This window comes from Nicotiana attenuata, unplaced genomic scaffold, assembly GCF_001879085.1.
Source record: "Nicotiana attenuata strain UT unplaced genomic scaffold, NIATTr2, whole genome shotgun sequence".
Lineage (NCBI taxonomy): Eukaryota > Viridiplantae > Streptophyta > Magnoliopsida > Solanales > Solanaceae > Nicotiana > Nicotiana attenuata.
Window position 1 is genome coordinate 113,343 of NW_017672383.1, and position 72,089 is coordinate 185,431.

The following is a 72,089-nucleotide window of genomic DNA, read 5'->3' on the forward strand; positions in this document are numbered from 1 at the left end:
TCCTCAAGGAAATGGTTTAGCACGTCGATGCCAGGAGGTCACTATTAGGAATGACGGTTTATTACAGATGCAAGGCAGGCTATGTGTGCCCAATGTAGATGGTTTGCATGAGTTGATTCTTCAAAAGGCCCACAGTTCGTGGTACTCCATTCATCCGAATGCCGCCAAGATGTATCTGGACTTGAGGTAGCACTATTGGTAGAGGAGAATAAAGAAGGACATAGTGGAGTATGTAGCTTGGTGCCTAAATTATTAGTAGGTGAAGTATGAGCATCAACGGTTAGGTGGATTGCTTCAGAGGCTAGATTCCAGAGTGGAAATGGGAGCGGGTTACTATGGATTTTGTTGTTGGGCTCCCACGGACTCAGAGAAAGTTCGATGCAGTATGGGTGATTGTGGATAGGGTGACCAAGTCGGCTCATTTCATTCCAGTGGTGACTACTTATTCCTCAGAGTAGCTGGCTAAGGTTTATATTCGCGAGATTGCTAGGCTTCATGGCATTTCGGTATCCATCATCTCTGACCGGGGTACGTAGTTTACATCGATGTTCTGGAGGGTCGTACATCATGAGTTAGGCACACGGGTTGAGTTGAGTACATAATTTCACCCTTAGACGGACGGACAGTCTGAACACACTATTCAGATATTGGAGGATATGCTTCGTGCATGTGTGATGGAGTTTGAGGGTTCTTGGGATCAGTTCTTACCGCTTGTAGAGTTTGCCCACAACAACAGCTACCAGTTGAGCATTCAAATGGCTCCGTATGAGGCCTTATATGGGAGGCGGTCTCGGTCTTCGTTGGGTTGGTTTGAGCCGGGAGAGGCTAGGCTATTGGGTACAGACTTGGTTCAGGATGCTTTGGAAAAAGTTAAATTGATTCAGGATCGGCATCGCACGGCCCAATCTACACAGAAGAGTTATACAGATCGGAAGGTTTGCGACTTTTCATTCATAGTTGGGGAGCGGGTCTTGCTCCGGGTTTCGCCCATGAAGGGTGTTATGAGGTTCAGGAAGAAGGGCAAGTTGATCCCCAGGTATATCGGACCTTTTGAGATACTTGAGAGGATTGAAGAGGTGGCCTACAGGCTTGTACTACCACCTAGTCTAGCTGCAGTTCATCCAGTATTCCATGTTTCTATGCTCCGGAAGTATCACGGCTATCTATCTCATGTGTTGGATTTAAGCTTAGTCCAGTTGGACAAGGATTTATCTTATGTTGAGGAGTCGGTAGCCATTTCGGACAAGCAGGTTCGAAAGTTGAGGTCAAAGAACATTGCTTCAGTGAAGGTTCAATAGAGGGATCAACTAGTGGAGGAGGCGACTTGGGAGACCGAGTATGATATGTATAGTCGTCATCCTCATCTTTTCACCACTTCAGGTATGACTCTATACTCGTTCGAGGATAAATGTTTGTTTTAAGAAGGGGAGGATGTAACGACCTGGCCGGTCGTTTTGAGTATTTTTGCCTCGATCCCCTATTTATTTCCCCCTTTGTGTTACGTTGTGGTTATGCGACTTATCGGGGTGTTTGGTTTTGATTTCAGGGGAGTTTCGAAGTGGAATGGGATACATAGTCCCTAAATTGGAGGTTCAAGTTGTAAGAGTTGACCGTAGTGTGACTTGTTTGAAGATGATTCTGGAACGGAGTTTTGAGGGTTCCAATAGCTCCGTATGATTATTTTAGACTTAGGAGCATGTCCGGATGTGGATTTGGAGGTCCGTAGGTCGTTTTGGCGTAAATTGGCGTAAGTTAGAAAAATTAAGGTTTGGAAGAATTGAAAATTTTGCGACAAACCTGTGCTCGAAAATCAAAATATTTTGAGCACGGGTTTTTATGGTCCAAGTGTATCTTGTCTTTACTACGAATTATTTTCCTTGGTTAACAATAATTGTAGTTTTTCCAATATTTGCGGGTTCCTTAATTTTCTTTCTTCCCCATAAAGGAAATAGGGTAATTAGGTGGTATACCATATGTATAAGTATTTTAGAACTCCTTCTAACGACTTATGCATTTTGTTATCATTTCCAATCGGATGATCCATTAATCCAACTAGTGGAGGACTATAAATGGATCAATTTTTTTGATTTCCATTGGAGATTAGGAATAGACCTTTCCATACTTTGTATCTGGAGTACTTCATTTAATTTCTTCTGCAGTATTGAGCTTTGGTGGCATTTATCATGCACTTCTGAGACCTGAGACACTTGAAGAATTTTTTCCCTTCTTTGGTTATGTCTAGAAAGAATCGAAATAAAATGACCACAATTTTAGGTATTCACTTAATCTTGTTAGGCCACCTAATCGGACCTGCTTTTTACATATCTCTATTGGGACCCTATTCACCTCTTTGAGTGAACCGAGAAATAGGTTTGATTGTCCATCTTTTTGATATATATCAGGCATTGCATTCTCCGGATAATTCAAATCGAAGCAATTGGATGTCCAACTCGGGCCTATATGACATGACCGATTAATAAATTCATCTTTGTCATATATTCCATACATCACACTAGATAGATATCATATTCATGGAATACGATTCACTTTCAAGTTGCCTTGGTGGTGAAATGGTAGACACGCGAGACACAAAATCTCGTGCTAAATAGCGTGGATTTATCTATCGGAACAATGCCCTTACCGATCTATTAACAACAAGTAGATCTACGCCAGGAGAATTAGTAATGTGTCAGGAGAAATTAGTACAGACCGGGAGTTGACATTATTGATATCGGGGTCAGATCCATATTTTGGAAGTTGGAATAGGTTCGTAATGTCATTTATGACTTGTGTGCAAAATTTAAGGTCAATCGGAGTTGTTTTGGTATGAATCGACATTGGTTTCGGAATTTGGAAGTTCATAGTTCATAGGCTTGAATTTGGGTTGCGATTCGATGAATTGATGTTGTTTGATGAGATTTTTGGCCTCAAGTAGGTCCTTTATGTGTTTTGGAACTTGTTAGTATATTCGGACGGGGGCCCCGAGTGTGGTTCAGATTGAATTCAAATTAATTTTGGACTTAGCTTCAATGTTGAAGTCCCTGGCATGTTGGTGTCATCGCACTTGTGGAGGGATTGACCACAGGTGTGGAATCGCGGGTGCGGAAGGTGAAGCGCGGAAGCGAAAAGGAGAGCCCATGGCTAGGCTCGCAGGTGCTGACACCTAGGTGCAGGTACGCCTACGCAGGCGCGGAGCAGCTTGTGCAGAAGCGAAATTGGAGGAGGGGGCTTTGGGCAGGACCGCAGGTGCGGTCTCCTTCTCTGCAGAAGCGGGCTCGCAGGTGGGAGCCATGGTCCGCAGAAGCGGAACTCTTGGATTTAAGTGGAATCCGCACATGCGATGGTTTATCCGCAGGTGCGACCCCAGGCTCGCAGAAGCGGAATTGCTAGGCAGAAAAGGGGAAATTTTGAGGGCCTAATTCATAATCCATTTTTGGTCTTAGAGAGCTCGGTGTGAGGTGATGTTTCGGGAGATTTTCAAGGGAAACATTGGGGTAAGAATTCCTAACTCGATTTTGGTAAATTACACGAATCTATTGTTGTTTTCATCATTAAGTTAGTGTTTTGGAGTTGAAAATTTGGGAAAAGTTTGTGAAACTTCTTAGGCTAAAATTTGGGGATTTAAAAGGCGATTTGAGGTCGGATTTGAGTAATTCTTGTATGGTTGGAATCGTTATCGAATGGGTGTTCCGATTTTGTAATTTTGGTTGGGTTACGAGGCACGATCCCGGGTTGACTTTTTAATTCTTTGCAAAGATCATAATTTCATTGTTTGAATTAGTTTATATTTATAGTAAGACATTGTTTTGGCTAGATTTGAGTCGTTCCGAGTCGGTTAATCGAGGGAAAGGCCTTATAGTTGATTGAGTTAGCTTGATTTGATGTAAGTGAGTTTCCTAACCCTGTGTGGGGGAATTACCCCTTAGGATTTGTGTTGGTTGTAATAATTGTGATATGTGAAAGCCGTGTACGCAAGGTGATGAATGTGTACATAGGCTAAATGGGAAAAATTCCGATTTTAGCTATGTAGATTCCTTTCATGTCGTAATTGAGTTACCTTAACACACTATAGTCATTATTTCTTGTCTATTTTCACATGTCTACTTGTCTTATTCTCTTACATGCTAACTGCCCTAAATGTTTAATTGAAGTTCGTGTTTCCTTTATTCCGTATTCATTATTTAATTGTGGAACTCTTTACTTAAAGTTGTTAAATCGTGGAATATCTTGTTGTTGAAATTGGTATTGAGACATAAAGGCCATGATTCATATTGTGGCAAGTGTTAAGTTGTGAAATATCATTCTGTTGAGTTGTTCATTCCGGTTGTTATTTTTGAGACTCTTGTGTACATTGTGGTTGAGCTACTGGCTCTTTACTGTGAAAATACTGTTATTGTTTGGTTTCTCTGGCAAGTTGTGATATTGGTCACTTGATGTGCGATTTATGATACGTTGTGATATTGATGCGCATGCGGTGGTATGAGGTTTTGGGGTTGAAACGCATGCGGTGAGATAAGGTGGGCTTGATATGCATGGATAGTACGAGAACTACTAGAAGTCATGCGGTGTGATAAGGTGGGCTAAAACGTGGGATGGTATTTCGAGAAAATAATTTTTAAAACTAAATATAAGATTCCCCTCGTGATATAAGGAAAGATTGTGATTTATTTATGTGATTTGAGACTACGAGGCGGTACCTCGGTAGTAACTCTTGTTGGCATTTCTCCATTTTTTTCACTTGTCTTTGGTTTTTATTTTCCTTAGCATATTATTAATCATTTTCTCCGTGTTGCACAAATTGCTTTAGTTCCGTTTAGCTAACCTCGATATGCTATTTGTTGTTTCAATTTCATTACTGTCATTAATACACCGGTTATACTTGTTCGGTCTTTTATTTAATCCTGAGGGCCTTGACCTGACCTCGTCACTACTTTATCGAGGTTAGGCTTGGCATTTACTGGGTATCGTTGTGGTGTACTCATGCTACGCTTCTGCACATCTTTTTGTACAGATCCAGGTATCTCCGATCAGTCCCGACACTAGTGAGCTAGGTTCGCATTTGGAGACTACAAGGTACTGTTGATACCCAATTTTTCCCTAGTAATTTCATACTCAAAATACTTCCAAAATAGCATATATGTGCATATATAAGCACACCCAAGAGTTCTGGCCTTTTTAATGATTTTCAAACCAATTCATTGCCTATTTTAATACAACAAAATCCAATAATTATTCGCCAAAATGATAATTTTAGCGAATAATTCATTTTTATTCTCACATTTGCACCAAAATATAATTAAGGTAATTTTTGCATATTTTTATAAATTTATTTGGTATTTTTAAAGCTAAATTGCATATAATTGCAATTATAGCCTGTTTTGTGATTAATAGCATTTTATAATTACAAAATTAGTTCCAGTATTTTAAGTTAATATTTATGTAATATTTGTTTACTCAGTATTTTTAATTTATTTTTAAAACCATCATTGCTATTTTTATAAAATAAAACGGGGGAAAAGTGGCTATTTAAAATCTGGCCTCAATTTCATTTCAATTACAGCCCAATTTGCACCCCAATTCAACCCAATCCCAACCCCCAAATCAATTTAAACCCGATTACTTGATCCAATCGCCCAAACCCGCCCGTTTTCTTTTTAAAATCTGAGCCATTGATCATTTTGATCAACGGTCCAGATCTCTTCTTTCCTTTTTAATTCCAAACGACCCCTAAACCCTACCCCATTCTTTCAGAAGCGCCGCCTCTAACTCCTCTCTTCTCTCAAACGCTCTCGAGCTCTCTCGAAACCCTAATCGCTCTCTGCCACCTCCAACCCCAAATCCACCAGAATCTATGGCTGTTCTAACCATGGACGACCTATTCTCACCCCTACTAATCTCACGTGCTTGATACCTGAAGGTTCGAGGCCAGACCTCGAAGGTCCTCGCTCAGACCTTCATCGATTCGAAGTTTCCAGCCATCTCCAGCCTTGCTCCGGCATGTCTTAGCCTCCTGAGCCTGATTCCGACCTTATCGACTCCGGATCTGATCTTGTCTCTTCCAAGCCTTTCTCGTTTCTAGGGTTCTCAGAAACTCTAGCCTATTCGAGGTTCTTTTTCGTTTATTTGTTCGGATTTGTGGATCTGTGCTATATGTGATGTTTTAAATGTTTTCCCCGATTTTCCTTTTTAAAATCTTTTGATTTCAAACTAGGGTTTCTGAGTCTGTTTGTTAATATTTTGTTCGATTCATTTGTTTATCATCTCTAAGTTTGATTGGTGTTGAAAACCTAATTTTTGGAGATTTGTTTGAGTTTCTGAGTCTATCTGTTTGATTTACTTTGTTTGCACCTGATTAGTGTCGAAAACCCTAATTTTGGGGGTTTATTCGAGCTTCTAAGACTGTTTGTTTGTTTTACTTGTTTATCGCCTCTAAACTCGATTGATTTCGAAAAACCCTAGTTTCTTCGGGGTTTACTCAAGTTCCTGAAGTTTACTTGTGCGATTCTCCTATTTGAAATTGTTCTACTTTATTTGAAGGTTTCAGCATCTCTTTGTGTGATTCTTTTGATTCTGCTTTCTTACTATCTGTCAAACTCGATTATGTTTTCAGAAAGGTTTTCACCTAACCTTTTGCATGCTTCTGATCTTTTCTCTCTTACTAAGCCAACGAAATTTGACCTACATGACTATCATGCTATTACTGTATGNTCCCCGCCGAGGTAGAGATTCCCTCTTTGAGGATCATACAAGAAGTAGAGTTGGACGACGCAGAATGGGTAAAAGGTCGCTACAAGCAGTTAGCCCTTATAGATGGGAAAAGGATGATTGCAGTTTGCCACGGTCAGTTGTATCAGAACAGAATGTCCAGAGCCTTCAACAAAAGAGTTAAGCCAAGGAAGTTTACACCGGGGCAGTTGGTGTTGAAGAAAATATTCCCACATCAAGATGAAGCCAAGGGGAAATTCTCTCCCAACTGGCAAGGTCCGTACATGGTTCACCGGGTTCTAACTGGAGGAGCCCTTATTCTTGCAGAAATGGACGGAGAAGTTTGGCCAAAGCCAATCAATTCAGATGCAGTGAAACGATACTATGTGTAACCACTTATGATTTCTTATGATCATGTAGTTTGAACTACGCCTGACCTGATTCCCGTTTAAGAGGGGATACGCAGGCAGCCCTATGGGTTCGGTCACAATTTAATAAAAATTCCATTATTCCTCCCTGCTATAAATACTGGGGCAGAATTTTGAGGAGGACCCTCAAAATTCTGAAGTTAGTTTTCAGCCATTCATTGCCAGAAATGTCACCTCAGTAAACTGGGGCAGAATTTTGAGGAGGACCCTCAAAATTCCGAAGTTGATTTTTTTTCCATTCAGCGCAGCCGTCAGAAGCGCCAGCCCAGTAAACTGGGGCAGAATTTTGAGGAGGACCCTCAAAATTCCGAAGCAAGAAAGGTTGCAATGTCTTGAACCACGTCGCAGTCGTTGGTTCATCTAAAGAAAACTATTTTCTACTTACGTTATATTTACTAAATCATGCATAACTATTGTTCGAATTACTGCTGTTTAGCAACGCTACCCCAATGATATGCAACGCTGGAAGCCAGGGGAAAACGAACTAGCTTTTCCCCTTACAAAACTCACGATTTTTCTTTGGATGCAGGCACCAGACTAACAATATCGTCAGGTATATTTATGCACGCATACTTTCTCAAGAACGCAACCTCCCAGAATCATCACTTGTTCGTAATTGCTATCCATACACAACCTCCCCAGCAGTCACGATATCAGCTATCAGCTAAGAAGTCTCACTACTACTCGTCCTTTTACATTCTCGCATTGCATAAGGCTACCTTTCTGCCTTTCGAGACTAAGCACTGTAGGCTACCTTTCTGCCTTTCGAGACTAAGCACTGTCTCCATCCTGCATTTTCTTGCATTGCATAAGGCTACCTTTCTGCCTTTCGAGACTAAGCACCGTCTCCATCTGCATTATCTGCACTGCATAAGGCTACCTTTCTGCCTTTCGAGACTAAGCGCTATCTCCATCTGCATGGCTGAAATATCGCCACCTCTATTTGCATCGGCTGAAATACCGCCATCTTCATACAAATCTTGCATGGCTAAAACACCGCCAATTTTTGTTTAAATCCCTATCGGCTGAAACGTCGCCATTTATAATCACCCTTCTTTATCGGTCGAAGTATCGCCAAACTTTATTTAATTCTCGGCATCGGCTGAAATAACGCCATTTACGTTTCTACATCAACTAAAACGTCGCTGCTTTATTTAAATTTTTTGTCGGTTGAGATATCGCCATTTACATTTTGCTACATCGGCTGAAACATCGCCTGTTTATTTTTAACTTCTGTCGGCTGAAATATCGCCATTTACATTTTTTATATCAGCTGAAACATTGCTGTTTATTTAAATTGCTATCGGCTGAAATATCGCTATTTACATTTTTCTGCACCGGCTGAAATACCGTCAAATCTTGCATTTAATGGGCTGAAATACCGCCAAATCTTGCATTCCATGGGCTGAAACACCGCCAAACTGTCCGAGGGCGTCATTGTTCGGAGGCATCATCTTCATAGCCCGAGAACACCATGCCATGACCCGAGGACCCGCTTTATATCTTGCACATCATTATTGAAAGGCATCATGGTTCTAAGGCATCATTATCATATCCCGAGAACATCATTTCATAGCCTGCAAATCCTTTAATTTTACGCTTCATGGCCCAGGACATCATGGTCTAAGGACGTCATCCTAACCGTCCAAAGACAGCATTCATGGTCCAATGGGAACTTGCATCACGTTTAAGTTTATGCACGATATGCGCCCGTATTGCTCACTTGCAGGACACCGGCCAGCAACGGCCGCCTCAGCAGGAGCGATCCCGCTCCGATTCCTGCAGCCGATCAAACTTCAAATACTTCTTGCCACCCTAAACATCGTGTCCGTCTCTTTCGAATCTCCATCGGCATGTTCCGTCAATGGTTCCTGAACTACATACGGCCTGATTCCTGTAAAACCAGGGATATGTAGGCAGCTCAGAAACCAGAGCTCGGTCAAATTCTTTTCAAATCGCCGCTTCCGGTCAAAATTGGCTATCATATCTTTACCCGACAACTCTTCCATCCTTCCCGGGTAAAGAGGGGCAGCTGTTGATACCCAATTTTTCCCTAGTAATTTTATACTCAAAATACTTCCAAAATAGCATATATGTGCATATATAAGCACACCCAAGAGTTCTGGCATTTTTAATGATTTTTAAACCAATTCATTGCCTATTTTAATACAACAAAATCCAATAATTATTCCCAAAATTATCATTTTGGCGAATAATTCATTTTTATTCTCACATTTGCACCAAAATATAATTAAGGTAATTTTTGCATATTTTTACAAATTTATTTGGTATTTTTAAAGCTAAATTGCATATAATTGCAATTATAGCCTGTTTTGTGATTAATAGCATTTTATAATTACAAAATTAAGTTAATATTTATGTAATATTTGTTTACTCAGTATTTTTTTATTTATTTTTTAAAACCCATCATCGCTATTTTTATAAAATAAAACGGGGGAAAAGTGGCTATTTAAAATCTGGCCTCAATTTCATTTCAATTACAGCCCAATTTGCACCTCAATTCAACCCAATCCCAACCCCCAAATCAATTTAAACCCGATTACTTGATCCAATCGCCCAAACCCGCCCGTTTTCTTTTTAAAATCTGAGCCATTGATCATTTTGATCAACGGTCCAGATCTCTTCTTTCCTTTTTAATTCCAAACGACCCCTAAACCCTACCCCATTCTTTCAGAAGCGCCGCCTCTAACTCCTCTCTTCTCTCAAACGCTCTCGAGCTCTCTCGAAACCCTAATCGCTCTCTGCCACCTCCAACCCCAAATCCACCAGAATCTATGGCTGTTCTAACCATGGACGACCTATTCTAACCCCCTACTGCTCTCACGTGCTTGATACCTGAAGGTTCGAGGCCAGACCTCGAAGGTCCTCGCTCAGACCTTCATCGATTCGAAGTCTCCAGCCATCTCCGGCCTTGCTCCGGCGTGTCTTAGCCTCCTGAGCCTGATTCTGACCTTATCGACTCCGGATCTGATCTTGTCTCTTCCAAGCCTTTCTCGTTTCTAGGGTTCTCAGAAACTCTAGCCTATTCGAGGTTCTTTTTAGTTTATTTGTTCGGATTGTGCCGATCTGTGCTATATGTGATGTTTTAAACGTTTTCCCCGATTTTCCTTTTTAAAATCTTTTGATTTCAAACTAGGGTTTCTGAGTCTATTTGTTAATATTTTGTTCGATTCATTTGTTTATCATCTCTAAGTTTGATTGGTGTTGAAAACCTAATTTTTGGAGATTTGTTTAAGTTTCTGAGTCTATCCGTTTGATTTACTTTGTTTGCACCTGATTAGTGTCGAAAGCCCTAATTTTGGGGGTTTATTCGAGCTTCTGAGACTGTTTGTTTGTTTTAGTTGTTTATCGCCTCTAAACTCGACTGATTTCGAAAAACCCTAGTTTCTTCAGGGTTTACTCAAGTTCTTGAAGTTTACTTGTGCGATTCTCCTATTTGAAATTGTTACTTTATTTGAAGGTTTCAGCATCTCTTTGTGTGATTCTTTTGATTTTGCTTTCTTACTATCTGTCAAACTCGATTATGTTTTCAGAAAGGTTTTCACCTAACCTTTTGCATGCTTCTGATCTTTTCTCTCTTACTAAGGCAACGAAATTTGACCTACATGACTATCATGCTATTACTGTATGCTACCTCTCCTTGCCATAGCTTGGCCTCACATGTCTATTACTTGTGCACCTCATTTATATACTGAGTCCCTTCTGTGATTGATTTTCAAATTCGTGATTGATTTTCAAAACTTTTCCTTGTGCAGTTCTGATTTTTTACTCGCCCGTTAAGGGTTAATTGATTCTCCTTCTTTGTTTGGCCTTACCAGATCCTTTCCAAAATAAGTACACTCCTGTATTTAGACTTAATCCCCTAGTATATGGTTTTACCGCTCCTTTTATGGCAACAATCATTCTGCTTACAAATTGATTTTCTTTCCTTATATTAATCGTGTTAAGAGCCCGTTGAGCAGTAATCCCTTGATTAAAGGGAAAACCTGTGTTAATTGATTTTGACTGTGATTATTTCCATGTTTGTGTTGAAATTGTATTTGTTACCTTGTTTTCTACTCGTTTTCAAAACTATAAATACATGTACTTCTTCCCTTTCAAGGGAGGGGGAACATGAACAAGTCATCACTTCTTCTCTCAAAATACACTCAGATTTTCTTTAAAAAATATTCGAGTTCTCTGTACTCATAAGCTTAAGGTTTTTTTGATTGTGGCTTGGTTTGAAAGTATCCTGCTTCTCTTTGCTTACTTCTTCTGCAACTGGTATGTTACCTTTGTTTAATTTTTGCCACTCCCCTATGTGTTTATTCTCCAGTTCATTCTTTATTGGGTTTACTGCTTCCATAATGTAAATTTTGCAAGTTGGTTTGTCTCTTTGCTATGCTCCTACATGAATCCCTATCCCTCAATCCCTTTGTATGTTGAGTTATGGTTCAGAAACATGACAACACTTGACATTGTTGTTCATGTATATGGACTGGACTCCCTGAGTCCTAAACTCTTTCAATTCTCATTCCCCTTTCCCCTTTATATGTATCTTGAGCTTAAGACCTTGGTCTGGCAGTGTCCTAATCACTGTCTAGACCATAGTCTGACCTTCAATAGGTCTGTGCTCTTATTTGCTGGCTGAACAGGCTTGGTCAGGGGTGTGCCAGCCTGCCTCATGGTTAGGTATGACCACCAACCTGCCTTGGCATTCCTCCCCCTTCCCCTCTATTGCACTTGCACTCATTCTTAGAATTTAAGTTCTGCCCCTCTCTTGTGAGCCTTGCTTTGGGACCCCTGAGCTCCCTCTGAACTTGGACACCTGAGGGTTGGCTCTTCCACACTGCACTATAACTCATTCTGATTAATATCTTGGGTGTAAGCACTGCCTGGGGTTCCTGAAACTCCTTGGATCTCTGAAACACCCTAGATAAGAGAAGGCCTTGGAAATCTTGATCTCGCAAGTGGTTCAATCTCATATTATTAGACACTAAGTTTGAATTAGGCTGCTCGGATGTAGCTGATAGCTTCTAATGTACTTTTAATTTCAGTGTTGTTCTACTGGTCTGTATTAAATTGTATAAACTCATGGGGATTTAGTGAAAAAGGGAGGGTTTACTTTTATGCACAAAGGGTAGAAAATATGCCTATAGGATTTTATTTCTGATTTGTGCAACTTCACACGTAGAAAATATGTTTATAGGATTTAACATTCGATTCCTGCAACTAAGCATATAGACATCCTGTCTATAGGGTTTGCTTCTGAATTTCTGCACTTTCATAGAAATCATCTTCACAAGTTTATGCACTATCATATGTAGAAACCATGCCTATAAGAATTCTGTATATCATACAGATATCCTGCTCATAAGAATTCTGCATGTAGATACCATTCCTATAGGGGTTTGCATCTCTGCATATAATAGCATCATTAGGCAAACATATAGGTTTAATAATAAAATGGCATATGTAGATATCTTGATTTACAAGGCTTCCATTAGTTTTTTAAAAAGGTATCACGTATAGAAAGCATGCCTATAGGGATTTCGAAACCAAAAAAAATTGTCTCACTTATTCAAAACAGTGTTGATTTTACTAAAACAAAAGACTTTTCTTTCTAAACCTACTCGCATGAACTCTGGTAAACATTTCCCAACCGATCTGCATTCTGGAACTCGTTTAGTTGTTAAACCACGTACCCTTTTCTGAAACCTTTTTGTTACTCTGAAATTTTCTTATAAAATCAGTAGTTCTATCCAACACATAGACAAATAAGGGGTTTAATTAATCAACTGGATCAGTCTTAGACAACTGCATTCGAGTAAGCCTAATGCAGACTTCCTATCTAAAAATATGTGTTGAATCAGTCCGCTCATCGCTTTAATTTAATTTAAGACTAAACCAGTACGTGCAAGACATGCTAAACTCTATGGCTTTATCTGATTTTAGGAGGCTTATGTGAGCCCTACTTGCTTATTTGTTGTCCCCTTTACTTACATTATGTGTTTTGATTGACGCCTTAGTATTTTGTCCTTTGAAAACTCTCCAAAAGGCCCCAAACCCCTCTCCCATTAGGACTAGTTAGTCCAAATGCCTCCAGGACAGATATGATTGGGATGGGTACTAGCATGCAATAAGTAACGAGACATTCTGCGCTTTAATACCTTAATGGGGTGGGAAGGGTAGATATGGATATGATGACCACGCGATAACACCACGTGTATAAACGGTTACCGGGTGTTGTGTGGGGTGATCCATATTATTTATAAACCTAGGACCCCCTTTCCTTTTATTTGTTTATGTTTATTTTCAGAATTGTTTAAACCATTTCCTCAAAATTTCTGCTTTCTTTATTTTTCTCCAAATTTTCAATTCACTTGCAACATTATGTGTCAATCCCCTTCTATTTGAGACCTCTATTTGTTTACTTTCTGTTTGCACTTAAAGTCACTAACATGACCGGGAACCACACTAGTGGATCTTGAGGGGTGCCTAACACCTTCCCCTCGAGATAATTTCTAGCCCTTACCCAAACTCTGGTTCTTCATCTCAAACTCTTCCCTAAAGTGGCCTAATGCACTATAATCATTAGGTGGCGACTCTTAAATTCCAAAACTCAATTCCCAAACGGGAATAGAGTTGTCTTTTCCAAAAATGTCGTAAACCCGATTTCCTGGGAAAAAGGGGGCGTCGACAACAAGTACGGCTCGATGAATTGAGCATTTATTTTGAAACAAGTAATTCTTTAAAATAAAATTACTAAAAATCTTAGATGCCTAGAATGGCTATAGAAATAAAATCTACCAAGCTACTCAGGGACTCGGCGGGCCCGGGATAGTGTGGCAGTCCAGTTCCTAAGAACAACTCCCTTCTCCACCGTCTGAATAGTGAGGCCTTCTTCCTCCTCCTTCTCAATTATTGCACTGCAATCCATGTCTTCGTCCTCCAGGAATAGATTCATCAGCCAAGCTAATGCTTCTTCTTCTGCAGTTCCCCATATTGTATCAGCTTGGTGAAAGGTTTGACCCAGATGTGGCACTGGTTGCTCGAGAGGGTAATAAGGTCCACACCATGGAGGCGACCAATCATCATACTCCTACCATGTATACTGGTATCCAAGCCCGAAGGTAGTACCATGACGTTTCAGCTATATCAGTTTGGTAATACCCTGGAGATTCTTCCCAAGCCCTCTGCCGAGTTCATACGCAGACCATGCCAGTATGCTTTCTATTTTGCTACTCCACCATTTGTCTTTCTCAACGGCAGTGACACGTTCGATGTGATGATAGGTTTCCCCTCCAAGCCTTCTTTTGTTCCCAATAACCGGGATGGTTTCACTGGTATAAATGGGGTTACTCACATCCCCGTGAATGATCACCTCCTGGTGGTTCTATTCAAAATTCACGGCTTGGTGTAGTGTGGAAGCCACAGCCCCAGCGGCATGTATCCATGGTCGGCCCAACAGAAGATTGTACGAAGCTGATATGTCAAGCACTTGGAATTCAACGTCGAACCAAGTTGGGCCCATCTGCAGACAAAGATTAATTTCCCCAATCGTGGCCCTTTGAGACCCATCGAAAGCTTTCACGTTCATGCTTCCTGCCTATATTTCATGGAAACCTTTGCCCAATCTTTTCAGAGTATCCAACGGACAAATATTGAGGTTTGAACCTCCATCAATCAAGATCCTGGCAATGAATTTGTCTTCAAATTGCACCGTGATATGTAATGCTCGGTTATGATTCAACCCTTCAGGCGGTAGATCATCCTCGTGGAAGATTATCTTATGACTTTCCAGCACCTGCCCTACCATGTTGGCCATCTCTCCGCAGGTGATATTGTTGGGTACGTAAGCTTCACTCAACACCTTCATCAAAGCATTCTTGTGCACCTCTGAATTCTGCAACAGTAATAGTATGGATATCTGAGCCAGGGTTTTGTTCATATGATCGATGATGGAGTACTCCCTTTCTTGTACTTTCCTCCAAAGGTCATCTATCCCTGTCTCAATGACAGGCTGCTTGGCAGTGACATCCTTACTTCATCCTCCCAAGTGTTCAGATGCATAGATTCTTCCGGTCCTAGTCATTCCTTGTGCAGCATCGGATTCCTCCATCTTTGCCTTTCCTTTTTGCCTAGCTTCGGCAACGTAATCCCATGGTATTGCTTTTGAGTTGAAAGGAGGTGTGGTTGATACTGTCACTGTGAAAGGTGTGGCCACTTCTACTTCAAATAGAACAGGGGTGGCCACAGGTGGAGCTACCTCTACCTCAAATGGAACTGATGCAGCTACCTCAACCTCGATCGGTGACTGAGTCTGTACTACAATAGGAGTAAGTGTGAATGTGGGTTTAAAGTCATCGCCTTCTCGAATAAGCCCAATCGACCCCTCAGGATCCCATTCTTCGTCCATCTCTATCACTTGTATCCCACCACCCCTATGGTCCGGGAGAGGGTTGTTGCGGACATTGGGTGCCGCTTCTTTCGCCTGTATGACCTTGTTGTCAATCAGTGTTTGGATTTTATCTTTCAATGTTCGGCACTCATCAGTGGTGTGCCCATTCATACCGGAATAGTATGCACAGGTTTTGTTTGGGTTGACCCAATAGGATGGACAGCGGGAATAGGAGTGACGTAACCAGCGGCTTTTAACCTTACATACAGCTGGTCCATTGGTTCAGCAATAATGGTGTATTGTCTGGGTGGTTTGCGGTCAAAATTAGGTCGTGGTCTTGGATAATTTTGGTGAGTTGGAGGTGACTAGAGATGAGATGGTTGGGAATAGGTATGATAGACAGTGGCCAGTTGGGAATATCTGGGAGATGAGGGTTGATATGTAGGTGAAGGTGCTTGGTATGTGGGTGGAGGTGTTGGTATGTGGATGGAGGTGTTTGATATGTGAGTGGAGATTTCGGGCCCTAAGCCACCATTACTGCCCCAACATGTTTCTTCTTTGATATGCCGCCTGATTGTAATGCCTTGTTGTAGCCTGTAATACCTCAAAGTTTGTTACCATTTTGATGCCTTCTTCGATCCTTTCCCCAAGTTTGATGATATCAGATAATTTATGGTTTTCAATAACCATCAACCTTTCATAATATTGCGGATCCTGTGCTCTGACAAAAAATTTGTTTATCTGTTCCTCGTCAAAAGATGGCCTGACTTTGGCTGTTTCCACCCTCCAACGAGTAGCATACTCGCGAAAAGTCTCGGTGGGCTTCTTCTTGAGGTTCTGGATGTAGAAAACATCTGGTGCATTTTTGTGTCGAACCTGAATCGGTCCATGAAATCGGACGCCATACTCACCTAGTTGGACCATTTCTTAGGATCCTGGCTAATCTACCAGGACAAAGCATCTCCCGTAAGACTCCTTATAAAAAGCTTCATCCGGATCTTTTCATCCTTTCCGACCCCGGCGAGTTTGTCACAATAGGTCCTTAGATGAACCCTGGGATCACCTGTACCGTCAAACATCTCGAACTCTGGAGGTTTGTAACCCTCCTACAGTTCTACATCCGGTTGAATGCACAAGTCTTCATAGTTCTAACCTTCTATCCCTTTGTCTCCTTCGACACCCTGAACTCGACTTGTCAACTTTTTGAGTTCCTCAGCCATGTTCTTGATGAGCAGGTCCTTCTCAGCGGATTCCGGTGTATAGGAATTTGGTTGAGTAAAGTGAGGTACGGTTTCCACATATATAGGGTTGTTTAGGTGAGTGCTAGGGACTTGGGTGTAGTGGTGGTAGTTGGTTGAGTTTTGAAGATCGGGAATGGGTTGTGTTGTGTTCTGTGGAGTGTGATAGGTAACGGTTGGTGGGTATTGGATCGTTTGATGATGGTGTTGTGGTGGAGTTGGTATCGGTAAGGATTGAGATTTTGAGGTGGAGTTGAATATTGATGCGGTGCGGGAGGGTTTTGTGGATGCTGGTTTGGTGTGTTTTGAGGAGGCGCTGGGTTTTTTGTGTTTTGTTAGTTGACATCGGGGACATTCAGGGTGAGGGATAGGTTTTCCAAGTTGCGGACCTGCTCAAGTTCTCCCTGTAGCTCCAGTATCTTTTGTTCTAATCTTAAAACTAAATCATTTGGTGCTGGAGTACTCCGTCCGTCTGAAGTTTCTACATTTTCCACATTTTCCTTTCGAATACCACTCAAGTCGTCCATTTTAGCTTTCCCTTTGCTCTTTATATTACTTGGAGGAGGAGGAGGTGGAGGGCCTCTTGATCTGGTGTAATATGATGATGATGCCAGTATGTGCGAGAATAAAGAAATAAAGAAAACAAAAGGTAAACAAGTCAGTAAGGGTTCTGAAATGTTTGCTGTATTTAAACACATATTGCGGGAATGTAAATTCGCGTCCTAATTTGGGAGCCTCGTTGTGCCCGAGGTAGGCCTAGAGACAAATAAATTTGGAGAAATTCAGTGCCAATAATTGCCTCATTTTATTAATCTAAAAATAAACGCCCCAAAACGACACTAAATAAGATAATGTTGCTAATGGCACTTGGCCTTATTACATTTAAAAGGAAAGCAAGTAAATCTAATCTACTTGGTCCCAGAAGGACCCTCTCCAGACTGGATGCTCTTGTTGATCAACTCCCCTAGTTCGCGCAGGTTCAGCAAAGGTACGCCACCGACCATGCCGAACCTGGGGACTTCATGCCTCATTTTCTGCAAAACAAGTATAGTTAGGCCCTTTTCTCCTCCAGGTTCGTCTATTTATACAGTAATGATTAGCATATTGGCACTTATTTCTCCAAATTAGTGCAGACAATCGTGATTACGTTCGTTGGGATTGTGGAAAACCCGATGGACTTTTGGACGAGGCTTGTCTTAAAGGGTTATTATGCGGACAACATATTAACCCGGCTAGGTGTGAGCACGTGATTTGTGCCCTGTATGAATTACTCCCACAAATTCAAAATAAAATAATTGTTTTTCATTGTTTGCAATTTTGTGAAAATTTGTGGCATTTTCCGTTAATTGTTTGCATTTGTCTGTGCATGTTTATTTTATTTAATTAATGAAAAATACAAAAGTACTTGGCATTTGCATTTAAGATTTAATTTTATATTTTAGGATTAATTAGCAAATTAGTTGTCATATAAAATGGGAAAAATCACAACAAAAAAAATAGTTTAATTTGCACTTTTAATTTTAACTTTGATTTTGAGTAGTTTTTTTTTTAATTGTGATAATTATCATTTAGGTTTAATTAGTTTTTTAAAGTTAATTAGGTTCTAGGAATTAATTTAGATTTTAATTTAATTTTGGAGAAGAAAAAAGAAGAAAAGAATTTTGGAAAATTGAATCGAAAAGAAAAGGAATTAAAATAAGAAGAGAGTCAGATTTGGGCCATTAATTCGAAGCCCAAACGTTACCCATCAAACCCGCCCAGCCCAGCTCCATTTTCGTACCCGGTCCATGCCCCAGTTCTTAATACCTATGAAACGACGTAGTATGGGGATAATACTATGTCGTTTTGAGTTCAAAGTTTGAAAGAGATCTCAGCCCTTCATTTTAACCCATCCAATGGCCCTGAAACTATCCCCTTTATTACATAAAATTGTCTGAATCTCTCCCCCAGAGACAGGTCGGTCTGCATCCCTTTCATCTCTCTCATCTCTACCATTTTTCAAACCCTAGCAGCCTTAAGGATTTCGCCATTGTTACAGGCGTTTTACCTCCCCAAACACCTCCAAAATCTAACCATACAACCACCGCTCATCCCTGAATCCTAATCCACCATTATTTCCCCCAAATTCTAGCCAAAGTGGAGCTAGTTTCAAATCTAAAAAACGGGCAGAAAAATAAAAGCAGAATCTCTTGGCTTCATCAAGTCTTTATGACCAGTTAGGGTCGAAATTGATGTTTCTCGCCAGTTTTCAACAAAACCCGCGACGAATACCAATTTTGGCTTGAACTCGGATAATGGAGGTCCGTTCAAAGCCATGGCGAAAGCCTGTCCACTTGTAATTAGGTATTTCAGATCCTTTTATTTTTTCTCTTAGTCTTTCAGCTCCAGTTTCATGCTTTGTTTGCTCCATCTCTTCTACTCTCTATCATTTTCTTCCTCGTTCTGAGTCAGCTATGCCTGCATGTTTAAATTTGAGAGTTATTATTTCATATTTGTTTCAAGTTTATTAGTTCTATCGTCTTTATTTCATTATGTTTTGTTTGCGAGAAAGTAAGTTCTGAGTTTGTTGGGGTAATTTCCTTTAGCCCATTTTGTCTTTTGAGTTCGTTTTTGGTTTGGGGCTTTGTTGATCTGAGGCCCAAAGGAAAGGGGAAGAACTGGTTTGGTAAAACCCAGGTTGGCTGGGTATTTGGGTCAGCTTGACCCAATTGCCTTTAACAGTAATATGCAGGGGTGTGAGAGGGTAATTTGGGCAGCCAACTTAGGGGAATCTGATCTAACTAACTAAGAAGCTTCTAGGAAGTTGGGGGTGAGGATTAAAGTGAATTTCTGATAATTAACTAGGGACTCCTAAGCTAAAATCAGAATTTGAAAAGGGCCTAAAGGAAAAACTAATTCCTAATGTGCTGCCCTACTTCCTTTCCTATAAAGGCATCTCTTCCTTGCCATTCAAGAGGGACCGAGAGTTTGAAGAGATAGAAATCTAGAAAAAACTCAAAATGGCTGGAAATATACAGAACCTACTGTTCCATTAATATTCTGCTTTGAGTTTGGAGGTTTTGATTTTCTGAAACAAATTTCTGATTCATTTGGGGTGGGAATGGGTTGAATTTAGTTTGTTAAAAGTCTGTTTGAAGTCAGCCTTGATTGCTACTCGATTGAGGGTGGATTTTGGATTGTTTTACATCATTTTCTGGCTGAGATGGACTGTTAGTGTTGCATCCTGCTGTGTTCCTGCTGCTTTGTTCATCTACTGAATCTCAATTTCTTTTTATTTCCTCTTATTTCCCAGGTACACTTTTCCTGAACTCTACACAATGTAAGGCAAATTTGAAGTATGAAATGGAAACAAAGTTGAAATAGTCTTACTTGTAATCTATTTACATAGCTGATTGTCATAGATATCTGATTCATCATGTATGTTTAGTCGATCTCTATCTTAAACAATTGAAATCTCTGAGTGGTATTTAGTTTGGGACTTTTGGAATGTCATGTAAGGGACTCAGTCGCATTAGCATGTCCCAGATGTGTTTTAGCGTTTTGGTTGAAATCATTAGTTGTGCTTGGTAATATTTGCATGTCTGATTGTTGTTAAAGAGGCTCAAAGAGAGTAATGATTAGTGTTTGATATGCTTTTAGGAATTTCTATGAGGTACAGGCACATAATGATTTTGTTTTTTTTGGAAATGAAATTGATCTGTTGATACAGCGTTAAGGAAAATTGAGATTTGGTTAGTAGGTGTGTTTTGTACTTTCTACATCTATCTTTGACCAAGCGTAAAATACCTGGGCCTTGTAGGAGACTTTGGTTGATTTTTGAGATTCAATTTTTAATTGTTTGGGTACTGTAAACACTGAAAGGAGTTAACTGAACACATTTAGGTGTTTCAAGATCTGGGCTACTTAATCATTAGAGTTATATTGATGTGAAGATTAATTAAGGTTCAAGTTTCATTCATTACTTCAAGTTAATTAAGAGCTTCAAAACTTAGAGTCATGTGTTGTTTAGTTCCTTAGAATTAGATTTCGAATCATTTTCAAGAATCAGGGCATTGTTAAAGCTTACACGCGATTATCCATTAATCAATTAAAGAATGAGGGTAGCCGTTTGGAGTCATTGCGATTGTCTGCTGTTTCGATCTTTGTCCGCACGCCATGGAGGTTCGATGTGGAGTCTTGCTTGAGGCAACTCCAGGTCTCTAAATTTGGGCTCACCTTGGGCCCAAATACCTATGAATGGAATTGGGCCCCTTCGTCCCTGGGACTGAGTCTTCTGGTTAATAACATATGCTGACCAAGCTCCATTAGCTATTAAACAGGCTTGAACTCTTGGTAAAAAAATAGTAGAATCACATTAAGCCTCTCCTTAATCAATTAATTGGTTTTCTTAAAAATAAATTTGAGGTGAGCTGTGTTGACAAAATAATTTATGGCCCTCATGTAGCTTAGAAACCTTTTGCTGGAATAATTCGAGGCATGCCGTGCCGAAGAGAAATGATAATTGCATGGCCCTCGTTTAATTTATCTTATTTTGATCCTTAGAATCCGAGGCGTGCCACCTACTTGAAGTTCCATGGCCCTCGCAAAGTTGCAAACGCGTAGTTGCTTTAGGCGCGTTACTTTAATAATTTACCTTCTTAAACTCGGGTGTGCATTTATGTGACCCAAATCCAAATCTCAACAATGTTAAAATATGTCAAAGACCGCGGGCGCATTTATGTGACGTGGTCCTAGACCTGTTTTAATAACGTTGCAATCTTCCTAAAAATGAATAAAGTGGTTAAATTTAAAATTTCACATAGGCTAAAACATGTATAAAATCAGATAATTAGGCCACTTATAACAGTTGAGTGACCGTGCTAGAACCACGGAACTCGGGAATGCCTAACACCTTCTCCCGGGTTAACAGAATTCCTTACCTGCACTGCTGGTTCGCAGACTGTAATACAGAGTCAATCTTTTCCTCGATTCGGGATTTGAACCGGTGACTTAGGACACCATAAATTATCCCAAGTGGCGACTCTAAATCTTTTAATAATAAATCCCGTTTCGATTGTCACTTTAAGTTGGAAAAAACTCCCTTATACCCTTCCGGGGGTAGGAAAAAGGAGGTGTGACAGCTCTGGCGACTCTGCTGGGGACAAGAACCCAGAACTTCTAGTTCAGGGTTCAAGAATTCAAGCTTGGAATAATTGTTATATTTGGCTTTATTTATTATCTGGTTTTATTCACATGTTTGGGCCTAATGTGCTAAATGTTGCTTTTTTACCGCTTTGATATTGGTGAACTGTATATAAATTGTTGTGAATCCTTCCTCTCTCTGAGTCTTCTAAATCATTTGAGAAGGGTGCACTTCGTGTAGCTTCTCTTCTGTTAGAGTCATATCCCAATTTTAGAACGAAGTTCGGATAAGTTGCAAAGCGGTGAAGCTTTTGTATTCCCGGTACGCTGCCCCCCCCCCCCCGGCTCGAATTGTCCGCTCGGGTAAGCCAGGTCTAGAACAAATAAACCCAGGTTTTAAACCTAGAATAACTCAGCCTCATGCCAGATCCCTAGTAGGAACGTTTGTTTGCATCATGTGCACTTGACTTAGGGGACTCAACACAGGGGTTGGGTCCGTCTAGGACAGGTGTACCCAAAATAACAGACCATCTTGATGCATCCTATGTGCTACATGTTGCATTTATTCAAGGGTAAAAGGGTCATTTGGCGAACCAATGATAGCTGAGGGTGAATGAAAAAATGAAAAAAAAACAAAGAAAAAAAGAGACGGTGAAGTGTGAAGATAAAGCGAGTGGGCCCAATTATGTTTTCTGTCACATTTTTTGTTAAGAAAAAAAAAAGAGCTTGAAAAATTCAAAAAGATTTTGCACTGTTTCATCATTTTTCGAAAAATCAGAAAATCAAAAAAAAAGGAAAAAGAAAATCCAAAAAGATTTTGCATGTTTCATCATTTTCAAGAACAAGCAAAAAATATGTTTTCTCTAAATTAGTTATTTTTTAATTCTCAACTGTATCCAATCTGTCCGAACTACGCATACCTGATTCTCGTCTCTCGGGGCGTGATACGTAGGCAACCCACATAGGGTCCGGTCTTCCTAGTGAATCGTAGGTTCTTGGCTTTGCGGGGTCTTAGCCAAATTTTGCACTTCTAGCCACCTTTTGGCTAAATAAGTCATTTTGCAAAAATAGCCTCAATCGTGTCTTGCATGTATCCAGTAGCGAGTGTTATTGTCTCACATAGCGATGGTTTAAAGTTTTCTCATACAGCTGTGGATTTACTTATCGGAGTTTGAGCATGACATACACCCCAAGGATCACTGCGTTAAGGAGCCGCTCGAGGAGCCATTTTATGTTTTTGAGTCAATTGTTCATGTTTTACTTTTTAGTCTTGTATAGTGGCATTCAGTCTTTTAGGTGATGTTAGAGTTGGTAATAGTCTAGTTGAGTTTGCCTAGTCGTTTGCTATTGTATTTCTTATTTTGTATTTGTAAAAGTGTGTTATAAGTCAAAATCCAAAAAAAAACAAAGAGATTTTGTGTTTTTTATTTCCTTGGGAATTTTTCTTTAGAATACAAATTCTAGAATTTAAAAGAAAAAAAAATCTTTTGAGATGTCTCTCCTTAGGAAGTTAATATCTAGAACTCCAAGTAGAAAATTTTGCTTTTATATTTCCTTTAGTATATTAGGACATAAAATTTAAAAATTAAAAAAAAAGCGAATTTTCTTTTAGTACCTCTTTAAAGAGTTTTCTTTAAGGTATTAATTTCAAAAATCCAAAAAGATTTTCTTTTGAGGTTCTTCTTTAGGAAATTAATGGAAAATATAAAAAAAAATCCTTTTATTTTCATTAGAACTTTAGGACATTGTACATAGAAGAAAAGAAAACAACATGATTTCCTTCCTAAAAAAAAAGGGTCAAAAAATATTTTTCTCTTCAGGGATTTTGCCTTAATAGAGAATTTGTGTCAAAAGGAAAAAGAAATCCATTAAGCTTGAGTTTAGAATAGGTTATAGAACATTCAGTCTAGAAAATTCAAAAAAAGGGGGGATTTGCTTCTTTTGTTTCTCTTTTCTTATCAGAGTAGTCATTAAGGTAAAAAGAAAAAAAAAAGAGAAAGGAAAAGAAAAAGAAAATGAGAACGCCAGTTTGTTTTCTTTATTCCTGATCTTCCAGAACTACGCAAAGATCTGATTCATGCGGCGTCATGATACGTAGGCAACCTACATAGGGTTCGATCGAATCATTTTTTTAAAAAAAAAAAGAAAAAAAAGAGAGAAAAAAAAAAGAAGTCATGGCATGTGAGAAATGAGAGGGAAGAAAAGAGTGATAATCAGCAAGAAAAAAGGGGGAAGGAAAATGAGCGAGCTAAGAAGTGCGAGAAAAGAAAAGAAAAGACAAGATTCAAATGGACAAATTGGGATGATGCCAAGTGACCTTATGACCCTCAAAGTCATTCTAGAACCATTAATTGTTGCAAGGTGCATTGCACGCAATGTGATATTTTTGTTGTTAAATGCCCTAACGCTAACGGGATGACCCCATTTTGTTCCTTTTGATATCTTCATAGTAGAAAGGTGGTTGGTTTGTGGTTCTCGAAGTAGTAACTCCTCTCCACAACATAAAGTCAAAAGGCAATGGCGGACAACAACAGAACTGAGTTGGTTGATACGGGTGCCCAAAAGCAATTGTTTGAACAGGGCAATGGGTTGGTTGAAGAGGTAAAGATGTTAAGACAACACATGGCAGACATGTATCAGGCTTGGATGACTGGGAAGACACCACCCCCACCACCACCTAGCTTCCTAGATGTTGCCCTTACCCAAACTCCGGACACAATGCTAGATGATCCCCCATACTCTCCAGATCCACCCGCTTATCACAGCTTTCCCAACCACCCTAGTAGCTCCATCGCTCATCCTCCAATTACCTCTCCCAAAATTGCCCTCCTGTCATATCCACTATCCCCAACAATGAATATCCACTCAAAGCTCATGATGCCCAATACTACCCCGCAGAGGTTGCCCACAAGGCTCCTGACTCATACAAGAAGAGCCCTCGGGATGAGCTTCATGCTGAAAATGAAAAGGTCACAGGAAAAGAAGGGCGAGATGAGATATCCAGGAAGCTGAAAAGCGTAGAACAGTCCTTAAAGAACAAGCAAGGAATGGGAGACCAGGGTAACATGGCTTACAAAGAATTGTCTGTGTCCCCTGACATTCGCCTGTCCGCGGGGTTTAAAGTGCAAAAATTTAACTTATACGATGGGTGTGGAGATCTGGTAGCCCACCTGAGGGTTTATTGCAGTGAAATGAGAAGTGTTGGAGAGAAAGATGACTTGTTGATGGCATATTTCAGTAAGAGCTTGACTGGGGCGGCATTGGAATGGCATAATCGTCAAGATGTTGGTAAGTGGCCTATATTGAGTGACATGGCTCAAGATTTTGTTCGATACTTTCAATACAAATTAGGCGTTACCCCAGACCGCTCCTCCCTATCTAAAATGGAAAAGAAACCCAAGGAAAGTTTCAAGGATTTTTGGCTCATATGGAACGAACAAGTTGCTCGGGATAGCCCTCCCATTGATAGAAAAGGTGTTGCTGAGCCCCGCCGACGATAGGGTTCAGTGGTCCTTCTTGCTAAACGTTTTCAGCCTCAATACCGACCCCGTGAACATCCCCAAACTCCATATAAGCCACCCCAGTATTATCCGCCGAACAACATCCGGCCATCTGTCCAACCACCAGGTCACTCCCTAGGGCGAGTACCAGCATCCCAAAATTTTCGTGTGCCTTCACAGCATTTTCAAGCATCCAACAATCCTAGAAAACTGAGGCATGGAAGGAAACAAAGGCAAAAAGATAATTTCACGCCCATCGGAGAATCCTACACAAGTTTGTTTGAAAAGTTAAAGCATTCTGACCTGATTGAGCCGCTCCTCGGATATACTCCAGACCCATATGCGAAAGGCTTTGATCCTGCTGTTCGATGCATGTACCACTCTAATGTCCGGGGGCATAGCATTGAAGATTGTCGCTCTTTGAAAAGGGAAATAGAAAGAATGATTCAAGAAGGGGTAGTTGTGGTCAATGACAGTGACAGGGGGCATGAGAATTCTCTTGGGAACTTGCTGACTAAAGTTGATAACATTGAAATTGGTAATGGTCTTGGTAATATTGATGTGGAACTCAGTGGCTAAGATGCCGAGCTTGGTAACTGGAAAGACGTTCTTTTCTTGGTTAGCCAGGGAGGAGTTTTGGTGGTTTATTTTTGTTGTCATTTCTGTTGTCCGGGTTATTTCAGGGTTGTAATCTGGATATTGTCTTGTGACTCAAACCCTTCTATCCTTTTATTTTGCCTGGTTTGTTTAGTCTTAGTAACTCGTTTAGTTCTGTCTAGGTTTGTTCCAGGGTTGTAACCCCAGTTTATTGCTTGTCTTGTTGTTCAAACCCTGTCACCGTCTGTCTATTGCAATTTCCCGTTTTCTGTTATTTCTGGTCAGTTTTTGTTTAGTTCTCTCCCCCTTTTATAGTTTTTTTTTCTCATGCTGGCTCTAGTGTCATGACGTGCACGCATAATTCTAGGCCTGGTCTTAAAGTTAGTTTAATCATGAAGCAATGAAACAATTCTGAAGATGATAGGGACATTTGAGGGAAATAAGAACAGATTTGGACATTCTGAGATCATTTGAAGCCCGAACCATGTGAAACTGGGGCAGATAGAACATAAAGAAACACTATTGAAATGCATCATGCTGCATCGGGTTGAAGCTAACGGCAAGTTTGCCCCAAATTGGCAGGGGCCGTTCGTGGTAATGAAGAGTGTTGTCCAACGGTGCTTTAAAATTGACAAATGTAGAAGGCGGATGTGTGGATATGGTTATCAAGTCTGGTATAATCAAAAATGTTACGAATGTTTTCCTTGGTTTGTTTAATTGTGTTGTTTGTACTTGGCATGTTTTGAATATTGGAATGACGAAGGCATTCTGTTCTGCTATCTAAACACTTTATCCTTCGTTACCCCTTTGAGCCTTATTTATTTTCTTCCATACCCCTCTGTTGGAATAAGTAGCAAAGTTCAGAAATGCAAGCGCAAAAGATAAGTAAAGGAGGAAGAGAGAAAGAGAAAGAAAAGAATGAAAAGAGAAAGAAAGGAATGAAAAGAGAAAAAAAAGAATGAAAAGAGAAAAAAAAGAGAAGAAAAAAAACACAACAAAAACAAGGGAAGAAGAGAAAAAGAAAAAAAAAGAAAAATCACAACAAACAAAGTAATTCCTATGCCATGAACTACCTTCGACCTGATTCCTTTTAAGGATACGTAGGCAGCCTCACGGTTCGGTCCCATCAAAAATTCAAAAGTCCCCAAGCAAAGAAACTGGGGCAGAAGTTGTGATTGTTGTAAGAAATCTGATTCCGAAAGTTGTAATTTTGAACCCATTTGAATTGTTTTGAGCCTTTGATACCCTTTCTTTCTAATCCCATCCAAAAGTCCACATTACGGTCCAAATAAAGACCTTCCGATCAGCCTTCGAGAGATGCCAAGGCGATCAAGTAGAGGTGAATCATATCAGGGGCAACACTCCGGTCCAAACAAGGAAAAATAATGAAGAATGAGAGAGTCTTATTGGCGAAAACCCTCACGGACCCCGCAAGCCGAAGAAAACTGAGAGAAGTCAAAAATGAGAGAGTCTTATTGGTGAAAACCTTCACGGGCACCATAAGGCGACGGTGAGTTGACAGAAAGACCAAAATGAGAGAGGCTTGATGGTGAAAACCCTTCGGGCACTACAAGTCGAATAAGGATTGTGAATCAGATTGGATAAGCGGAGCAGTGAAGCCCAGTTTCACGGCAAAAAGGTACAACAAGAGCTGAACATCAGATTTGCTTAACAGAATAGGTCGCAGGTGCATGTCATGGTCATTAGAGTTGGTATCCACATCCGATAGGTTTCTACTTTATAGTTTTCTTGTTAGGAATCATCTCTTTCCATTGTCCTCTACTCTGTTCCTTTTGTCTGGTTTACTTCCTCTTCCCGAGTCTGTTTGGTCAAAACAAGTGAGAAATGACTTCAAAATTTGCCACCAGCTTTCCAATTGCACAAAACGGGATCTGGCTAGCACATAAAAGTGTCATAAGTCAGGAAAGAACAACAAGTGCACTGATCTGGTAACAATCAACATGCTTTGGGATCCTTGCGAAATACAAAGGTTTGGTACATATCAATTCATGGACAATGCAACAGATGGAGGGTGTTAGATCAAAGGTATTTTCTGTGGTAAGATTGACAAAAGGTGGTTAACCAGTGATAAGCAAGGTCCTCCAAGCAGAAATCAAAGTTATCATGGCAAGTGAAGGAGCAACAGAACTCAAGGCCAAGGCCAGTGGTTTAAGTCAAGAAAGAACAGCATACACACAGAGTGGGTGGCAATTGACATGCTTTGGGATTCATGTGAGACACAAAGGTTTGGTAGATGCCAGTTCATGAGCAATGCAACAAATAAAGGATATTGGGTCTGAAAGGAGAGGAGGTATTTTCTGTGATAAAGATGATAGAAAAGCGGTCAGTCAATAAACAGGCAAGGTCTTTCGAGTTGAAACCAAAGACACCACAGGAAGTGAAGGAGCAATCGTCCTCAAAGTTCAAGACCACAAACCAATCACCACATTTTAAACTGACAAGATTTTTCTTTGATTGAAACAGGGGCAGAATATTTCGTTTGTTTCGGAGAAACCCTCCGTAGGGGAAAAGCAAGCGTCACACAGGTTTGACCGTAAAGTCTCAGGACCCTCCTGGAAATGGGACCTAGTCTAAAATTCAAAACAATCATGAGTAGCAAAATCTAGCATAAATGTACCCCCAAAAGGAATATAAGTTGGTTCCAAAGTTTGCATGTTTGAGATAGGATTCAAGTAGGAGTTTTCAGGACCATCCTGAATAATGAGACCTAGGTTTAAAGATTTTCATTAGATAACAAGATTTAGCGGAAGTCATACCTTTAGAAGATATAGTTTAGCTTTAAAACTCTCATTGGGGTTTAGCTTTCAAATTCTTATTGATATTTGGTAACATGATTCAGTTTTACCCTCACATATGTGCCCAGCTACCAAACTGGGGCAGAAAATTTTCTTTGTTTTGTCTATTTTGTTGAAATCAGGCACCCACCTGGAGAGCAAGGGAATACAATTCAAGCTTCAGTAATCAGGCGCCCACCTGGAGAGCAAGGGAATACAGTTCAAGTTTCAACAATCAGGAGCCCACCTGGAGAACAAGGGAATACAGTTCAAGCTTCAGCAATCAGGCGCCCACCTGGAGAGCAAGGGAATACAGTTCAAGTTTCAGCAATCAGGCGCCCACCTGGAGACAAGGGAATACAGTTCAAGTTTCAGCAATCAGGCGCCCACCTGGAGAGCAAGGGAATACAGTTCAAGTTTCAGCAATCAGGCGCCCACCTGGAGAGCAAGGGAATACAATTCAAGTTTCAGCAATCAGGCGCCCACCTGGAGAGCAAGGGAGTACAGTTCAAGTTTCAGCTTTCAAGTTCTTATTGATATTTGGTAACATGATTCAGTTCACACTCACATATGTGCCTAGCTACCAAACTGGGGCAGAAATTTTTCTTTGTTTTTGTCTATTTTTTTGAAATCAGGTGCCCACCTGGAGAGGAAGGGAATACAATTCAAGTTCAGTAGTCAGGAGACCACCTGGAGAGCACGGGAATACATTTCAAGTTCAGCAATCAGGCGCCCACCTTGAGAGCAAGGGAATACAGTTCAAGTTTCAGCAATCAGGAGCCCACCTGGAAAACAAGGGAATACAGTTCAAGTTTCAGCAATCAGGAGCCCACCTGGAGAGCAAGGGAATACAGTTCAAGTTTCAGCAATCAGGCGAGTACAGTTCAAGTTTCAGCAATCAGGCGCCCACCTGGAGAGCAAGGGAGTACAGTTCAAGTTTCAGCTTTCAAGTTCTTATTGATATTTGGTAACATGATTCAATTCACGCTCACATATGTGCCAAGCTACCAAACTGGGACAGAAATTTTTCTTTGTTTTTGTCTATTTTGTTGAAATCAGGCGCCCACCTTGAGAGCAAGGGAATACAATTCAAGTTCAGCAGTCAGAAGCCCACCTGAAGAGCACGGGAATACATTTCAAGTTCAGCAATCAGGCGCCCACCTGGAGAGCAAGGGAATACAATTCAAGTTTCAGCAATCAGGCGCCCACCTGGAGAGCAAAGGAGTACAGTTCAAGATCTAGCTTTCAAATTCTTAGTAATATTTGGTAAAATGATTCAGTTTACACTCACATATGTACCCAGCTACCAAGCTGGGAGCAAAATTTTTTTTTTTTGCTTTTGTCTATTTTGTTGAAATCAGGCGCCCACCTGGAGAGCACGGGAATACATTTCAAGTTCAGCAGTCAGGCGCCCACCTGAGGAGCACGGGAATACATTTCAAGTTCAGCAATCAGGCGCCAACCTAGAGAGCAAGGGAATACAGTTCAAGTTTCAGCAATCAGGCGACCACCTGGAGAGCAAGGGAATACAATTCAAGTTTCAGCAATCAGGCTCTCACCTGGAGAGCANTCAGGCGCCCACCTGGATAGCACGGGAATACAGTTCAAGTTTTTGGCAATCAGGCATCCACCTGAAGAAAAGGGAAAGCATCTCAGATTACAATTCAAGTCGGCAACAAAGGGACCTCACCAGGAGAACACAAGTCAACAAGGCAACAAGAACCACAAGTCAAGTTTGAAGATATAGATAGGGTTTTTATTGTAACGACCCGACCGGTTGTTTTGAGTACTAGCGCTCTGTTCAGCAGTCGGAGGCCATGAACAGCTTCATTTCAGGTATTATGACTTGTACGCCTGGTCGGAATTGAATTTCGGGAAGTCCAGAGTTGATTTGGGAAGAGAATTCTTATTTCGGAAGCTTAAAGTTGGGAGTATGAACTAAGATTGGAATTTTGATTAAACGACCTCGGAATCAGGATCGGAAGGTTCCAGCAGGTTCGTATGATGATTTCGGACTTGGGCGTANCTAAACATTTTCCAACTAAGTTTTGGTCTTCCTTGAAATTGTCTTTAAACAGTTCTGCAGTTTACTCTTTCCTTAAGTATTTCTAACTCTGGAACTCCTTTTATGGTTTATACTCATGATTCTCTTAAAACTTATTTCTAAACTGACTGCAGTCTGTACTTTCCGGCATTAGACTACTTTTCTAGAACCAGTACTTTCTAAATCACTCGCTTAAAATACCTTAAGGTCTGACAATTGGATCCAAGTTGCCTAATGTGGGCTTCCTGTCTAAACGTATGTATCGAACCAGTCCGCTCGCTGCTTAATTTTTAATTTTAAAGACCAAACCAGTATGTGTAAAGGCATGCTAAACTAGATGTTATCTGATTTACGGGGTTTATGTGAGCCTTACCTGTTTGTCTGTTCATTCCCCCTACTTGTTACTTGTTTTTGAATGTCGATTAGAATTTTTGTCCTTTAAACTCCATAAAGGCCCCCATCCCTTTATTCCCCTTTTAGGATTAGAAGTCCTAATGCCCCGGGACTGATAGCTTGGGACGGGTAATAGCATGCAATAGGCAAACGATACCATTCCTCGCTCCAATACCTTAACGGGGTGGGAAAGGGTAGACATGGAGATGATGATTACACGATAACACTATGCGTACAATTGAGTACCAGTGTTGTGCGAATGATCCATGTAATATATAAACCTAGGACCCCCCTCCCTCTTTATTAGTTTAACGATTTTCTGAATCTTAAAAAAGCTGTTGCACTTTTGACTTCTGTTTTTCACATAATTTTCAGATTGTTCGCACTAAGTACTTAACTTCTTCCTACTTGCACTTTTAACTAAACTGCTCCTTCCCTAAAATTCAACACTTTTTTTAACCTTTTGTGCTCCTTATTTGTAATAATTTTCTCGTATTTGCAATGCTTGCTTGTTCACTTGTTTGTTTGCATTCAAAGTCACAATTGTAGCATGGCCGGGAACCACACTAGTGGATCTTGAGGGGTGCCTAACACCTTCCCTTCGAGATAATTTCTAGCCCTTACCCAAACCCTGGTTCTTCATCTCAAATTCTTCCTTAAAGTGTCCTAATGCACTATAATCATTAGGTGGCGACTCTTCAAACTCCAAAAATCCAATTCTCGCAAGGGAATAGAGTTGTCCTCCCGAATGTCGTGAACCCGATTCCGCAAGGAAAAAGGGGGCGTCGACAGCATGGCGACTCTGCTGGGGATTCTTTAGGCTTTTACCATTGCATGCTATATGTGACTTTATTGCTTTCTTTTATTGCATTTGTTTAATGCCTTTATTTGAAACTGACTTGTTTCTTTTATTTCTTTTTCTTTAATTACTTTCATTTACCGCTTTCCACCAATACCGTTGTAATTTTTTGAGCAATTATTGTAAACTTTATTGTATGAACGTGAAAATACATGTCAATTTGTTTCATTCTTGTAAACTGCATCTTCAACATAATATTCCACTCGTGCCAAACAAATACTATAGCAACGCTTATAATGAGTAGTTGCGCTCTTCCAATACTATCACCCCTTAAATTTGGCAAAGGCATATTTGCGGTAAAACCAGTCGATCGGCGGTGCAGTCGACAGTTCCGTGCCTTTCCCTCTTGAGTTGTCCGCTCAAGGGTACCTGTCTAATACCCCAATAGAAACCTTACTCCGTTTAAACTGTACATGCATCATGGTCAAACCTAGCCGAGTCAGTTATGTTGTCCACATAATGACTCATTAGGATAGCCTTGTCCAAACTCCACCGGGTTTCCTTGAGACCCAAACGGACAACACCATACTCTGTGCATTTATTTGGAGAACTAAATGTTGTTAAATGCTAATTATTAATTTAAATAGTCGAGTCCGGTGGGGGGTATGGTCTTATCCCTTTTGTTTTGTAGAAAATGGAGAACAAGGTCCCCGACTTCGGTATGGTCAGTATGCTCTCACTCTTGCTGACGTGGTGGAGGAATCTCCCATCAAGTGACCAAATCAATGAATGGAAAGAGAGGGTCACCAAGGCTAGCGAAAAGTTGGAATATCTGGAATACAGTCTACTGGAATTGGAAGGAAAAGTAAGAAAAAGAGTCACCGACTGCCAGAATGCTGAGGGAAACGAAGGAGAACGCCTGGCAAAGGCATTTTTACTGGTGAACCTACGCGAGTTGGTGAAGCTGTTCGAGGGAGACGAAGATGCCAAATCTGGGGAAGATCCCTCTAGGACCAAGTAGTTAGGAGTCCTTTTATTCTTTATTTTTAATGTAATAAGGCCAATGGCCAATAGTGACATTTTACTTTCTATTATTTAGAGTCGTTTTGTATTTGTCTTATTTTATCAATTAAATGAGGCATTTAGCATTATAAGTTCTCCAAAACTATTTGACGCTAGGCCTACCTCGGGCACAACGAGGCACCAAAGTTATTGCACAATGTGTTTAAATACTGCAATATTTTTTTTCCTCATAACCTGCCCTAACTTGTTACCTTTTGTTTTTCTTTTATTTTCTATTCCCCTCCCCAAAGGTTAGTTCGTGCATTCTGGCATCATCATCATACTCCACAAGATCCAAGGGCCCTCCACCTCCTCCTCCTCCGAGTCCTATCCGGAACAAGAACAAAGGCAGAATGGGAGATCCGAGCGCCAGAAAGGAAATTGAGGTTCCTCAGGGTACCCCGGTTGCTAAGGAAACTGCTACCCAACTTGTGCAAAAATTATTAAAGTTCCAAGAAGAACTGGAGCAGGTTCGGAACTTGGCGAACCTGTCATTTTCTCTCACCGCTCCTGATGTCAACACCCAAAATCCCGCACCTCCACAAAACACCCCACAACCACAGATACAACCCACTCATACCCAACACTGCAACGCATGCCACACTCCGAACAACACTCCACTACTCATTCCCGAGCCACTGAACACCACAAATGACCATCTCCACAACACTCCTATTTACGTGGATACTGTACCCCATTATAATCAACCAATCTCAGGTGCACCTGAGTCTGATGACAAAGACTCCCTTATCAGGAACTTAGAAGCAGAACTCAAGAAATTTACCAGCCGAGTTCAGGGCGTGGAAGGTAACAAAGGTATCGAGGGGTTAAATTATGAAGACCTCTGCATTCAGCCAGATGTTGAACTTCCGGAGGGGTACAAACCTCCCAAGTCTGAAATGTTCGATGGAACAGGAGATCCCAGGGTCCACCTGAGGACATATTGCGATAAGCTGGTCGGAGTCGGAAAGGATGAGAAGATCCGTATGAAGCTCTTCATGAGAAGTCTGAAGGGGGATGCTTTATCCTGGTACATACGCCAGGACCCCAAGAAATGGACAAGCTGGGTAGGCATGGCCTCAGATTTCATGGATAGATTCCGATTCAATACGGAGAATGCACCGGATGTATTCTACATCCAGAATTTGAAGAAGAAATCTACCGAAATATTCCGCGAGTATGCTACTCGTTGGAGGTCAGAAGCTGCAAAGGTCAGGCCTGCCCTAGAAGAAGAACAGATGAACAGGTTCTTCGTCCGGGCTCAAGATCCCCAATATTATGAGAGGTTGATGCTAATCGAGGGTCAGAAGTTCTCCGATATCATCAAACTGGGAGAAAGAATCGAAGAAGGCATTAAGAATGGTATGGTTACTAATCTTGAAGCATTACAGGCCACCAATAAGGCTTTACAGTCCGGTGGCACGTCCAAGAAGAAAGATGTGAGTGCCGTAATGGTCGCACAGGGAGCCAAATCACCACTAATATACCACACCTACCCATCACCTCCACTTACATATCAGCCTATCCCGAATTACCAAGCACCCGCACCCTCCTATCCAAATCCACCTCCCGTCTACCAATCATCTCCACCTCTCACCTATCAACCCACCTCACCCAGATACTCTCAACCAGCACCTATCTACCAAGCTTATAATGCTCAACCCTCTCATTACCTCCCACCCGCTAAAATTTCCCCAGACCTAGGCCAAATTTCGACCGCAGACCTCCCAGACAATGCACAGCCATCGCTGAACCAATTGATCAGATGTACGAGAGACTTAAAACTGCTGGTTACGTCACCCCTATCCCAACCATAACTCCAGAGAATCATTCCCAGAGGGTCAACCCTAATAAGACCCGTGCGTATCATTCCGACATGAAGGGACACACCCTCGACGAGTGCCGCTCATTGAAGGACAAGATTCAAACCCTGATCAACAATAAGGTCATCGTAGCAAAGGAGCATGCTCCTAATGTTCGTAACAACCCCCTGCCTGACCACAAAGTTGGGAACATTCACATGATCGAGATCGAAGATGATTGGGACCCCAAAGGGTCGATAGGTTTGATTGCTGAAGGTGATGAACCAAAGAAACCAGCGGTTACACTTAGCCCAATTGTTGTACAGAATCAACCCTCCAGGGACGATGAAGTAAACATGTCTATACCTCTCGAATTTGAAGCGCCTCCTTCTGCAAAGGCGCCCGGGCCAATTGAGGTTGAATTTGGAGTTCCAAAAGCACCTGCACCCTTTGAAGTTGTGTTACCCGCAAGGGTACCTATTCCTGTGGCAATGTCAGACATAACACCATTCCACTCAAATGACATACCATGGGATTACACTGCCGAAGCTAGGAGGAAAGGAAAGACCAAGACAGGAGAAACAATTGCTGCACAAGGAATGACCAGAACAGGGAGGATTTATACCCCAGAACACTTAGCTGAGTCCAGTAAGCAAGCCTCGAGACGGTCTATTGAAACTGGGCCAACGATCTTTGGAGGAAAATACAAGCTAAGGAGTACTCGGTCGTTGAGCAATTATACAAAACACCAGCACAGATCTCCATCCTAGCTCTTCTACAGAGCTCTGACGCTCACAAGAATGCCTTAATGAAGATACTGAGCGAAGCTTATGTGCCCAGCAACATAACTGGAGGCGAAATGGCAAATATGGTAGGACAAGTGCTGGAAAGCCATAAAATCACCTTCCACGAAGATGAGCTGCCACCGGAAGGACTGAGCCACAACAAGGCACTCCACATCACCGTCCAATACGAGGATTATTTCATCACTAGAGTCCTGATCGATGGAGGATCCAGCCTCAACATCTGTCCGCTGATAACTCTCAGAACCTTGGGAAAAAGCCTGCACAAAATCAAAGATGGGGCTATCAATGTCAAGGCCTTCGATGGGTCCCAAAGGGCTACTATTGGAGAAATCAGCCTATGCTTGCAAATGGAGCCAACATGGTTCGACGTCGACTTTCAAGTGATAGACGTCCCGGCATCCTACAACTTGCTGTTAGGACGGCCCTGGATCCATGCCGTTGGAGCCATAGCATCGACCCTGCATCAGGCAGTGAAATTCGAATGGAATCACCAGGAGGTGATTATTCATGGCGATGGTAGTAACCCCATGTATAGTCGCCAGACCATCCCAATAATTGGAGGCAGAAGGAGGAGAATAGGCGGAGAAACATACCACCACATTGAAAGGGTCAACACTGTAGACAAGGATAAGTGGTGGGATAACAAGATTGAAAGTATCCTGAAGTGGTGTGGGTACGAGCCTGGAAAGGGACTCGGCAAAAACCTCCAGGGGATCACTAAGCCCATCAAACTAAAGAAGCATGGTACTACATTTGGCTTAGGGTACGGTTATACTTGGGAAGAATTCCAGAACTGGTCGCCACCATGGTGCGGCCCCTACTATCCATTGGAGCTTCCGATACCTAGCCTAGAGCAGACCTTCCAACCGGGAGATACTATATATGGGTCAGAAGAAGATGAAGCATTGGCAGCCATGAAGAATCTGTTTCTGGAGAATGATGATATGGATCGCTGTGCTCTTTTCGAGGAGGAAGTGGAGGAAGGCCCTTCCATACAAGCGGTGAACCGAGGAGACCGCCTCAGCAATTGGTCAATTAGAATCGTCAGGGCCCGGAAAGCTTCGGGGTAGCAAGGCTAAACAAAAGCACCATGCATCTCATTTTACTTTTTACTAGCTGATTTTTTTTTCCGGATTGTCTTTAATTTTGAAAAGAGCTCTGATGTTCCAAACAATAATGAATTTAATCAAAGCATTTCAGTTTATCATATATCTCGCTCTTATTCTTTTCTCTATCATTTACTCTATTTTCACACAGCATTACTATTACTTACTTTGATGATGAACCAACGATTGTGACTTGCAACGAAACAACGCAGCAAAAGGATATGGATTCAGAAGAGGATGATATACCAGAAGAGGTCGTCAGAGAGGTTGAGAATTTTGAGAATAGACCTAAGTCTAACCTGGAAGAAACTGAGGTCGTTAATTTGGGAGATACAGAAAATGTCAAAGAAACTCGCATCAGTGTTCACCTGTCACCATCAGAAAAGGAAGAATACACAGAATTTTTAAAGGAATATGAGGACATATTCGCCTGGTCGTATGATGATATGACTGGTCTCAGCACGTCCATTGTAGCTCACAAACTGCCAACAGATCCAGCCTGTTCGCCGGTAAAACAGAAGCTCAGGAAATCCAAACCCGACATGAGTTTGAAAATCAAAGAAGAGGTTACTAAGCAAGTCAAAGATAAGGTTATCAGAGTGGTAGAGTATCCGACATGGTTAGCCAACATTGTGCCAGTACCAAAGAAAGATGGGAAAGTTAGAGTTTGTGTCGACTACTGGGATCTTAACCGGGCCAGTCCCAAAGATGACTTCCCCTTGCCGAACATACACATTCTTATCGACAACTGCGCCAAGAATGAGTTGCAGTCCTTTGTTGATTGTTTCGCCAGATATCATCAGATATGGATGGACGAGGAAGATGCAGAGAAAACGGCTTTCATCACGCCGTGGGGAATGTATTGTTACAAAATGATGCCATTTCGGTTGAAGAATGCTGGCGCCACCTATATGAGAGCCATGACTACTATCTTTCACGACATGATACACAAGGAGATTGAAGTATATGTGAACGATGTCATCATCAAATCCAAGAAAGCCACTGATCATATGGAAGACCTGAGAAAGTTCTTCAACAGATTGAGGAAGTACAATCTGAAACTGAATCCCGCCAAGTGTGCATTCGGGGTTCCTGCTGGATAATTACTAGGTTCCATCGTGAGTCGTCGAGGAATAGAATTGGACCCATCAAAGGTCAAAGCCATTCAAGAATTTCCACCGCCAAAGAACAAGAAGGACGTAATGAGTTTCCTGGGGAGGCTCAACTATATCAGCCGGTTCATAGCTCAGTCCACAGTCATTTATGAACCCATCTTTAAGATGTTGAAGAAAGACGCTGCTACTAAGTGGACTGAAGATTATCAGAAAGCCTTTGACAGAATCAAGGAATACCTGTCAACGCCGCCAGTCTTGGTTCTGCCCGAGCCAGGAAAGCCTCTATTGCTTTATCTTGCGGTTTTGGATGGAGCGTTCGGTTGTGTTATGGGACAACATGATGAAACGGGGAGAAAGGAGCAAGCCATCTACTATCTCAGTAAGAAGTTCACCCCGTACGAGGCCCGGTATTCTTTATTGGAGCGCACCTGTTGTGCTCTGACTTGGGTAGCTCAGAAATTGAGGCATTATTTCTGTGCCTACACTACTTATCTCATATCAAGGATGGACCCGCTGAAGTATATCTTCCAGAAGCCCATGCCCACTGGCAAGCTCGCCAAGTGGCAAATCCTACTAAGTGAATTCGACATTGTTTAAGTAACTCAGAAAGCAATCAAGGACCAAGCCATAGCAGACCACCTTGCTGAGAATCCTGTCCACGGAGAATACGAACCCCTGAAAACGTATTTTCCTGATGAAGAAGTGTCCTTTGTAGGAGAAGATATTGCAGAATCCTACGAGGGTTGGACGTTGTTTTTCGACGGAGCTGCAAATTTCAAAGGAGTTGGCATAGGAGCAGTCCTAGTATCAGAAACCGGCCAGCACTACTCGGTATCCACCAAGCTCAGATTCCCTTGCACCAACAACATGGCCGAATACGAAGCCTGCATCCTGGGGCTCAAGATTGCCATTGACATGAACATTCAGGAGCTGTTAGTGATCGGGGATTCAGACTTGCTCATACATCAGGTTCGAGAAGAATGGGCAACTAAGAACTCCAAGATACTCCCCTACTTGCATCACATACAAGAGTTAAGGAAAAGATTCACAAAAACGGAATTTCAACATGTCCCCAGGGTCCAAAACGAGTTCGCTGACGCACTAGCTACTTTATCATCCATGATCCAGCATCCAGACACAAATTCATTGATCCCATCCCAGTAAAGATCTATGATCAGCCAGCTTATTGTGCTCACATTGAGGAAGAAGAGGACGGAAAACCATGGTTCCACGACATCAAGGAGTACTTGACAACAGGAGAATATCTAGAACTTGCCAACGCCACTCAGAAGCGCACACTTCGGAGATTATCCAACAACTTCTTTCATAGTGGGGGAATCCTGTATAGGAGGACTCCCGATTTGGGTTTACTAAGGTGTGTCGAAGCAAAAGAAGCATCCAAACTATTGGACGAAGTGCACGCAGGGACCTGCAGGCCGCAAAGAAGATACTCTGAGCAGGATATTTTTGGATGACTATGGAAACAGACTGTATCCAGTATGTTCGCAAATGCCATCGCTGTCAGATACATGCAGACATGATAAAGGTGCCTCCAAACGAGCTTACTGCAACAAGCTCACCGTGGTCATTCGCCGCCTGGGGAATGGATGTTATTGGACCAATTGAGCCTGCCGCATCAAACGGGCACAGGTCTATCCTGGTGGCAATTGATTATTTTACCAAATGGGTTAAAGCAGCGTCATACAGGGCAGTGACTAAGAAAGTTGTGGCAGATTTCGTCCGTGACCTTATTGTTTGCCGATTCGGGATTCCAGAGTCAATCATCACTAATAGTGGTTCCAATCTCAACAGCGACTTGATGAAAGCCATGTGCGAGTCATTCAAGACCAAACACAAGAATTCTACAACCTACAGGCCTCAGATGAATGGAGCTGTAGAGGCAGCCAACAAAAATATCAAGAAGATATTAAGGAAGATGGTCGAAAGTCACAAACAATGGCATGAGAAATTATCATTCGCCCTACTGGGATACCGCACCACGGTCCGCACATCAATCGGAGCAACTCCCTACATGCTGGTTTATGGTACAAAGGCGGTCATCCCCGTCGAGGTAGAGATTCCCTCTTTGAGGATCATACAAGAAGCAGAGTTGGACGACGCAAAATGGGTAAAAGGTCGCTACGAGCAGTTAGCCCTTATATATGGGAAAAGGATGAATGCAGTTTGCCACAGTCAGTTGTATCAGAACATAATGTCCAGAGCCTTCAACAAAAGAGTTAAGCCAAGGAAGTTTACACCGAGGCAGCTGGTGTTGAAGAAAATATTCCCACATCAAGATGAAGTCAAGGGGAAATTCTCTCCCAACTGGCAAGGTCCGTACATGGTTCACCGGGTTCTAACTAGAGGAGCCCTTATTCTTGCAGAAATGGATGGAGAAGTTTGGCCAAAGCCAATCAATTCAGATGCAGTGAAACAATACTATGTGTAACCACTTATGATTTCTTATGATGATGTAGTTTGAACTACGCCTGACCTGATTCCCGTTTAAGAGGGGATACGTAGGCAGCCCTATGGGTTCGGTCACAATTTAATAAAAATTCCATTTTTCCTCCCTGCTATTGGAACTGGGACAGAATTTTGAGGAGGACCCTCAAAACTCCGAAGTTAGTTTTCAGCCATTCATCGCCAGGAATGTCACCTCAGTAAACTGGGGCAGAATTTTGAGGAGGACCCTCAAAATTCTGAAGTTGATTTTTTTTAGCCGTTCAGCGCAGCCGTCAGAAGCGCCAGCCCAGTAAATAGGGGCAGAATTTTGAGGAGGACCCTCAAAATTCCGGAGCAAGAAAGGTTGCAATGTCTCGAACCACGTCGCAGTCGTTGGTTCATCTAAAGAAAACTATTTTCTACTTACGTTATATTTACTAAATCATGCATAACTATTGTTCGAATTGCCGTTGTTTAGCAACGCTACCCTAATGATACGCAACGCCGGAAGCCAGGGGAAAACGAACTAGCCATTCCCCCTTACGAAACTCACGATTTTTCTTTGGACGCAGGCACCAGACTAATAATATCGTCAGGTATATTTATGCACGCATACTTTCTCAAGAACGCAACCTCTCAGAATCATCACTTGTTCGTAATTGCTATCCATGCACAACCTCCCCAGCAGTCACGATATCAGCTAAGAAGTCTCACTACTACTCGTCCTTTTACATTCTCGCATTGCATAAGGCTACCTTTCTGCCTTTCGAGACTAAGCACTGTCTCCATCTGCATTATCTGCATTGCATAAGGCTACCTTTCTGCCTTTCGAGACTAAGCACTGTCTCCATCTGCATTATCCGCATTGCATAAGGCTACCTTTCTGCCTTTCGAGACTAAGCACTGTCTCCATCCTGCATTTTCTTGCATTGCATAAGGCTACCTTTCTGCCTTTCGAGACTAAGCACTGTCTCCATCTGCATTATATGCACTGCATAAGGCTACCTTTCTGCCTTTCGAGACTAAGAACTGTCTCTATCCTGCATTTTCTTGCATTGCATAAGGCTACCTTTCTGCCTTTTGAGACTAAGCGCTGTCTCCATCTGCATGGCTGAAATATCGCCACCTCTATTTGCATCGGCTGAAATACCGCCATCTTCATTCAAATCTTGCATGGCTAAAACACCGCCAATTTTTGTTTAAATCCCTATTGGCTGAAACGTCGCCATTTATAATCACCCTTCTTTATCGGTTGAAGTATCGCCAACTTTATTTAATTCTCGGTATCGACAGAAATAACGCCATTTACGTTTCTACATCAACTAAAACGTCGCTGCTTTATTTAAATTTTTTGTCGGCTGAGATATCGCCATTTACATTTTGCTACATCGGCTGAAACATCGCCTGCTTATTTTTAACTTCTGTCGGCTGAAATATCGCCATTTACATTTTTTACATCAGCTGAAACATCGCTGTTTTATTTAAATTTTTGTCGGCTGAAATATCGCCATTTACATTTTTGTGCACCGGCTGAAATACTGCCAAATCTTGCATTTCATGGGCTGAAATACCGCCAAATCTTGCATTTCATGGGCTGAAACGCCGCCAAACTGTCCGAGGGCATCATTGTTCGGAGGCATCATCTTCATAGCCCGAGAACACCATGCCATGGCACGAGGACCCGCTTTATATCCTGCACATCATTATTCAAAGGCATCATGGTTCAGAGGCATCATTATCATAGCCCGAGAACATCATTTCACAGCCTTCGAATCCTTTAATTTTGCGCTTCATGGACCAGGACATCATGGTCCGAGGACGTCATCCTAACCGTCCAAAGACAGCATTCATGGTCCAATGGGAACTTGCATCAAGTTTAAATTTATGCACGATATACGCCCGTATTGCTCACTTGCAGGTACACCGGCCAGCAACGGCCGCCTCAGCAGGAGCGATCCCGCTCCAGTTCCCGCAGCCGATCAAACTTCAAATACTTCTTGCCACCCTAAACATCGTGTCTGTCTCTTTCGAATCTCCATCGGCATGTTCCGTCAATGGTTCCTGAACTACATACGGCCAGATTCCTGTAAAACCAGGGATATGTAGGCAGCTCGGAAACCAGAGCTCGGTCAAATTCTTTTCAAATTGCCGCTTCCGGTCAAAATTGGCCATTATATCTTTACCCGACAACTCTTCCATCCTTCCCGGGTAAAGAGGGGCACCTGTTGATACCCAATTCTTCCCTAGTAATTTTATACTCAAAATACTTCCAAAATAGCATATATGTGCATATATAAGCACACCCAAGAGTTCTGGCATTTTTAATGATTTTCAAACCAATTCATTGCCTATTTTAATACAACTAAATCCAATAATTATTCCCAAAATTATCATTTGGCGAATAATTCATTTTTATTCTCACATTTGCACCAAAATATAATTAAGGTGATTTTTGCATATTTTTACAAATTTATTTGGTATTTTTAAAGCTAAATTGCATATAATTGCAATTATAGCATGTTTTGTGATTAATAGTATTTTATAATTACAAAATTAGTTCCAGTATTTTTAAGTTAATATTTATGTAATATTTGTTTACTCAGTATTTTTAATTTATTTTTAAAACGATCATTGCTATTTTTATAAAATAAAACGGGGGAAAAGTGGCTATTTAAAATCTGGCCTCAATTTCATTTCAATTACAGCCCAATTTGCACCCCAATTCAACCCAATCCCAACCCCCAAATCAATTTAAACCCGATTACTTGATCCAATCGCCCAAACCCGCCCGTTTTCTTTTAAAAATCTGAGCCATTGATCATTTTGATCAACGGCCCAGATCTCTTCTTTCCTTTTTAATTCCAAACGACCCCTAAACCCTACCCCATTCTTTCAGAAGCGCCGCCTCTAACTCCTCTCTTCTCTTAAACGCTCTCGAGCTCTCTCGAAACCCTAATCGCTCTCTGCCACCTCCAACCCCAAATCCACCGGAATCTATGGTTGTTCTAACCATGGACGGCCTATTCTCACCCCCTACTGCTCTCACGTGCTTGATACCTGAAGGTTCGAGGCCAGACCTCGAAGGTCCTCACTCAGACCTTCATCGATTCGAAGTCTCCAGCCATCTCCGGCCTTGCTCCGGCGTGTCTTAGCCTCCTGAGCCTGATTCCGACCTTATCGACTCCGGATTTGATCTTATCTCTTCCAAGCCTTTCTCGTTTCTAGGGTTCTCAGAAACCCTAGCCTATTCCAGGTTCTTTTCGTTATTGTTCGGANGTTTCTAGGGTTCTCAGAAACCCTAGCCTATTCGAGGTTCTTTTTCATTTATTTGTTCGGATCTGTGCTCGACTGTGCTATATGTGATGTTTTAAACGTTTTCCCCGATTATCCTTTTTAAAATCTTTTGATTTCAAACTAGGGTTTCTGAGTCTGTTTGTTAATATTTTGTTCGATTCATTTGTTTATCATCTCTAAGTTTGATTGGTGTTGAAAATCTAATTTTTGGAGATTTGTTTGAGTTTCTGAGTCTATCTGTTTGATTTACTTTGTTTGCACCTGATTAGTGTCGAAAACCCTAATTTTGGGGGTTTATTCGAGCTTCTGAGATTGTTTGTTTGTTTTACTTTTTTATCGCCTCTAAACTCGATTGATTTCGAAAAACCTAGTTTCTTCGGGGTTTACTCAAGTTCCTGAAGTTTACTTGTGCGATTCTCCTATTTGAAATTGTTCTACTTTATTTGAAGGTTTCAGCATCTCTTTGTGTGATTCTTTTGATTATGCTTTCTTACTATCTGTCAAACTCGATTATGTTTTCAGAAAGGTTTTCACCTAACCTTTTGCATGCTTCTGATCTTTTCTCTCTTACTAAGCCAACGAAATTTGACCTGCATGACTATCATGCTATTACTGTATGCTACCTCTCCTTGCCATATCTTTGCCTCACATGTCTATTACTTATGCACCTCATTTATATACTGAGTCCCTTCCGTGATTGATTTTCAAATTCGTGATTGATTTTCAAAACTTCTCCTTGTGCAGTTCTGATTTTTTACTCGCCCGTTAAGGGTTAGTTGATTCTCCTTCTTTGTTTGGCCTTACCAGATCCTTTCCAAAATAAGTACACTCCTGTATTTAGACTTAATCCCCTACTATATGGTTTTACCGCTCCTTTTATGGCAACAATAATTCTGCTTACAAATTGATTTTCTTTCCTTATATTAATCCTGAAGTGCCCGTTGAGCAGTTATCCCTTGATTAAAGGAAAAACCTGCGTTAATTGATTTTGACTGTGATTATTTCCATGTTTGTGTTGAAACTGTATTTTTTACCTTGTTTTCTACTCGTTTTCAAAACTATAAATACCTGCACTTCTTCCCTTTCAAGGGAGGGGGAACATGAACAAGTCATCACTTCTTCTCTCAAAATACACTCTGATTTTCTTTAAAAAATATTCGAGTTCTCTGTACTCATAAGCTTAAGGTTCTTTTGATTGTGGCTTGGTTTGAAAGTATCCTTCTTCTCTTTGCTTGCTTCTTCTGCAACTGGTATGTTACCTTTGTTTAATTTCTGCCACTCCCCTATGTGTTTATTCTCCAGTTCATTCTTTATTGGGTTTACTGCTTCCATAATGTAAATTTTGCAAGTTGGTTTGTCTCTTTGCTATGCTCCTACAAGAATCCCTATCCCCCAATCCCTTTTGTATGTTGAGTTATGGTTTAGAAACATGACAACACTTTACATTGTTGTTCATGTATATGGACTGGACTCCCTGAGTCCTAAACTCTTTCAATTCCCATTCCCCTTTCCCCTTTATATGTATCTTGAGCTTAAGACCTTGGTCTGACAGTGTTCTAATCACTGTCTAGACCATAGTCTGACCTTCAATAGGTCTGTGCTCTTATTTGCTGGCTGAACAGTCTTGGTCAGGGGTGTGCCAGCCTACCTCATGGTTAGGTATGACCACCAGCCTGCCCTGGCATTCTTCCCCCTCCCTATTACACTTGCACTCATTCTTAGAACTTAAGTTCTGCCCATCTCTTGTGAGCCTTGCCTTGGGACCCCTGAGCTCCCTCTGAACTTGGACACTTGAGGGTTGGCTCTTCCACACTGCACTATAACTCATTCTGATTAATATCTTGGGTGTAAGCACTGCCTGGGGTTCCTGAAACCCCTTGGATCTCTGAAACACCCTAGACAAGAGAAGGCTTTGGAAATCTTGATCTCGGAAGTGGCTCAATCTCATATTATTAGACACTAAGTCTGAATTAGGCTGCTCGGATGTAGCTGATAGCTTCTGATGTACTTTTAATTTCAGTCTTGTTCTACTGGTTTGTAATGATTTGTATAAACTCATGGGGGTTTAGTGAAAAAGGGAGGGGTTACTTTTATGCACAAAGGGTAGAAAGTATACCTATAGGATTTTGTCTCTAATTTATGCAATTTCATACGTAGAAAGCATGTCTATAGGATTTAACTTCTGAATTCTGCAACTACGCATGTAGATACCATGCCTATAGGGGGTTTGCATCTCTGCATATAATAGCATCATTAGGCAAACAGATAGGTTTAATAATAAAGTGGCATATGTAGATATCTTGGTTTACAAGGCTTCCATTAGTATTTAAAAAGGTATCACGTATAGAAAGCATGCCTATAGGGATTTCGATACCAAAAAATTGTCTCACATTCAAAACAGTGTTGATTTTACTAAAATAAATGACTTTTCTTTCTAAACCTACTCGCATGAACTCTGGTAAACATTTCCCAATCGATCTGGATTCTGGAACTCGTTTAGTTGTTAAACCACGTACCCTTTTCTGAAACTTTTTGTTGCTCTGAAATTTTCTTTTAAAGTCAGCTTGTGTTTTAAAATCAGTAGTTCTATCCAACACATAGACAAAAAAGGGTTAACTAATCAACTGGATCAGTCTTAGACAACTGCATTCGAGTAAGCCTAATGTAGACTTCCTATCTAAAAATATGTGTTGAACCAGTCCGCTCATCGCTGTAATTTAATTTAAGACCAAACCAGTATGTGCAAGATGGCTTTATCTGATTCTAGGAGCTTTATTTGAGCCCTACTTGCTTATTTGCTTTCCCCTTTACTTGTATTATGTGTTTTGATTGACGCCTTAGTATTTTGTCCTTTAAAAACTCTCAAAAGGCCCCAAACCTCTCTCCCTTTAGGACTAGTAGTCCAAATGCCTCCGGGATTAATAGGATTGGGACGGGTACTAGCATGCAATAAGTAACGAGACATCCTGCGCTTTAATACCTTAATGGGGTGGGAAGGGTAGATATGGATATGATGACCACGCGATAACACCACGTGTATAAACGGTTACCGGGTGTTGTGTTGGGTGATCCATATTATTTATAAACATAGGACCCCCTCTCCCCTTTATCTTTTTACTTGTTTATTTCGAAAACTGCTTTTTCTCAAATTTCAGCTTCTTTAACTGCTACTTCCAGCAATTATGTAAAATTTCTCCCTCTTTTCACTCGTTTATTCTGAATTTTAAAACTACTTTCTTCTCAAATTTCAGCATCTTTAACTTTGTTTAATTTCAAATTATTTGCAACTATTACATGAAAACCCCATCGTATTTGTAATTCTTGCTTGTTTACTTGTTGTTTGCACTTAAAGTCACAATTGTAACATGGCCGGGAACCACACTAGTGGATCTTGAGGGGTGCCTAACACCTTCCCCTCGAGATAATTTTTAGCCCTTACCCGAACTCTGATTCTTCATCTCAAATTCTTCCTTAAAGTGTCCTAATGCACTGTGATCGTTAAGTGGCGACTCTTCAATTCCAAAATCCAATTTCCAAACGGGAATAGAGTTGTCTTTTCCAAAAAAATAGCGTAAACCCGATTTCTTGGGAAAAAGGGGGCGTCGACAGGTACACCTGCACGCCACCGCAGGCCTCAGAGTCACCTTCTATCCATTTTTACATTTTTCCTTCTTTACTAGATACAGTTGTATATGGATGACTTTAATACTGTCATAGAACTTGTGACTTGTAATTCGCCAGGTTCTGGGCTATTACATATACACTGAGCTGTGGAGATTTTTCCTTATATTAGTTGTTGGGTTTAGAGATATTTAAATTATTGTTTTAGTTATCTCTACGTGTTTGTTAGGCTTACCTTGTCTTAGAGACTATGTGCCGTCACGACATCGTACGGAGGGAAATCGGGATTGTGACATCCCCTCTATTATGTTCTAGTATTGTTTCTATTGAAATTCTACTGCACAGGTTATATTAGTGAGTATCTTTTAACTCAGAAGTCTTGTCACTACTTCACCAAGGTTAGTTAAGATACTTACTGGTACATGGGGTCGGTTGTACTCATACTACACTTCTGCACCTTGCGTGGGGATCTTGGAGCTAAGATGCGGTAGATGACGGAGTTAACACTTAAGATGTACCTTCCTTCCGAATTTAGCTACCACTTGTCCCTGGGTAATTTTAGAGTTTAATTCTGTTTATGTACATTTCAAAGAGAAGTTGTATTTATGATTAGTTTTTGCAAAAATCTAATCTTAGTAGCTCATGACTTGTACTACTATTTCTTGGGATATTGTTTGGAATTCAGTTATATCATTTGTTGGTCACTTTTATTTTAACTGTGTCGACTGTTATTGGGCTTACCTAGCGGGTTGGGTTAGGTGTCATCACGACTAGTTGAATTTTGGGTCGTGACATTGATGATATTCTTACGTGGTTAATTCTACATAAAATTAAAAAGAAGATAAACTTTTAGAAAAATGCTTTCATTATAGTTACAAAATTTAAATAAGGAAAAAACTACACGAGTGAAATTTTATTCAATTTTAGATTCCTAAATATTAGGAGTTTCTACATAGTTAGGAAGAATTTAATGAAAAAAATTTAGTATATTTTAAAGTCCTAAATATTAAGAAAATAAGTAAATTTACAATTACAAGTTTGTCCTATGTGAAACCTATTTTTAAAGGGTAAAAAAAGTGAATGATATTGTTAAATGGCTTCGTGCTTTAATATGGTATAAATTAATTGTGATCTCAAATTTTAATTCTATTTAAGGGTTGTCTACTGATTCTAGGTGTGCACCAAGCAATGTAAATAATTTAACTTATTTTGAGTATACTAATAATTATAATTATTGTTTTAAACATAATTTAGCTTTTATCATTATCTTTCTTTCTAGAATAAATTTTGTTGGATTTAAATATTACCAATCTAACAAAATTCTTCGTATGATAACTTTATCCAATAACATAGATCTCTTATTGTTTTTCATATTTTCCAATTTGAGTTCAATAGGAATAAGATGAATTTCATATTATGTACTTGAGCAAATATTGTTTTTAAGGTCATGAGAACGGAATATTGTTGCATGATATTTGAATACAAGTCAACATATTGTTCTATTCTGTCTGATATACTAAAGTAAATGCACAACTCATATATCGAAATTATAGGAAGACATTAGAATACTCTTGTGTGACATAAATTTTTCCTTTATTAAGTTGGCTAAATAGGCTGAATAGCTATCATTCAAGATAACTTGTACCTTTTAAAATTTATATTTTATAACTCAATTACATAATTAATAATATTCGTTTAATTTTTCTCATATTTAAATTCATCAATATGGGTTACACATGCAACGCGCGTACTCTAAAGGTAGCACTTGTAAAAACATTCTAGATTTTAAATTTTTTATGAGTTTTTTTTTAATCTTTTCAATTTTTTTAAACTTTTAATGTACATTTTATATTTTTTGTGTTACTAGTCTCTAAGCACGTGCATTGCACGTGAACCCCTACCAATCATTACAACATTAAAAAGGAAATATTACAAATTTACCACGAGGCAATTGAAGCTACATTATGTCATGAGCATGATTCTACTTTAGTGGCTTAATACTTAATTTTAAATGTCATTTGAACCAGTAAAGGTATCAACAATTAAATTAAGTCAGTAAAATGTTATTTATAATTTTGACAATTTCATGTTATGAGTTATAAATATATTACTTCGTTTATCTCGTATGCCATGATATTTTGATTTAAATTTCTTTCTACCCTTTTGGTTATTCTATCCATAGCGAAATTGTATCGAAATTAATATTCCTCTTAATAGGAAGTGTTGTTCAAATAAATAAATAAAAAACCTGCTCCAAAAAATAAAGTCCAAGTTAGGATCTAATTATTTGTAAACATGCCAAACTTAATGGAGTATATGATAGACCAAGAAATGTAAAACAATACTTTATCATAAACTCTTTCAACCAATCAAAGATCAGGCATAAGCCCGATCACACAAAAATCCGGGAGAAATTCAAAAATAGCCAGATTTACAAGTGGTCACTCAAAAATAGTCACGCTTTCAAAAGAAATCGAAATTTAGCCACTTTTCATGTAAAGATAAATCTGAGCGAAAATACTGTTCAAAACACGGAAAATACGCCAGTATATTATGCTGGAACTTTCCGTGTGTTGGAGTGAAGTTCATACACAGGTGCACCAAACTCCAGTATATTATGCTGGACCGGTCTCTGTTGCAGCAAAATAGTGGTTATTTTTCAATGACTTGATAAATGCTGGCTATTTTTGAGTGACCAGCCCGAAAACTGGCCAGCCCGTGCTATCACTACTAGAAATCCGGTAAAAAGCGACCACAAAAAGCGACCAAAGTTGGTCTCTTATAGGCCTAAAAGCGACCAAAAAGCGACCAAACATGCCTGGTCGTTGTATTGCTGGTCCCTTTAGTTTAGGGACCAAAGTTGGTCGCTAAATAGCGACCAACTTTAGTCTCTAAGGTAAAAGGACCAAATATTCGGATAAAGACTATAGCGACCAACTTTGGTCGCTTTTTTATTTTAATAATATAATTTTTGCGACCAAAGTTGGTCTCTAAACGTAAAATACGTTTTTTATTTATTTATTATTAATCATAAAAAAGCGACCAACTTTGGTCTCTAATTCAAATATTATATTTTAAAATCTGGAAAATAGAGACCAAGGTTGGTCGCTTTTTTACTAATTTTTTTTAAAAAATTAGCGACAAAAGTTGGTCGCTAAATTCAAGAATTTAATTTTTTTCCAAACATTGTTTTTTTGAATACATCAACTTTTATTGAGATGAAAGAAAATATTATTTGGTCGTTTTATCAAATTACATTAAAAAAAAACAGAAATCATATTTTTTTTCAACTAAAAATTCTTTCATCTAAATTAATTCAAATAAAATTTTCTGATGGTTAAACTAAAATTCTAAAATTTCGGTTTTTTCAAAAACATTTTTGCAAAAACTGAAAGAAGAATTTTGGACAACATTCTCTTCATAATAAACGCCCCCCTTAATTAATTGCATAAGGCTATTAATAATTTAATATGACAAAAAGCAGATATAATAAATACTCATCATTTAGTGCTAAAATAGAATATATCAAAAATGACAACCGAAATCTCTATGTTGCTGAAGTTCTCATTGGCTCTACACTTTTGGATGGGTGTATTTTGCTTGTTTGTTGCATTTATAGTGGAATTTTTGGTTTTCGGATTGGTAATGAGGACCCTTGAATTTTGATATAATCTACGGTGCAGGATTCACTATAAGCAATCCAGGTCATTTTGAATTGACCAATGGGAAGGGAGGGTTAGTTTGAATTTTGGTAAAAGCATAATCTTCTCGCCTGGAAAGGATAAGCTTTTCCCAATGTGATTTTCTTTTACATAATTAATAATTTAATATAGGTAAGGGAAAACTCCAATTTCATTAAGATATAAATAAAGGTTACTGAATACTAATAAATCAATTACTTTGTGGCCTCGTGAACATTTTTCAGAATTTTATTAGCTTTTTGCTCTTCTGGTTCAGATACTTAGTTTATAGTATAGTGTAAGTATATATATATATATATATATATATTTGATATAATATTAGCTAATGCACTGATACTTAGTGTATAGTATAGTGTAAGTATATATATATAAAAGCTATATTCGATATAATATTAGCTAATGTACTGATACTTAGTGCATAGTATAGTATATGTTAGTATGTGTATATATATAACACACACACTTCGTGCTACTTTAACTACATATATAGCATGTTATATATAGTACATGATACTGTATTCATTATTTGTATTGTAACAGAGTTAATGAATTACATTCATTTATCACTAGGTTATAAGTCGATGATTCAATTTACATATATATATATATATATATATATATAAAACACACGCTTCGTTGTACTACTTTAACTACATATATAGCATGTTACAGTATATTTTAGTGTATTCATCCCTTGTATTACAAAAATGTTAACGGATTACATTTATATTATTAAGATAGTAAATACAAAAGTGATATTTAATTTTGACCAATGTTGACCTAAAAAGAGATCAACTTTGGTCGCTAATTATCCAAAAATTCAAATTAGCGAACAAAATTGGTCGCTAAATACTCAGAAAATTAAAGTTAGCGACCAACGTTGGTCGCTACGTTTAAATAGATTTATTTATATTNCCAGATTAGCGACCAAAGTTGGTCTCTATCTGCTTCCCCTTTAGTTAGCGACCAACTTTGGTCGCTAACTTTGAATTATATTTATTTATATTTTATAATTTTTTTAAATAATAAAATAATTATTAAAATTTTATAACTGGGTCCCAGATTAGCGACCAAAGTTGGTCTCTATCTGCTTCCCCTTTCGTGAGAGACCAACTTTGGTCCCTAATTTTGAATTATATTTATTTATATTTTATAATTTTTTAAAATAATAATATAATTATTAAAATTTTATTAGTGGGTCCCACTTTAGCGACCAAAGTTGGTCGCTAATTTTAGTATTTCTTTGACCAAGCAAGTCTGACCAGTCCGGTCAATATTTTAACCAAATTGGCGACCAACTTTGGTCGCTAATGTATTTAAAATAATTATTTAATTATTTTCTCCAATATAGCGACCAACGTTGGTCGCTTTTCTTGACTGACCAATTTTGGTCGCCAACTTTTGGTGCTTTTTTCCAGATTTTTAGTAGTGTTTGTGAGGACCATGATAAGGTGGCTCACAAGTCATAACTTAAGTCTAAATCTCCTCTCAATTGCTATCTTATCTTATTATTGCTAAAGATTGAAAGACTATAAGGCGGGAGAGAAGGCCGAACAACCAATCAACTTATACTTTTATTTATGCAGAAAAGTTGCAATTGACTACGATGATTATCAAAGAAAATGCACCAAAAACATATAGATATAGGCACAACAGAAAGATAACTAATGTTTGTACAAAAAGATTATTTGCACGTGATCTTTGCATCAAAGTAAAAATAATCCTTTGTAGTTCTTTATACTTGAGATTATGCTATATTATTAATTTATAGATTAACAATTTTAAAAATCCATGAGGTTACATCAAGTAAAACTTGAAGAAAAAGAAACTGCTCGCTAAAACGGTTTATGTAGTTAATAGTCTCAATTGATATCACCGTTAATTACTCTGTGGCTCTCCACCATTTTCTCTTTTTTCAACATATTGCAAAACTGTCAATAGTATTGTGCACTTGGTTGGTTATAGTGTAAGATCCTCTTTCTACGTCCACTGAAAGCCGCCAACATTTTCTTCTCTCTCTCTCTCTACAGTAATCCTACTGACCTGCCGCTGCTCATCGGAAACCTGCTCATCCTCCACCGGCGGTCTCCACCGGTAGACCTCAGTTGTAGCATTATACGAAATTTTTCTTCTTATAATCTTTTTTTGTTATGTGCTGAAATGTTGCATGGTTGTGCCTTTGTGAAATGCTTTATCGTTAAATTCTTTTTTTTTTTGTTTAACCATTGAACCTCACTTGCTCGACCAATTTGGATTCGTGTAACGAAAGGGAAACATCTCTTTATCACAAGTTCTCTCTATTCTAGGGTTTGAATTCGAAACCTCTAATTAAGAATGGAGGGATTTCGACAATCTCACAAAGTACACTAATTGGTGGTTAATGTTGCATGTTTGTTGTGCCTTACGTGAAATGCGATATGGTTAAATTCTACTTGCAATTGAATATGCTTCTTCTTTCTTTTTTTTTGGGAGGGTGGTAATTGCTTTTATTAGGAACTTATTGAACATGAGATAATGAGAAAATTATTTTGTCAATTGCTGATTAGATGGTGCCTTATTGAATTTGCTACATAACATGGTATAGGCGTTTAAAAACTTCGATTTATTCTCAACAAGAAGAGATATGCTAATACATGCTTAGTTATCAATTTGCTTCAACATTCTTTTCCTTTATCAAATGCAATGTCATCTCCATGATAAAAATGGAAAAAAAGATTTTGGACAATAAGTCAATTATAAGGTAATTATTGGCAAATCTTGTTTATAAGCATTTGTAGATAACCTGATAAAAATGGTGTGATTAACATGTTATCATATGTTTAACCAACCCAATCATGCAAGAAAAATTGAAACTGCCAGTATATAACTTAAATAGACTTGGAAATGCAGGGATAGAAAATGGGGGAAGGGGAAGAAGGACACGGTTCGTCGACTGCTGGAGGAATAAGGAGAAGAGGATGTACACTTTCAAAGGATGATTTTCTGCCAGAGGAATCATTCAAGAGCTGGGGAAATTATGTAAATGCGTTGAGTAATACACCAGCTCGGCTTTATGATCGAGTTGTGACACGTTCTGATGAGCAAGAAGAGATGGATGCCAAGGCAAGAAGTGTTAACCAAATGAAGAGGAGCTTGAATTGGTGGGATCTCATGTGGTTTGGTTTAGGTGCACTTGTTGGTGCTGGAATATTTGTTCTTACTGGTCTTGAAGCTCGTACTGATGCTGGTCCAGCAGTTGTCCTAGCTTATGTTATTTCTGGGGTCTCAGCTATGTTAGCTGTCTTTTGCTACACTGAGTTTGCTGTGGAGATTCCAGTGGCAGGTATGTAAAGTCACCTATCTGTATTTTGCTAACTAGTAAAAGAATATTTACTTTATCAGGTCATCGAAGATAAAAAGGCACGATTAGTAACTTGGAAAATAAGACAGATTATCTCTATAGTAGCTTAAAATACATTGATTCTGTAAAAAAATCTTTGCACTATCATGTATGTATATAAGAAAATCCGTTTTTTAATGTACATTAGTTACTTAAACTCTTGATGAGCGATATCCATCTTCAATACCTTTTGATTAGACTTTGTCCATATCCTTTTGACACTCGTTCACCTTACCTTTTATTCTGGTAAATTGTGGTGCTTAATGATTTATGAGCCCTGTGGGATCATCCCTCTCCTTGATTTCCTAATAAGTTTTTGTAATAGTTGAAAGTATCCTAAAACCACGAATAAAGAAAATTAACTATAACATCTCAGAACTTTTTGTAAATTAGGTGAACTAAAGAGAAAGAACTTAATTCCCTGAAGTGCAATATTACTGATTAACCAATCTTCATGTTTATAACCTCCATTTGCCAAGAAACCCATATATTTATTTATCTCCCTCCAGACATGCTTAACAGTTACCACATTGACTTGTAGCAAAAATCTACAATCAATAACTGTCCTAAAGGGATGATCTTCTTTCGATCATAAGTTCCACAGTAAGTAGACAATCTGTGTCCACGTTTAACTCTTTGTATTCATTTTCTTTTGCCAATTTAAGATCTTGTTTTAATACTCGCCCTGTTGAGGTTAGATGTAGCTTCTTTTCTGGATATGTCGACATGCAGTTTTCATGATCATCTCCAAAGACACTGTGAAAAGCAATATCTCCAGTTTTATTCTGAACAATCCCATATGAGCACATTTATACGTACACTTCCACACTCACTTTCCATTAGAATTTTTGCAGCAAGCAAGTCAAAAGTTTCAGAACTGTACAGAGTTGCAGTTAAAAGACAAACATTTCGCCTGTATACTGGTATTGTAGCCACAAGCCACGATATGGGCAGGGGCGAGTGTTTGAGCACCAATCTTATAATTCTTTTCTGACATAAAGTGCAATTTTGAGGAAGGTACCTTGAGATTGAGAGAATGGGAAAGAAAAGAAATGGAAGGGATATGAACCTTCATTCATTAATTAGAGAACACTATTTTTTTCTATTCTTATCTTCTTCTTGATTTGTTGACAATGATTTCTCCAACTTGTTTCATAAATATGCAATTTTTTCTTCTTCTTATGCTCAAATGCTTTCGTTATGTCAATTAAGTTTATGAAACAAAATTCTCATACAAAAGGTTTAACATCTTTGATAGGTGGTTCATTTGCTTACTTAAGGGTGGAGCTCGGCGACTTTGTAGCATTTATAGCAGCTGGTAACATACTTCTTGAATATGTGATTGGTTCAGCCGCAATGGCTCGCTCATGGACTTCCTATTTTGCCACTCTTTGTGGCCGCCAACCTGACGATTTCCGGATCGTGGTAAATTCTCTAGCAGAAGGCTACAATCGCCTTGATCCAATAGCCATCGGTGTTTGCATTATAATTTCCATCATTGCATGTAATAGCACCAAAGCTTCTTCTAGGATCAACTATATTGCATCAGTTGTTCATGTCCTAATCCTCCTCTTCATCATTGTTGCTGGTTTAATCCATGCGGATACCAAAAACTTCACCCCCTTTATGCCATTTGGTCCTCGTGGTGTATTCAAAGCATCGGCTGTATTGTTCTTCGCTTATACTGGTTTTGATGCTGTTTCAACTATGGCCGAGGAAACCAAGAATCCTGCTAGGGACATCCCTATTGGCCTAGTTGGTTCTGTTTTATTGACCACTGTGTTGTATTGTGCATTGGCTGCTGTTCTTTGTCTTATGCAATCGTACAAGAATATCGATGTCAACGCCCCGTTTTCAGTTGCATTTGAGGCTGTTGGTTTAGGCTGGGGAAAGTATGTGGTTGCTGCAGGTGCATTAAAAGGGATGACCTCTGTTTTGCTAGTGAACTGTGTAGGCCAAGCTCGTTATCTAACGCACATTTCCAGAACTCACATGATGCCCCCTTGGTTTTCTTATGTAAATACAAAATCAGGAACACCAGCCAATGCCACTATATTCATGATGACATCTAGTGCACTTCTTGCATTATTTACAAGTCTTGATATTCTTTCAAACCTTTTGTCTATCTCCACACTCTTTATCTTCATTCTTGTGGCACTTGCTCTTCTTGTTCGACGTTACTATGTCACTAACGTGACCACTAAAGAGAATCGAAACAAGCTCCTCGTGTTACTTGCACTCATTGTGGCATCATCTATTGGCACTGCTACTATTTGGGGTGTTACAGATGATTGGAAAGGATATTGTGTCACATTGCCAATATGGTTCTTGGCAACTGCTGGAATATCAATTTTGGTGCCAAAAGCTAGGAGTCCAAAGGTATGGGGTGTACCTTTGGTACCATGGGTACCATCTGCATCCATTGCCATAAATTTCTTTCTTCTAGCTTCCATGGATAAGGATTCTTTTATACGGTTCGCGGTTTGGACTGTCCTTTTGTTGGTATATTATGTGCTCTTGGGGTTGCATGCCTCTTATGACACTGCCAAGGAGCTTGAGAAGAATGCAGAATGGGGAAAAGTTGAAGGAGGAAATGCTTCTTCACTTACAAATGCTGGAGATACCAAAAGTGAGCCAAGTAAATAAATTAGGCTCTATTTAGCATTTCATAATTTTGTTCTATCCAATTCTTTTATTTTTTTAATTTTCTTTTCGGTTGAATTTCTAGCCTACATGTTGAATTTTTTTTACATCTGAGAATTTGGATTAGGTGAAACGGTGCTATAGTTTTTTCCTGTAAATTTGAATTGTATAGAAAAAAAAATTGTGTTCTATAAGAGATCTATGGCTCATTCATCTTTCTTCCTTCTTTATTTCACTCAAACAATCGTTAAAATAGCACGGTATAGACAGTTTTCGGACTGGTCATTTAAAAATAGCCAGCGTTTACCAAGTCAATGAAAAATAGCCACTATTTTGCTGCAGCAGAGATCGGTCCAGCATAATATACTGGAGTTCGGTGCACCTGTGTAAGAACTCCAGCATATTATGCTGGACCGGTATACTTGCTGGAACTCCAGTATATTATGCTGGAGTTCTAGTGTACTTATACTGGAACTCCATCATATTATGCTGAAGTTCCAGCATACTTATCTTGGAACTCCAGTATAATATGCTGGAGTTCAAGTATACTTATGCTGGAACTCCAGCATAATATACTGGCGTATTTTTCCAGGTTTTGAACAGTGTTTTCGCTCAAATTTATCTTTACATGAAAAGTGGCTAAATATCGACTACTTTTGAAACTGGGTTATTTTTGAACGACCAGTTGTAAATCTGGCTATTTTTGAATTTCACCCCAAACAATCCTTAAAAGTCTTATAATCTTAAAAAATGAATAAATAAAACGGTTATTTTACAGAAAGTAAAGGACATCTAGTAATACTAGAATGCTATTTGATCAATAATGTATTTCAGGAAGAAATTCAAAATAGCCAGATTTACCACTGGTCGTTGAAAAATAGCCAAGTTTCAAAAGTCATCGAAATTTAGCCACTTTAAATCTGAGCGAAAACACTGTTCAAAATCGGGAAAAATACGCCCGCAAATTTTACGGGAGTTCCAGCATAAGTATGCTTGAACTCCCGTAAATTTTACAGGAGTTCCAGGATAACTATGCTGGAACTCCCGCAAATTTTACGGGAGTTCAAGCATAATTATGCTGGAACTCCCGCAAATTTTACGGGAGTTCCAGCAAGTATAATTGTCCAGTATAATATACTGGAGTTTGGAGCACTGTTGCTCCAGTCTCCCGCAAATTTTACAGGAGTTAGCAAAGTATACCGGTCCAGCATAATATGCTGGAGTTCGTACACAAATGCACCAGAACTCCCGTATATTATACTGGACCGGTCCCTGTTGCAGCAAAATAGTGGCTATTTTTCATTGACTTGATAAACGCTGGCTATTTTTCATTGACCAGTGTGAAAACTGGCTATACCATGATATTTCGCCTGTATTTCATCCTAAAATTTCATATTTACTACGGGTAAACTTCAATTCATATATGCATGGCCCAGATAATAATTATACAGATAGCCTATTTTGTATGCAGAGGCGTTATTTGGACATAAGAATTGTATAATTCGAAAAAATTGTGAAAATTTTTTCAAGTGAAAATGGTATTTGAAATTTAGAGTTGTGTTTGGACATAAATTTCAGCTTGGCTTGTTTTTGAAGTTTTGTGAGTGATTTGAGTGAAAATTTTGAAAACTAGCTTTTTGCAGTTTTTCAAATTTTCAAAAATTTCCAAAATGCTTGTTCAAGTGAAAATTGAAAATTTTATGAACAAACGCTGATTTCGAAAAAAAGTGAAATTTTTTTGGAAAAATCATCCATCAAATTTTATGTCCAAACGGGCACTTAACCTACATATAAATATTACTTTCCAAAGGTAATTAAAATTTAATACAGTTTTTTTTTTTTTTGGTCTAGACATATTTGTTATCCTTACTTTGGATGTAACATTTAATATGATTATTATAGAGGACTCATTTTTGCTTATTTAAATGCTTGATTCTAATGCGTACGGTCACTTGTGTTGTTCAAATACTTCAATTTCTTTGTTCTTTTATGTTTACGAGCCAAGATTGATTAAGCTCATATTTCTTTTCCGATTTTGAGATATTTGTTTTATTGACAACTCCTAAAAATAAACGGAGCATGTCATTTAGGTTCTGCATCCTATATTGAAAGTGTTTAGGAGTTATATGCTTATTCGTTTTAATTACTAAAGTTTGATTAAGCTTGAACGTACATATGAATATAATTTCATCATTAAAATAACGAAAGGATACAATTATCATGTACGATGGAGAAAATTTCTGACATAAAAATATTCGAATAAATTACGATGTTTGCCCATTTGTTCAAGTATTGCGTGCTAAAGATAAGATTGGCTTACCAAAAAAATTATCGGTAGCTCTCACTCATTGATTGATTGACTGACTTGAATTAATATGCAAAGGAAAAAGGGAGGGGGAGGGGGCAAAAAAAGTCAATTTTTCTGTTTGTATGAAAAAAACCACGAACACAGTATTACATCACCGTTTATCTAGTCTCAGGGTACTTGCTTTGAGCGTGTACCCATATCAATGAATATATATAATTTTTAAAAAATTAAATAAATATTATTAGATAATTTCACCTCAATTTTCCGTTACCGGGAAGAAAATCTGTTTAGTGATGTGTGCTAGTGAATATTTTTGGAAAAGTTTGAAATTCTTTTCCAAAATAGAGCCCAAAGCTAGCCGAACAATGAACAACATCATCATATGCTTTTACGCAAATCAAATACAAACAGCAAGTGCACATGCACTTCGCTTTAAAAAGATATATTCATCTACCCCAAAATCTATGATTTATTAAAAGAAAAAAAAAAGAATTTAGGACTTACCCAAAATTTTCAATTTTTGAAGAAATACACAGCTAAGTGGGTTGTTATAGATGAGAGAAAGTTTTGAGCCCAAAAATAAGTGAGAAAGAAAAATGGAGGTCATTTTCTTCAATCAAGTTTTCAAAAGGTCTTTTTAGCAATTCTTCTCCTGATTCTTCATGCTTACAGCATGCGTAAGTCCTATATAGAAGTTTATATATATGTAGTTTTTTAATTGATTTTAAAATTTAAATTTTAGAACAATAATTAAATGACTATTTGTCTAATGCGAAGTCAATTTATATAAGGTAAAAAAGACGAATAACATTTCGCTAATTAAAGGTTTCGTGCTTATAGTATAGATAGATAGATATTACAGATATCTAACACAATCGTATCACTTCTAAAGTAATTACAAGTAAATCTTTATAACAAATATCAATTGGTAAACTAATAATTATAATAACTAGCCTTCAATAACAGGTAAGTTACACCTATAACATAAAAATCTTAATCCGTATAGGACTTTACATTGATATATTTCTGTATCTGCTCCTGTTTGAGAGTATTCCACATTTTCAAGAACAATCATTTTATGATGTTTACTTAATTAAGTTCAAAATGACAATATTTCCTTGGTTGAACATCTTGTTCATACACCCAAACAATTTTAAAGATCTTATTATTTTAAATTTTAAAAGTAAAGGAAAATGTTATTCCTTAGAAATTAGAAAGTACAGAATAACTGGTAATTAACTTTTACAACGTTATTTAATACAACAAAATGCAAGTCGTCCTAAATTCAATCTATAGGAGTAAATGTGGGGCTATACATCGATATATTTCTATTTCTACTTCTTTTGGAGATTTTTCCAAATTTTCATGGTCTTTTTATGAGCCTTCATTGTCAAATCGCTGTCTTTATTAGCCGTTTATTTAAGTCAATTGACTTGGTGGGCGTTTGGACATAAGAATTGTAAAATTCCTAAAAAAAAGTTTTGAAATTTTTTGTCAAGTGAAAATGGTATTTGAAAATTAGAGTTGTGTTTGGACATGAATATAATTTTGGATTGTTTTTGAATTTTGTGAATGATCTGAGGAAAAATTTTGAAAAACAGCTTTTTGGAGTTTTTCAAATTTTTGAAAAATTTCAAATTCATCTTCAAATGAAAATTAAAAATTTTATAGCCAAATACTGATTTCGAAGAAAAGTGAAAAAATTCTTATGTCCAAACGGGTTCTTAGTCATCGATTGATTACTTGCAATACTTTATAAAGGCAAATTCCATTTTCTTTCTCACTAAGTTAATTCAGAGGCTACTCCATTTGCTGTAAGTTTAGCTAATTTACCTTCATTTTATACGGCATGAGCAAATTTAATTCATTCGGCAAGCCAACACTATGAAAGTAAAATAACAGAATTTATAGACAGTCCATTTCTTTTAATATTGTCCTTTTTTAACCTCTGAAAGCATACCTTACATTTTAACACTCAACATTTACCATTCAATTTTCAAATTCCCAATAAACCTCTTGAAGGTGCAACTTATTTGGAAGTTGAGACTTGAGATAACTTAATTAATCAGGTGGTCAAAACAATTGATATACTTGGCAAGAGCAGTAAATATGTAAAGTGATGAAAACTTCTTGATAAGTAGTATTTTATCGTTTTGGTGGTCGTTTGGTAGGGTGTATAAGAATAGTATTGAATAGGTGTATTAGTAATGATGAATTTAGTTATGGTGAAAATAGTTATACTGGGAATAGTTATGCTGGAGAATTATTTCTTACCGACAGTTTGGTTTGGTATATTAAAGGTTTTAAAGGTAGTTATGTTTTTATACATGCTTATCCATGTATTAAAAACATGGTATTACTAATGCCATGGTTTGCTATATATAAGAATAAAACTTAATAGGGTGTGTTCAGGGGCAGATCTAGGAATTTAGGAGGATGGGTGCGCACTATTATAAAGCGGTGGATCCGGAATATAAATTTTAGGGATTTAATCTTTAGTCTACTATTGTATCCATTACACTTTTGGAATTAAAAGTTAAAATTTAATATTTATATAATAATTTTCTTACATCTATATCTTTATTCTTTACTCCCTATCGAAAATATTGGGATCAGTTGAATCCATTGACTATATGCTACATCATTCCCTGCTACTAGTTTTAATATGCACATTTCATTTAATCATATAAAATTTTATGGTAACAAAAGAATAATAGAAATTTCAATGCGTGAAATTTTAAAGAATAAATCAAACAGAGAAAGAAAGAAAAAGAAGAAATAATTAATATGCAAAAAGTGACACATGACATGTCCATCTCCCGTGGGCGCCTAGTTCTAAAAAATTAAATAAGATTGACATGAGATTTGAACTCATAATCCACTCAGAGAAGTGCATCCAATAATCATCGCATCATATGATACTTTGAGCTTGGTGCGCACACATTTATTTAACATTTTGGAAAAATATAACATTATTATACATGATTTAGGGACGAGGAGCATGGGTTCACGTGCCACATGGAACCCCCTTAGATATGTCCCTGGGTGTATTAGTTATACATAAGTTGAAAAATAAGGGGTTAATAATAGAGCCGTCAATATGGGATTGGCCCGTTAGGCCAGTCCAATCCAGCCCGTGATTTAGTAGGGTTGGGCTAGAATTTTTGGAGCCCATTTAAAAACGAGGCTTTTATGCCCAGCCTGAGTAAGCCCGTGGCCCGTGAGGCTTGACTGAGGCTGGGCTGGGCCAGCCCCTGGGCCGAATAAAAAATATTTATTTGAAATATATAAAATATAAAAAACATATAACATCGTAGCATACTAGCATTAGATCAGCATTTAGCATTGGTGGGCATGTTCTTATCAAGTAAAGAAGTTGCATCTATCATGAAAATGTCCAAATACTTGTTAGTACTCGAATTTGGTTGCACGGCTTTTCCAAACTCAAATTGGTAATATTTTTTGTGTAATGAATATTATTAGTTTTTAAAATTTAATTATTTAACTAATTAATATTGCATATGGACTGTAGATGTAGATGACAGTTAAGATGTTAAGACAACTTTGTCACAAGCATATTCAAATGTGTTTGATAAATATGATGTGTTGGATATCCTATAAGCATCATGGTCGTTCTCTTGAGAACATATGATGTGTTTGATGAATCAATCTTGCCTTTTACTTTTTTAGTGTTTTTTGTGATATACTTGGGCTGGGCTGAGCTAGGCTAACCCGTCCTGGCCCATATTGACAGAGCTAGTTAATAATTAATACCAAATCTGATATATATGTATTATTTTTCTTAATATATTCAACCAAACGACTACTTTGTAGATTTATACGACATCGGAGCAGATTAAATTCCTATGAAAAAAAAAAATAGGAAATTTGCACAATGTAACAGCACATGACCAAAATCATAATCAGTCAAAAAATAGGGATTAAAATTGCAAAATTTCCCTCCAGCGGGCCCTTTGTCACACAGTTTCATATTACTAGAATCTGAATCTCTTAATATAGAACTTTTCATGAACAAGATTCAGTCCGATGTTGTTGCTAGCGCCTAGCTGTCAGCATCTTTTTCAGCCAATCAAATTAATTCACAAGAATCACTCATCTTCTATAAATATACTACTACACTTTATACTTTCTCTTCTATCAAGCTTTTTCTCACCAGGTATCTTTTAATTTCTTCATTCTTTTGTTGTTTCATGTAATTGTTCGTTTCTACTATTAACTGAAGAAGTTTGAGGGTGGGGAAGAAACATGATCGTCTTGTTATTTCATCTTCTACTGATCTGAGTTATTTTATTGGATTTTTAAAGTATCATCAGCTTCCTCTTTCAAAGAAATCGTGTCCCTAAAATAGCCATCTCGTGCCAAAACAAATTATCATGTAAAATAATACATACATGTTTTACCTATTTTTCTGAGCAAACAAAATACTAGCCATTGTTTCTCATAAGTGGAATTTAGAATCTATGGTTTCTTATGTTTACCTATTTTTATTTTTTTCTCATAGTCATATATAAGGTTCTTGCAATGTGACCAGGAGGTCACGGGTCCAAGCCGTGGAAACAGCCTCTTGCAGAAATGCAGGGTAAGGCTGCGTACGATAGCCCTTGTGGTCTGGCCCTCCCCCAGACCCCGCGCATTGCGGGAGCTGAGTGCACCGGGTTGCCCTTTTTTTAGTCATATATAACGTTTATGCTAGACACATTGAGATCTGACAGTGATGATAATATCAGTTTCGTATTGTAATTAAATAGCATTAGAAAATCATTCATACTAATAAATGATTGAAATATGCAGAAGAAAATGGGAAGAGAGTCAGAAATAAGAAGAAGAATATGTTCATGCACAAAAGAAGACTTCCTTCCAGAGGAGTCATTCAAGAGCTGGGGGAACTACGTGAAGGCGCTGAAGCAAACCCCGAATAGATTGATGGACAGGGTGCTGACACGGTCCAAAGACGAAGCCGAGGTTGAGGCAAAGTCGAGGAGCCAACATGAGATGAAGAAGACACTTTCCTGGTGGGACTTGATATGGTTTGGAATGGGTGCAGTTATTGGTGCTGGGATTTTTGTGCTAACTGGTCTTGAAGCAAGTCAAGATGCAGGCCCTGCTGTTGTTCTCTCATATGTCGTTTCTGGTGTCTCTGCTTTGCTTTCTGTTTTCTGCTATACTGAGTTTGCTGTTGAGATTCCTGTCGCAGGTGGTTCATTTGCTTATTTGAGGGTGGAGCTTGGTGACTTTGTGGCCTTCATTGCTGCTGGTAATATACTCCTAGAATATGTCATAGGTGGTGCTGCAGTTGCTCGTTCTTGGACTTCTTACTTTGCAACTTTACTAAACTACCAGCCTGACAAATTCCTTATTAAGGTGAACACTTTAGCAGATGGCTACAACCAACTTGATCCTCTTGCTGTTGGGGTTTGCATTATCATCTGTTTCATTGCAATTCTCAGCACAAAGGGTTCTTCTCGTCTCAATTATGTCGCCTCAATCATTCACATCATCGTTATCTTTTTCATCATCATTTGTGGCCTTATCAAGTCAGATACCAAGAACTATACACCCTTTACGCCATTTGGTGCACGTGGTATCTTCAAAGCCTCTGCAGTCCTATTCTTTGCTTATGTTGGTTTTGATGCAGTTTCTACCATGGCCGAGGAAACTAAGGATCCCGGCAGAGACATCCCCATTGGCTTAGTTGGTTCTATGGTGATCACCACAACTTTGTACTGTTTATTGGCCATTACTCTGTGCCTTATGCAACCATATCAAAACATTGATCCTCATGCTCCATTTTCTGTTGCATTTAAAAATGTGGGGTGGAGTTGGGCGCAATACATAGTGGCTGCGGGGGCGTTGAAAGGAATGACATCAGTGTTGTTAGTTAGTGCTGTTGGTCAAGCTCGTTACTTAACTCACATTGCCAGAACTCATATGATGCCACCTTGGTTTTCATATGTAGATGGCAAGACTGGAACACCAGTTAATGCAACAGCAGTTATGACAGCTGCAACTGCTATCATTGCCTTGTTTACAAAACTTGACATTTTATCTAATCTTCTCTCAATTTCCACCCTCTTCATCTTCATGCTTGTTGCACTTGCTCTGCTTGTTCGTCGTTACTATGTGAGTGGAGTGACCACAAATGCAAACCGTAACAAGCTCATTGCTTGTCTACTGGTCATCCTCGCTTCATCAAGCGCAACAGCTGCTTATTGGGGACTAAGTGACAAGGGATGGATTGTCTACTGTATTACTGTGCCAATATGGTTCTTGGCAACACTGGGGATTAGGCTTTTCGTTCCTCAAGCACATGATCCAAAGCTTTGGGGTGTACCTTTGGTTCCATGGCTACCTTCAGCCTCAATTGCTATTAACATATTCCTTCTAGGGTCAATTGACAAGGATTCATTCATTAGGTTTGCTGCATGGACTGGTTTCCTTTTGGTGTATTACATATTTTTTGGACTCCATGCTTCCTATGACACTGCAAAGGAGTTTGAAAAGAGCAAAGAGTGGAAGAATATTGAAGATGGAAATGGGACATTGCCTACAAGCAAAAATGCTCCTAATAATTGATAATGCTATTTTTCATGTTTTACAGTTGTGTGTCTCCCCCTTCTCCACTCCTATTCCTAAGGTGATGCGACTAGTCCTTTGTACAGAAACTTATTCTGAATTAAATGGCAATTATTCATATTATTGTCCCAGTAATTTGCAAAGAATGCAATTTACTTGCAAATGATCTTAATCGCGTTTTAGTAGATTTCTTCATGACAGCAAAATTACATACTTTCTGGAAATTCAAGTCTGCTGAACCTATATGCACTTGTGCTAGTATCTTTAATGATTCTGGAAAAAAATTTAGTACCATCACTGTATAAAACTTAATTAGATATAACAAGCAAGAGGAGTCCTCCCAGCACTAAATTAGTATCATCACTGTGTGACACACCAATATCACTTCCATTTCTTTATTACAAGATTGGGTATGTCCAATCATCAATTAACTATTGAGAAAGTTAGGCATTGTGTCCCCTCTATGTATTTGCTTTTTGGGTTCTAATACTCGTATACATGCTGCTGCTGGGGTCCCACGCCAAAACTAGGAGATTTTTTTTTTGTGTTTTGAAAAGGTGAGTGAAGTCACAATACCAAAGGTTTTGACCCTTAGTTTGTGTATACGGACAAAATGAGGGAAGACCGATTTGAGACTTCTGCGGCAGCTCAAGCCCGGCCTTGGTGGGATCAAAGCACGGTCCAAGGCCCGTCCTCGAAACACTCGCCTCGGCAGGGTACGTCGAAGACTTACCATGGTATACCTCGAAGTAGTATGAAAATCGATGTCCGCTATGGAAAGGCGGGAAAACCCCGAGGGCACGCGATGAGGACTGACAGAGTCTGCAAGAATAGTACAAATCCGTACTGAGCCGTTATACAGTTATACTAGTAGCATTTCTTCGTCATTTATTAGACATGTACTGTGTTGGGATTCACCCCTCCTATATAAAGGGGACCCTTGTCATCTTGTAAAAAGATTCGGATTATCAAACAACATATTGAATACAATACAACATTCTCCGCTCTTTGCTTAAACAATTGTTCTACTCATTTATTGCCTATTCTTTCATCGTTCATTCATCGTTCATTTATTGTTCTTCATTTATTGCTAATTATTAACCGCAAAAGGCCATCTTTGAGGCCCTCATCATCATTGATTCTTCATCAATTGTTCGTTGCTATTAGTTCCACCTAGACCTCGAGGCCCTGCTTCAACCAGCTCGAGGCCCAGCCTTGTGACCCTATTGGTTTGCATTTCTTATTTTCTTTACTTACACTCAGCATCTATTGCCCTACAACTAGTATTAAAATAAATCACGTATTTTTAGAACCACAAAATCAAATACAATTGTAGTTACCATTTTCAAGGTAAACAGTTTGGCACCCACCGTGGGGCTAAAAATAATAGTGATTGTTTTGGTGCTATTTTTCTGAAAACACAAGTTATTCTTCACACTTTTTCTTGTCCGAGAATCTTTGATTTCAGGTCAAAAATGTCTAACTCAGCAAATGCACGTGAAAACAGCGGTATTGGGCTTCAGGGAGAAAATGATGCAGACGTCGGTTTACCACCGCAAAACCCAGGGGTAGCACCAGCAGATGCTGATATACCACCGCAAAACCCAGGGGAGGCACCAGCACAAATCCCAATCGACGTGAGCTCGCGGAACGCTGTGCATGTCGATGTAAGCTCTCCTACCAACGGAAGTGTGCGCGGTGAAGAAAGAGACGTTAGTCTTCAAGTCATTTTTGAAATGTTGCAAGCACAACAAGTGGCTATTGCTCAGCTACAAAGTCACCAAAAAACCCCAAGCACAGTAGCGCCTGAAACGGCTCCTCGAGTCGAGTAGGTACCGAAGAGATCGAGCAACAACGAGTTAGCAACAGACCCCGCTATTATGAAGATGCTCGAGGATCTCACCAAAAGAATTGAATCAGGAGAAAAGAAGATAGAAGATAACGATAAAAGGGTGGAGACTTGTAACTCGAGGGTCGATCAGATCCCAGGCACGCCCCCGATTCTGAAGGGCGTAGATTCAAAGAAGTTCATACAGAAACCATTCCCATCGAGTGCGGCTCCGAAGCCCATCCCGAAGAAATTCAGAATGTCCGACGTCCCGAAATATAACGGGACCACGGACCCTAATGAGCACATCATCGCCTATACTTGTGCTGTAAAAGGAAATGACTTAAAGGATGACGAGATAGAGTCTGTCCTGCTGAAGAAATTTGGAGAAACGCTGTCGAAAGGGGCTATGATGTGGTATCATAACCTGCCCCAAATTCAATAGACTTATTTGCCATGTTGGCGAATTCTTTTGTGAGGGCACACGCTGGTGCCATCAAGGTCGCCACCAGGAAGTCCGATGTCTTCAAAATCAAACAGAGAGAGAACGAGATGCTAAGGGAATTCGTATCTCGTTTTGAGATGGGGCGAATGGAATTACCACCAGTCTCTGACGACTGGCAGTACAGGCCTTCACTCAAGGCTTGAACGGACGAAGTTCGGTAGCTTCAAGGCAGTTAAAACAAAATTTGATCGAATATCCCGTCGTGACCTGGGCGGATGTGCACAACAGGTACCAATCAAAGATCAGGGTCGAAGACGACCAACTGGGAGCCCCCTCGAGCTCAGTATATCCCAGCAGGCTCTTTACAAAGGAGCAAAGGTTTACAGAAAGGGAGCCAAGATCAAACAAAGAAAGATACTAGCCGTATGTAGAAGATCGAAGAAACGCACCAAGGCGTAACATGCCTCGAGGCGATCGAAGGACAGATCGAGGTCAAAATTCCTAGAGTAAAGTCGAGTTCGATAGGCACACTGGGCCGGTAGAGGCACCCCGGCTATCAGAGTACAACTTCAACTTCGATGTCTCGGGCATCGTATAGGCCATAGGGAAAATCAAAGATGCCAGGTGGCCAAAACCCGTACTATCAGACCCTTCACAGAGGAACCCTAACTTGATGTGTAATTATCACGGCACTCAAGTTCATAGGACTGAGGACTGCAGGCAGCTTCGAGAAGAGGTAGCCCGACTGATCAGCGAAGGGCACCTTCGAGAATTCCTTAGTGACCGAGCTAAAAACCAATTTCAGGAAAGAGAGGCGAACAGAAAAAACGAACCAGAAGAACCACAGCACGTCATCCACATGATCGTTGGAGGGGTCGACGCCCCACAAGAACCCGTTTTCAAACGGACGAAAATATCCATTACCAGGGAAAGGCGAACTCGGAATTACATACCAGAGGATGCTCTCATATTCAGCGAACAGGACATCGAGACCTTGTCTCAGCCTCATAATGACGCACTGGTAATTTCTTTTGTTTTGAATAAAATTCAGATTAAACGTGTGCTCATGGATCCAGGTAGCTCGGCCAACATAATCAGGTCGAGGGTGGTGGAGCAGTTCGGACTACTCAACCAGATCGTACCCACCTCTCGAGTCCTTAATGGATTCAACATGGCGAGCGAGACAACAAAAGGGGAAATTATCCTCCCGATCAACGTAGCCGGTACAATCCAAGATACCAAGTTTCATGTCATCGAATGTGACATGAGATACAATGCCTTACTTGGAAGGCCGTGGATACACAGTATGAGGGCAGTACCCTCGACCCTCCATCAAACGATGAAATTTCAAACCAAGGATGGAGTAAAAGCAGTATACAGGGAGCAGCATGCGGCAAGAGAGATGTTCGCGGTGCACGACATGGCACAGGCATCGACACCCTCTACATCAAAGAGGCCAAAAGGCAAGTAAAAAATCATCTAGCAACCACTACTAAAAAATCAGGTTTTAGCGACGGACAAATTCTGTAGCTAAACAGAAAAATCCGTCACTAATCTCATTTAGCGACGGAATAGGAACGGATTATCAAGAAATTCTGGTAGCTACGAGCGTTTAGCGACAGATTAGCGACGACGTTCGTAGCTAATTCAAGTTTTTTTTTGTAGTGAACCATAACCTGCATTCTCGGCTACATCCAAACGAGTGAGTAAAGGACCGTGCCGCGTCCCCGGAACAAGCAATTGGAATTTGTCAAAGCTCGAACACCATCATTAAGGTACAACCCTCTCCCTTTTTATTTATGTTTTATACTAACTTATTATAGGTGTTCGATCGAGAGGAATCGAAGCGCCCTCCAGCTCGAAGACCTTGAGTTTTAAAGCATGCGTTACGCTCTTTTTCCCTTAGACAGGATTTTATCCCGAACGGGTTTTACCGGCGGGGTTTTTAACGAGGCAACATCCATATGCTACCTAAGAAAAACTCATCCAGTATTCAAGGCTTCTCTTCGATCTACCTCAAATACTGGGGGCATCACCCCGGGAGGTTGCCTCTTCAAAGAACTCAAACTATGCCTAGGAGGACCCCAATAGGAGAATAATTGGGCCTCCGAAGGCAAAAAACATGTACACATACATCAAATAATTGAGAAAGCCTCTTTGCTTATCAAAGCACTCGAAGAAATTCAATACTTTCACGCAAAACGGCTCAAGGGCCGAAAAATCCTCGAACACTCGAGGACTGTCATCAACAGTCAGCTCGTCGAAGCCATCGAAAACTCGAATTCGTAAGACCTCAATAAGGCAATTTTGAGCTTGTAAGACCTCAGTGAGACTGCATCGAATCTGTAAGACCTCAACAAGGCATGCCCAGACTTATAAGACCTCAATGAGGCAATACCGAGCTTGTAAGGCCTCAACGAGGCGTACTCAAATTTATAAGACCTTAAAAAGGCATAACCCCAATATGAAGGCCAAGGCTATATATTTGAACTTGTAAGACCCCTAAAAAGGCATACCTTCGATATGGACGCCAAGGTCACCGCACACGGGGATTAAAGGCTACGGCCGAACAAAAAGACTATGGTCATATCAAAAGGCTCCGGCCGAAATAACGCGGCTCGGAGAGGTCTGATCACCGCCATAAAACTAAAGTCCTCCAAATACTTTGAAATTACTTCGAAAAGAACCGTTAATCAGGCTACCCTCGGCATAAGCAAATGAGCTTCGATAATATCAGCTCCGAACAATAAAAAGGCTTCGAAAACAATCAGCACCTTCGATGAAAAAGTTTCGAAAACTCAACCTTCGAGCGAGCCTCCCGAGGTACTCAGCTATCGTCACATATCGACTCATAATCAAGGTTCTCGTTTGAGCCGTCGAAAAGTCGGACGAACATAAAACATGCCAAGGCATAATCAAAACTTCAAAAGTCTTTAGCCAAAATGAGGGAAAACTATAGCCATATTATAGGTCGTATCGACCCAATCTAAAAAGAGCCTAAGGGCCAACGCGTAAGAGCCTAAGGGCTGAGCCTAAGGGCCAATGCGTAAGAGCCTAAGGGCCAACGCGTAAGAGCCTAAGGGCCAGCCTAAAGAGCCTAAGGGCCAATGTGTAAGAGCCTAAGGGCCAGCCTAAAGAGCCTAAGGGCCAATATGTTGAAAACCTAAGGGTCAATGAGCCCGACGAACACCGAACTGGTTATCGACAAGCATCGAAATTTATTCCAAAAAGGCAAAGGGAAAACAAGAAATGAGGAAAAGCAAAAATCCATATATATATATATATATATATATATATATATATATATATATATATATATATATATATATATATATATATATATATATATNAAAGAACCTTATATACATAATAAAGTTTCACAAAAACATATTTACAAGGCTCATGCCTAAAGCCCTTACACAAAAAGGGAGCAAATAAAAACCTAATCTACCGCTGAGGTCACTTGACCGGACGAAGCTCCCTCAGAAGTTGTGCCTTCAACGGTTTGGCCCTCGACCCCCGGAGCATCAACGGCCTCCTCCTCCTCAGGGAATTCACCTTCGTCTTCATCATCTTTCGAGCTGCTAGTCGAATCACTGGCTGAACCATCATCGGAAGAAAGCAAAGTTGCCGATTATTCCTCTAGGACCTTCATCCTCTCGATCTCGATAAAGAAATTGATGCCCCCTGCATATACATCCTCGAATGCCTGTCTACGAGATCTTAATCGGGCATGTTCCAAGGCTCGGGACAGTTTAAGCTCAGCCTCTTCGGACACCTTCCTGGCTCGAGCATTTGCAGCAGCAGCATCTTTTCGGTATGAGGACATGAGCACAGCAGCTTTGGACTTAGCTGCAGATAGCTCAGCAACTAGTTCAGCATGAAGATCTATGTACTTGTGGCTCTCTCCCCTTGCCCC

General features: G+C 39.5%; 2 protein-coding genes across 2 annotated transcripts; both read left to right on the plus strand.

Annotated features, from left to right (window-relative positions):
- Positions 1–52,952: 52,952 nt before the first annotated feature.
- LOC109213000 (cationic amino acid transporter 1-like) lies at positions 52,953–57,213 on the plus strand. Its single transcript, XM_019376746.1, has 3 exons — positions 52,953–53,067; positions 53,863–54,295; positions 55,611–57,213. Exons 2-3 carry the CDS (start codon positions 53,872–53,874, stop codon positions 56,996–56,998), a joined length of 1,812 nt encoding a protein of 603 aa, XP_019232291.1. The 5' UTR covers positions 52,953–53,067; positions 53,863–53,871; the 3' UTR covers positions 56,999–57,213.
- Positions 57,214–63,384: 6,171 nt separating this feature from the next.
- On the plus strand, positions 63,385–66,029 carry LOC109212999 (cationic amino acid transporter 1-like). Its single transcript, XM_019376745.1, has 2 exons — positions 63,385–63,480; positions 64,116–66,029. Exon 2 carries the CDS (start codon positions 64,122–64,124, stop codon positions 65,895–65,897), a length of 1,776 nt encoding a protein of 591 aa, XP_019232290.1. The 5' UTR covers positions 63,385–63,480; positions 64,116–64,121; the 3' UTR covers positions 65,898–66,029.
- The last annotated feature ends 6,060 nt before the right edge of the window (positions 66,030–72,089 follow it).

Coding starts and splice junctions, on each gene's coding strand:
- LOC109213000 (XM_019376746.1), top strand. CDS start 53,872: ATGGGGGAAGGGGAAGAAGGACACGGTTCGTCGACTGCTGGAGGAATA. Junction 54,296..55,610: donor TGTGGAGATTCCAGTGGCAG/GTATGTAAAGTC, acceptor CATCTTTGATAG/GTGGTTCATTTGCTTACTTA.
- LOC109212999 (XM_019376745.1), top strand. CDS start 64,122: ATGGGAAGAGAGTCAGAAATAAGAAGAAGAATATGTTCATGCACAAAA.